The sequence below is a fragment of the Primulina tabacum genome, chromosome 16, assembly GCF_025594145.1.
Source record: "Primulina tabacum isolate GXHZ01 chromosome 16, ASM2559414v2, whole genome shotgun sequence".
Classification (NCBI taxonomy): Eukaryota; Viridiplantae; Streptophyta; class Magnoliopsida; order Lamiales; family Gesneriaceae; genus Primulina; species Primulina tabacum.
Window position 1 is genome coordinate 7,995,050 of NC_134565.1, and position 72,089 is coordinate 8,067,138.

At 35.5% G+C, this 72,089-nt stretch overlaps 4 protein-coding genes across 10 annotated transcripts in view; 2 read left to right on the top strand and 2 right to left on the bottom strand.

Moving 5' to 3' along the window:
* Nucleotides 1–10,488: 10,488 nt before the first annotated feature.
* Nucleotides 10,489–14,722, bottom strand: LOC142528795 (uncharacterized). Of its 6 annotated transcripts, none has more exons than XM_075633971.1 (3): nt 11,618–14,722; nt 11,022–11,107; nt 10,491–10,773 (listed from the first exon to the last, which is right to left on the bottom strand). In XM_075633971.1, the coding sequence occupies exon 1, from the start codon at nt 14,151–14,153 to the stop codon at nt 11,865–11,867; it is 2,289 nt and encodes a 762-aa protein (XP_075490086.1). In that variant the 5' UTR covers nt 14,154–14,722; the 3' UTR covers nt 10,491–10,773; nt 11,022–11,107; nt 11,618–11,864. The 6 variants fall into 6 exon arrangements, with proteins under 6 accessions (XP_075490083.1, XP_075490086.1, XP_075490084.1 ...); XM_075633969.1 differs by having other exon boundaries at nt 10,491–10,728; nt 11,015–11,107; XM_075633970.1 differs by having other exon boundaries at nt 11,015–11,107.
* An 18,008-nt stretch (nt 14,723–32,730) lies between these two features.
* LOC142528320 (uncharacterized) lies at nt 32,731–37,398 on the top strand. Its single transcript, XM_075633363.1, has 10 exons — nt 32,731–33,461; nt 33,578–33,722; nt 33,781–34,152; nt 34,261–34,443; nt 34,574–34,635; nt 34,954–35,048; nt 35,521–35,604; nt 35,698–35,846; nt 36,025–36,399; nt 36,622–37,398. The coding sequence occupies exons 1-10, from the start codon at nt 32,731–32,733 to the stop codon at nt 37,396–37,398; spliced, it is 2,973 nt and encodes a 990-aa protein (XP_075489478.1).
* Nucleotides 37,399–47,500: 10,102 nt separating this feature from the next.
* LOC142528321 (uncharacterized) lies at nt 47,501–47,869 on the bottom strand. Its single transcript, XM_075633364.1, has one exon. It carries the CDS (start codon nt 47,867–47,869, stop codon nt 47,501–47,503), a length of 369 nt encoding a protein of 122 aa, XP_075489479.1.
* A 20,912-nt stretch (nt 47,870–68,781) lies between these two features.
* Nucleotides 68,782–72,089, top strand: part of LOC142529770 (NAP1-related protein 2-like) — a 10,915-nt gene continuing 7,607 nt past the window's right edge. For both annotated transcript variants that reach the window (XM_075635402.1, XM_075635401.1), the window contains exons 1-6: nt 68,782–69,073; nt 70,733–70,855; nt 70,969–71,019; nt 71,223–71,294; nt 71,385–71,498; nt 71,585–71,646. In XM_075635402.1, coding sequence (XP_075491517.1) covers nt 68,942–69,073; nt 70,733–70,855; nt 70,969–71,019; nt 71,223–71,294; nt 71,385–71,498; nt 71,585–71,646 — 554 coding nt within the window. In that variant the 5' untranslated portion in view covers nt 68,782–68,941. The remainder of the gene's footprint in view (nt 69,074–70,732; nt 70,856–70,968; nt 71,020–71,222; nt 71,295–71,384; nt 71,499–71,584; nt 71,647–72,089) is intronic.

Sequence of the window (72,089 nt, forward strand, 5' to 3'; positions counted from 1 at the left end):
TGACATATGGGACGTCCATTATTATGCCACCCTCGTCGACCCCCTCTGGAACTTCTACCATGGCCACGTCCTTGAGAGTTCGAGTTTTGAGAGGATTGTTGGGTTTCTATCTTCTTTTGATGAAAGAGAGTTGCTACATTAATGAAATTTGATGTGTTATTAGCATTGAGATGGTAGGCATCAAGTCTTCCTTCATGACATAACAGGAGTACGCCAACTTGGGGCAGGGATAAAGTGTCTACTATTGATGTTACATGCACTACTACGACATCATACTTTATGCCTACACCACCAAGAACATATAATACCTGATCCTCGTCTAGTAACGGGATGGCCACATGCAGCTAAGAGATCCATGTACCCTTTCATCTTACTGAGATAATATTTCATGCTTAGTCTGCCTTTTTTCAGTGTTTGGAGTTGCAATTTGTACTGCATAAAACGAGCTTTTGATCTGGTTGCAAAAAGTCGCGAGACTCGAGTCCATAGTTGGGACGAGGTGATGCAACCAATCATTTGGGCTTGCACAGCTTCGGTCATGTAGGCTAGCAGAAATTAGAACAAGAGTTGGTCTTGGCGACACCAAGAAATGAAGAGAGGATTGATGGTATCGTCTGACTCATCTTCGGATATGACGTTAGTAGGAACATGAGGATTTTCAAGAATGAATACCTCTAGTCCCAATCCTTGAATATCGGCGAGAATCTGGAGCTGCCACAGGAGGAAATTATCATCACCGGGTTTCACCGAGATAAATTGATTAGCAGGATTGATGATAACGGGAGTCTGATTTGCGGAAACAATTGTGAGATTTATCATGGAGGTAATATTCGAGGTGGTTTCTGCCATTGAATGGCTCTTGATACCAAGTTAAAGAAAAGAATAAAGAGAAATATTGGGATTCTCAGTGAACAATTTCATTTATGATATTGCTTTCCAAATACAAGCTTGCAGTATATATGTTATCACTAAGATTTTGACATCTGTCATAAGATCTAGCAGTTTGTTATAACAAATTAACCAATCCATTTGTTCTGGTGGATTAGATGTACTGCAATATGTACTGCTATATATATTGCATGGGCTTACTATCTTGGATGGACTTGAATCAATGGGCTCATTTGTTGACCTTCTAAATGTTTTGGGCTTTGTTGTTGTAGGTCCTTTATCTATTTTAATAGCTAATTTCTTTTTTATTCTAAGCCTTGCACCCTCTGGCTTTATTCCTTATCAATTAGACTTCTAGAAATATCAACCATCACCCAAAAAATTTAATAATAAATCATTAAAATACATGAATTAATTAATTATTCACTGCTATAATTTTTTTAAAAAAGTGAAAAGGCCATCTTGAACTTATTTTCTGGTTGTTTTGTAAATATTTAATTATTAAGTATTTGTTTTCAGATTTCTGTCTTTGTGAAATCCAGATGAATGACATCAAATTTAAAAGTTCAAGGACCTGCAGGGTCGTAGATTTGTTTAAAAGGAGCTTCACTTTAGAAAAAGCATTCATGGATGGACAATCAAATGCGGCGGCGTGGGAACATATGTTTTAGTGGAAAAATATTCATGGATGGACAATCAGAGTGTGTCAACTAGATCAAAAATCCTGATTTGTTCAGCTTTACAACAATGATTGCAAGCTAAAGTATTGGAGGCCTTAAAAGTCCATGAACTAATGAAAAAATCAGGAATCGGGCCCGGTGATGTTATTGTTGTTGGCATTATGTCTGTCTGTAGTCAATCTGGTTTGGTTGAGGGAGCCTATCGTAAGAAAAATGACTCATATCAGAAAGAAAGAAAAAAACGAGTAGGAAATAGCGACGGTCATTGTCCTACAACTTTTGACAAAAGATGCGTACACCGCCTCAACTTTTTAGAAAATTGAGACGTGCACTCACATCTTCCTTTGACAATAAGTCTCCTACAATAAATCATCGATGGTATGAGATGGCCTATAAATAGCAACGATTGAGGTCCCTAAGCACAAACGTCATAAGAAAAAAATACATCATCTATCGAAAGAGTGGAGTGCTTAGAAGACTTCAACCGGAAGGAAATCAAAAAATTTACAAATTTCTCGATGGTCGGAGGTAACACTCGATTTGCTTCCGCATATTATCTATCATGTTTATATATACGTAAAAACATGATTTTTGAGAAAAAAAATTTCTGACATTTGGTATCAGAGCCTTGATACCTCTGCCTTGAAATTATTTATTTTCATATCATAAAATTTTGGGAAAAGAATTTTAAGGTTTACGTAAGAAACTTGAAATTTAAAGATCGAACATAATAATATTAAGAAACTTACCGTTCTCGGTTGCACCTTGAAGTTCTTATGTGAAATCTCAAAAAATTGTAGATTTGCTTCCTGAAATTTTTTTTTACGAAATTAGAGTAAAAGTTTGGAGCTAAATATTTAGAAATCTTGAAGAAGACGAAGTAATACATTCATTCCGAATTGAATTCCTTCTGATAAGTGAATTTAATATCAAATATAATTGGCATGGCCCATGTGAAAGAAATTGTCGTTGAAAGTTTTCAAAATTTAACATTACAATTAAAGAAATTGTCTAAATGCATGAAAAAAAATTCAGACAATCACGTGAAAGCAATCAGATGGCCTGCAGAGCATTAATGAAAAGGAAAATGCATTATTTGTTTATTATTATTATTTAAAATAATAATAATAATAAATAAATAAAATAAGTTTTATTATTATTATTATTATAATAAATGATTTGGAATTAGATATAAAATTTCCAAATTCAGTACAATTTTCAATACATATTTATAAATTAATTTTGCATGTTAGATATTATATTAGATATTTATTTGATATGAACATGTAAATTTAATATTATGCTTGCATTTATTTTTGAAGTTTTTAAAAATGCAAATTGTATTGAAAAATATTTTGGTAAATCAATATTCATATTATGTTCATATTTAATTATATTGAATTGTTTATAATTTGAAATGAACATATCAAGTAAGATGTGAATATAATATTATAAAATAAAATATTTCACATGTTCACAAATTAATAAATAATCCTCACTTTATCACTACTCTGATAAAAGAGAAAAACTGTTGAGGAGTCCACATTTTCACGTAAATGTGATCCTCACTTTATCACTACTTTGATTGAAAAGAAAAACTAATGGGAAACGTATTTGTTCATATTAAGTAAAAATGAAAATATAAAGTTATTTAACGAAAAATTTTGGCTTATAAAAATTCACATAAATGTGGATAATAAGTTGAATAATAATTATAAAGTGATGTAAGAAAACATGATTTGAGAGAGTTCTTCATATATCGGTTAAAATGCCTTGACTTGCCATTAATCTCCCTGAGAATGTTGCTCTGACTAGGAGTTAGGTATTTAAAAGACCTTAACACTACCTATCTTTCCTGGGAGCACTTTTGGAAAAAGTTGATTATGTTACTAAATAATTATTATATAAAGTATTAAAGTAAAGCCAAAATTTTGTCTGGTGAACCGTATAATTTTAAATAATTGAGGAATAGCCACAACATCCTTGCTTATGAAAATTATGCATTAAGTAGATTTGGATTACATAATAGACATCAATTGTAATTAATTAAATAAACATAATAAATTTTACCCCACATGGATTTTTATTATATTTATATAACTAATTAGGTTAAAATATCAAATTCTATTTTTCTTAATTTACTCACAGGAGTTAAGGAAAATACATTTTGATAGTTTTATCATAAAGTTACAGAAAAATCTTATTGAATTAAAAATTTTAGCTCACAAGAAAATTTTATGTCATTAGATTTTTAAAACATGAATTACATTGGTAAAACATTATATTGTCTCAAAATTTTAAGGATATGATATTTTGTGCAATTATGCAACCTGCGAGTTTTTCTGATATGAAAATGTGACATTCCCGAACTAAAGGGCGATAACTATAAAATATGGAAAGAAAGAATTCTTCTTCAACTAGGGTGGATGGATATTGATTATGCTATACGAAAATACGAACCATCTACTATTACTGAAAACAACATTTCAGATGATGTTGATCTTTACGAAAAATAGGAGCGATCTAATCGACTCTGCGTAATGTTCATATAGACCAAAATCTCTGCTGATATGCGTGGTTCTGTCGACCAGCATAATAGTGTCAAAGAATTACTGAAGGCTATTGATGAACAGTTTCAGTCTTTAGATAAGGCACTGGCAAGCACCCTAATTTTGGAATTCTCTTCATTAAGGCTCATCAGTGTGAGAGGTGTGCGAGAGCACATAATGAAAATGCGGGACACAGCGGCTCGGTTCAAGACACTTGAAGTGGAAATGTCTAAGATTTTTCTTGTGTACTATATTTTATGCACTCTTCCACATCATACTGAAACCCTTCAAAATTTCTTACAACACACATAAAGATAAATGGTCAATCAATGAATTAATGACCATGTGTGTTCAAAAGGAAGGAAGGTTGTTAATGGAAACGAGTTATAATGTTTTTATGACTACACAAAGAAAGTATAAGAAGCAAGCTAAAGTCAAGGGAAAAGGGAAATGAATAATTTCACCCCAACTTGACATCAAGAAAGAATCCAAGTGTTTCTTCTGTAAAAAGACAGGACACATGAAGAAGGATTGCATTAAATTTAAAAATTGGCTTGAAAAGAAAGGTATTCCTACTTCATTTGTCTGTTATGAATATAATATGGTTAATATGATTTATAACACATGGTGGATTAATTCTGGTTCTACAATCAATGTTACAAATACCTTGCAGGGTATTCAAAACCTAAGGAAGCCAATAAAAAATGAGCGGAGCATCTATTCAGGAAACAAGATGTCTTCGCATGTGGAGGCTATTGGGACTTGCTGTCTAGTGTTAAATAGTGGTTATATTTTAAAATTGAAAAAGACCTTTTATGTTCCTAATTTTTCTAGAATTTAATTTCAGTTTCAAAACTTGTACATCTTGTTTATTCCTTTCAGTTTTTGGATAAATCAATAAATTTTTTTTATAAATCAAATCTTATTGGAAATGGTACAATGGTTGATGGTATTTTCTCTATTTCTTTACAAAATAATAATACCAATATGCATGTTCAAGGAGGTATTACAAGATGTGTTATAAATGAAGATTCATCTATACTATGACATCGAAGATTGAGACATGATATAGGGGGATTTTACTTGTTTTTCATATCATGTTATGTCGCATTGTGTTGCATTTATCATTTAGATTGCATGCATTTTGTATTATTTTAGCATAATTTATGTTTTATTGTTGCTCATGCGTTTAGTTGGTGAAAATGCAGGTGAGTCGTGCATAAACTGAAAATTAAAGAAAAAAAGTCGAAAGCCATCCGCCCGGGCGCACATTCACATCCGCCTGGGCGCCTCCAAGGCGTGAGAGAAGGATTTTTTTCGAAGGTCATCCGCCCGACGGAAACTTAGGTCCGCCCGGGCGCGTCAAAGAAAAATGAAAATACAAGATTTGCGAAGGTCATCCGCCCGGGCGGAAACTTATGTACCGCCCGGGCACGCTTGTATTTTTGGAAAGATTTTGGACGATTTCTTCCCTTAATTCTGAATGGGGAGGATATGGAAGGGAGATTGCATGAAAATTGCATCATTATTCATCAGACAAAAAGTCTAAGGAGGGGAGAAAGCTTGGAGAAAGTGCTTGGAGTTGAAGATTCGAAGATTTCCGAGCACAGTTCTTCGCAGATCTCGTCTAGTCTAGTATTTCTAATTTAGTTTTTATCCCTTAAACATTGTTGTGTTTATTTTTACTATGAATTCTAGTAGCTAACTAAAATATTTGTTGGGATTTAAGGGGATCCTACCCCGAACTCTGATTTAGTTAATTCTTAGTTCAGTTGTTGGTTTATTCTTGATTGTGTTACTGTTTTTCATTGTGTTGTTAGAGCGTAGCTAAATTTAACAACGTTTTATATTGCGAGTGAGTTCGAGAGAATAGCTTGTGATAGGAACGAGTAACATAATCCGTGGATCTACAATTTACATAGATATATGAAATTGGATACGCGCCGATAGTTATAGTCTTAAGGGTCGAAAACTAGGGAATTTCATAGATCGACATGCAATTCACTCTTGATAAATAATTAAAGAAATTTAATTACTTCACTGAGTAGAATTAGTTTGGCATAACTCGAGAGAGTCTGTTCAATTGAATAGGAAATCCTGTCGGAAGCGTAAATCACTGTCGAAAGAATTAATAAATTAACGAGGGGTAGGTAAACTGAAATTCCCAACAAATTCATTTCTCATTGAATTTTAACCAACTATTTTAGATTTTATATTTCATTATTCAAGTCTAGAATCTTTTTTATTTGCATGTTTATTTGAGTATAGTAGTAAAAATCAATCAACCAAATTTCGTTGCTAAAGATTTAATAACTGAAAATAATAATTGTCAAATATAGTCTTCAGTGGAACGATACTCGTACTCACGTACATTATACTATTACTTGACATCGTGCACTTACGATTAATTTTGAGCATACAAAACCATATTTTTATTGAGGATTTCACAATGCAAGTTTTGCTCGATCAAGACACATTTCCATAGAGAGAATTTAAAGATTAGTAAATGATGGAGTACTCAGTACTTTATATTTTACTGATTTTGAGACTTGTGTGGACTGTATTAAAGGAAAGCAGTCCAATAAGTCTAAAAAAGATGCCAAGAGGAGTACAAAAATATTACAAATCATACATTCAGATATTTGTTATCCTGATATGGACATGCAAAGTCCGAAATACCTCCTTCATTGATGATTATTCACGATACATATATATCTACATGCTTCATAATAAAAACGAAGCACTAAAACCCTTTAAGCTTTTTAAGGCTGAAGTTGAGAAGCAATGTGGAAAAAAAATTAAGATCGTGAGAACTAATAGAGGTGGAGAATATTACGGTAGATACACTGAGAATGGACAGGCACCTGGTCCGTTTACGAAGTTTCTCCAGGAACATGGGATTGTTGCCCAATATACTATGCCTGGTTCTCCGGACCAAAATGGCGTGGCTGAGAGGAGAAACTGAACATTATTGGACATGGTGAGAAGCATGTTAAGTAGCCTTGTGGATTTAAGCTCATAAGACAGCTGTGTATATATTAAACCGAGTTCCAACTAAGGCTGTCCAAAAGACTCCATTTGAATTATTTAAAGGTTGGAAACCGAGTTTGCAACATATACGTGTTTGGAGTTGTCCTTCTGAAATAAGAGTTTACAACCCACATGAAAAGAAACTGGACCCAAGAACTATAAGTGGATATTTCATTGGGTATGCCGAAAAATCCAAATGGTACAGATTCTATTGTCCATCTCACAACATTAGAATTGTGGAATCAAGAAATGCAAAATTTCTTGAAAATGACTTGATTAGTGGGAGTGATCATGACATAGTCTTTGAGAATGATCACATTAATGCACAACCCTCTTATTCAAATGATAGATTGGTCGTTATTCACACCCCTCAAGATCAAACGGGTGTTAGACAACCAGTTACTGAAGTTCCACAAATCGCTGATGAAAATCCAGTAGATCAAGTTGTTAATGAAGAACAACAAGAAATTGTTGATCAACCAAACAACCTTAGGAGATCTACTAGAATAAGAAGATCAACAATATTTAGTGATTATGTTGTGTATTTACAAGAATCAAACTTTAACATTAGAACCGAAAATGATCCTGAAACGTTTTTACAAGTCATGAGTTGTAATGAGTCAAAATTATGATTTAATGCTATGAAAGAAGAGATGAATTCTATGACAGTTAATGGAGTCTGAGATCTTGTTCAGTTGTCTGATGGTGTAAAAGCCATTGGATGTTAATGGGTCTTCAAAACAAAGAAAGACTCATTAGACAACATTGAAAGGTATAAAGCAAGACTCGTTGCTAAAGGATTCACTCAGCAGGAAGGAATCGATTATAAGGAGACTTTTTCTCCTGTATCTAAAAAAGATTCTATTCGTATCATTCTAGCATTGGTTGCACATTTTGACTTAGATTTACAACAAATGGATGTGAAAACATCTTTTCTCAATGCAGAACTAGAGGAAGAGGTTTATATAAACAACCTGAAGGATTCTTCTATAGTAATGGTGAGCAATTGGTTTGTAAGCTTAAGAAATCTATATATGGATTGAAACAAGCTTTCCATCAATGGTATTTAAAATTTCATGATGTTTTCTCTTCATTAGAATTCGTTGAGAACCCCATGGATCAATGTATATACCAGAAGGTCACTGGGAGCAAGATTTGTTTCCTTATTCTATATGTGGATGATATATTACTTGCAACCAATGATAAGGGTCTGTTATATGAGGTGAAACAATTTCTCTCTAAAAACTTTGATATAAAGGATATGGGCGATGCATCTTATTTCCTTAACATTAAGATACATAGAGACCGAATTAAAGGTATTCTAGGTATGTCTCAAGAAACCTACATCAACAAAGTTTTAGAGAGATATTGGATGAAAGATTGTTCACCAAGCAAAGCTCCCGTTGTGAAAGGCGATAAATTCAATTGGAGTCAATGCCCAAAGAATGATCTAGAGCGGGAACAAATGAAAAACATTCTTTATGGTTCTGCTGTCGGAAGCTTAATGTATGTTCAGGTTTGCACTAGACCTGACATTGCATTTGTTGTTGGGATGTTGGGAATATATCAGAGTAATCCAGATTTAGATCACTGGAAAGCTGCAAAGAAAGTAATGAAGTACCTTCAAGGGACCAAAGATTATATACTTATGTTCAGACGAACTGATAATTTGGAAGTAATTGGCTACTCTGATTCAGACTACGCTGGCTGCATTGATTCACGAAAATCTACTTCAGGATATATTTTTATGCTAGCTGGTGGAGCTGTATCTTGGAGAAGTGCAAAGCAGACATTGACTGCTACTTCCACTAAGGAAGCTGAGTTTGTAGCTTGTTTTGAGGCAACCTCACATGGTGTATGGTTGAAGAGTTTTATTTCGAGGCTTAGAATCATGGATTCTATATCTAGGACATTAAGAATATGTTGTGACAATTCAGCTGCTATTTTTATGGCTAAAAATAACGAAAGTGATAGTCGAAACAAGCACATCGACATTAAGTATTTAGCCATACGAGAACGTGTTAAAGATAAGAAGTTACTTATCGAGCACATTAGCACTGAATTGATGATTGCAGATCCTTTGACTAAAGACATGCCACCATTGAAATTTAAGGATCATACAGAAAAAATGGGAGTTAGTTCTTTTATGTAATTTTGTTGTAAGAACAAATTAATGAAATTATAATGTGATATTTTCTCATATTTGTTGTGCACACATTCATTCACTTGAGATATATCAATAAAGTTGGACCTCGAATAAACATAAAGTTATACAATTTTGAAATACATAATGCATTGTAATACATGGAAGATACTACTCGCTTTTAGAGGACATATCGCCATGATTCATGTGTTTTGTTTTCTTCTATGGTAAATGAGATATATGAGCCAAGTGGGAGAATGTAAGAAAAATGGCTCATATCAGAAAGGAAGAGAAAAAAAACGTGTAGGCAATTTTTGACAAAAGATGCGTACACTGCCTCAACTTTAGAAAATTGAGACGTGCACGCACATCTTCCTTTGACAATAAGTCTTCCGCAATAACTCATCGATGGTATGAGATGCCTATAAATAGCAGCGACTGAGATCCCTAAGCATACACCTCATAAGAAAAAAATATATCGTCTATCGAGAAGGTGGAGTGCTTAGAAGGCTTCATTCGGAAGGAAATCAGAAAATTTACAAATTTCTCGATGGCCGGAGATAACACTCGATTCGCTTCCGCATATAATTTATCATGTTTATATATATGTAAAAACATGATTTTTGAGAGAAAAAAAATTCTGACACATATTTCATCTAAATTCGATTATCGAAGACTATGGATTGGAGCCTGGTAATAAACGATGTCGTGTAAGAAGATTAGTAGATGCAGAGAAGTTGATAGTACATATGCCTATAGAACCCGATTCTTTGGTATGAAATTTCTCAAGGGAGAATCTGCACGATTGATCCTTGATTCCTTCATCAACTCATGCATTTGTAGCAATTTCTCAACTATTACATTATGCAGAGCTTAGCCAGCAGTCCTTTTACAGAGCCATTTTTCAAAGAGTGGAGGGTTAATTTAATCATTGTTGTTATTTTGAAGAATTCATTCTCATTGTCTTCAAATAGGTTTAAGTTTATTTTTAGCTTGAGATGGTCAAATTGAATTTTGCATTTTCGTTTTTTGGATTATACTTGAATATAGATTTTGAAAGTTAATTGATAGCCATTTATGTAGTGAATGAATTTAGAAATCTAATGGTTCGGTTAGGTCGGCTATCAACTCAACTGAATCAAACTTTAGAAATGTAACCAACCATTCAAAAAGGAAAAAAAACACTAATAAAAGGGATTGAAATTTTAATCAAAAATAAAAATTGAACAACCCGAACTGAATTTTCAGCAAACACGAAGTAGCCAAATGTGAACTTCCATTAAAGGTATAATGAACTCTATTCCTTGGACCTTTCTTCATTGACCATTTACCGTGCAGTTAAAAAAAACGAGACTGGCAAAGTAATGCGTCAAGAAGTCATCTTCATCGACAATGTGAGCTGCTTGCTTTGACCCGAAAATCTCATTCCTTGACATTACTGCCAAAATGTGATTACATACCAATGAACTGCCGAATTTTAAAGCTAGAACACGAGGCAAAACAAGACATCATGGTGAAGAAAAGTAATCAAATATCAATTTAACACACCAAGCAAAACTAGTACTTTCCTTTAACTAGTTATGATAATTAGATAAGCATATGGCCTCAGTCATTATTAATCTGTACCACGCTACCGTCTTTCATTTTTAATTGTTTCTACTTTTCATCGCCTCCCTGAAGAAAACAAAATATTCCCATTGCATCCTATACGCTTATTTGATTACCTTTAACATTTGTTTGCATTATCGCCACCATTTTGCAGCTACTATGTGCGCCCATGGACCAATTCACAGCAATGGACGCATCCAGTCAGACATCTGCGACAAAAAGAGCATGCTTCTACTAAGTCCTGATGTCTTTTAGTGCCCTTGTGGGGGTTATGTTTTGATTTGGTAACACCATCTCTTGAAAGAGCCAATAATGGATTGTGTCGATATTGACATTTATGTTTGAGAATCCAGCATAATTTATGTTTGAGAATCCAGCATTTATTAAGGAGGCTTTTACATGCAAGCTACCAAGGCCATTTCCAGCAAAAGCCCGATATGAGCATTCCAATTGGAAAAGAATATATACAAAATGCGTTCTAGTTAAATTTCTTATTAGATCCAATATCGAGGGAAAAATTGAAATAGTTGCTCAAGCAGTTTCAATTCCTAATGTTCTCACAATGGAAACAGCATGTAAAACCGTTCCTCACACTGCAGGAATCCCAAGGTTTAGGTAGATTAGTGAAAATAAAATAATACTGCATACAAGACACTACAATGATCACCCGACTTAAGAGATTGGGTTCAAAGGCAAGGATTACGAGATTATAATGTTACCTATTGATCCTGCTAAACAACAATTGTTTATTTGTTCTTCACCCACTCACCATGCCTGAAATACCAATTTAAACGCGTCATTTTGTGTGCCAGACAAGGAGACAGTGAAGCAAACAAAATGACGAACATTCCTTGATGTTAGCAACTTAATTTCACCCTCAAGGCTCATTATCCAGTACAATTTTTACTGGAAGCTTTCCTCACAACTATTCTCATCGAACAAACAAGTTCAAAGCCCCCAAATTTATCATGTAACTATATTTCGTCGTTTTTTCCTCGACAATTTCTTATCTCTAACAGCATCATATAAAATCTCATATGCAAAATAAGTTATGTGAGACTTCTTCAGCAAGTCTTCCACGATTATTTTTGGTGCCGCAACTTCTTTCTTATTCCTGTCAAATATCGTGTTCACAACTTCAGGAACAATACCATTTTGCACCATAAGGTGTATAATTTCTACAGCCTCACGCAGTTTTTGCTTCACACAAAGGCCATTTAGAACTCGTCCAAAAGTCGCTAAGAAAGGGACAAACCCTTTTTCAATGTTGTCGAGGATATAGTGATACCCAAAATCAGCATTTCCTACCCTACAGAAACCATCTATCATACATCGGTAAGTGTAATTATCTGGCGGACAGCCATTATCCTCCATTTCAACGAATAATTTTTCCGCTACATCCATATTTAGTCTTTCAGAAAATGCATTGATCAGGATATTGTATGTGGCTGATGAAGGGGAGAGTTTATACTGTTTTCCCATTCTTCTGAACAACTCGTATGCCCCATCCAAATCCCCAACACAACAAAACCCATTGATCAAAGTGCTGAGAGTCACAGTATCAGGACATAAGCCATTTTTTTTAATATCATCAAGAAACTCCAAAGCTCTCTCAAGTTTTCTAGCTTTGCAAAAGCTCTCTATGAGTATATTATATGTAATGACATTTGGAACACAACCCTTCTCCAACATTGATTTAAAAGTTTCCATTACATCATCATAATTCGATGTTTTGCAGAGCCCGTCAAGTACAGTGTTAAATGTAATTATATCTGGAGTGCTGCCATGCTCCCACATGGTATTTACAATTTCGAGTGCATTACCCATCTTCAACTGTTTGTTGTAGCCATCGATCAGAGTATTAAAGGTGAATATATCAGGAAGAAACCCTTTGGATATAGCATCATTCATAAGATTAGTTGCATCAGTTACACATCCCATCTTGCACAAGCTGTTAATAACTAAATTATAGGTCCATATATCAGGGAGGAAGCCTTTTTGTTGCATCTCATTCATCAGCTGCAAGGCTTCCAAAACGAGTCCAAATCGACCCAATCCTTTAATTAATATATTGTACATTATTAAAGTAGGCTTTATACCTTTTCCGGAAGCTTCATCGAATATACTCATGGCCCTACTTATGTCACCATCTTCACACAGTCCATACAATAAAGAACAGTATGTAAACTCATCAGGGATAAACCCTCTGAAAACAGCATCACGAAGAATTTCCTCAGCTTTCTGTACCATATGAAGTTTGCAATATCCATTAATCACAGTGTTATAGGTGAATGCATCCGGCTTCAATCCACTATTAACCATTTTCTGCAAGTACGCCTCTGCTTCTATCACTTTTGAGTTCTTACACAATCCACATATGAGTGTATTATATGTCACCACATCAGGAGAAAGACCTTCTTCCATCACACATTCCACCATCCTGGCAGCCTGGTCAAGTAGGCATTTCTTGCAAAGGCCTTGAATGAAGATGTTAAACGTAAACAAATTTGGAAACACACCTCTTTTAAGGACCTTATCCAGAAGAATTTCACTCTCTTGGATATGTCCCTTCTTACAAAGCGTATGCATAAGCTTGTTGAATGTCGAAACATCAGGAACAATTCCAAGGCTCAGCATCTGATCAAACAAACTATAAGCCTCTATTCGATGATCTCCTTCGTAAAATCCACCAACTACTGTACAATATGCCACCGAGTTAAACTCACATCCTTGAGCTGGCATGTTATTCAGAAGCCTCAAGGCAGCATGAGGCCTATTTGTTCTACAAAAAGATTTTATCCTAATGGTAAACGTATATACATCAGGAGCAATTCCATTGTCTTTCATCCTCATATACACTTTGTGAGCTTGGTTGAAATACCCATTTTCAACCAGAATATTCATGATAGCGTTGTATGAAAAAATTGTCGGTTCACAGTTGTAAAAATCCATTCTCTCAAACACATCAACAGCTGATTGACATTTCCTCTTCTTTCCATAGTTTCTCATGACATTTACATATACACCTTCCAACAAACTATTATCCAGTTTCGCCCTCATTTCAGCCATAACAGTTTCCATTGTGTCAAACTCCCCATTATTCCCGAGTTTCTCGATCATGCATTTGTAAGTCAACAAATTGTGTTTATATCCATCTTCCTTCTGAACAGAATTAAATATTTCCATAGCCTTAAATGGGTTTTTTTGAGACTTTATGACAGCGGCAACATGTTTAGGCAGAACAGCAGAACTCATACCACGAAAACAGTTAACTCTAATCAATATTTCAAGCAAAAACTAACAGAGCCTTCCGAAATAAAGCTTAAAGTCACAGTCTTTTCAATAAAATGCTCATCAAAGCCCATAAATTCTCGAATAAAATCCTACATAACCTAACCACGATCAAGTGGTTAGATTAGCACTTGTTTCAGAAACCATAATTATCGAATAAAATCCGGCATACAGTCAAACAAAAGTAAATTAACGAGGTTAGTTCAACTTATCAGATTCTTTGTCAAGAAAATATCCTTAGAATTGAAATATTGTCAAAGTTCAGCACACGAATAGCAGCAGCCCGAAGCCAGAAGCCAGAAGCCAATATTGTTAGTGCCCAGCGCCGGTCCGTGGATGTCGGAAACGGCCTGCACTACTTCTCCCTTTTCGATGATAAGATCGTACCGGCGAAGACGAAGACACCCGAGCGGTGGAGGGTGGCGGGATGAGGAGGCAGCGGAGGGGAGGGAGAATTGGAGGTGAAGGGTGAGAGGGTAAAATGGAGATTTTGGGTCAAAACAGTTTGGCTTCGCGTGTGCAATCTGGTAAGAAACGAAATAATACGAAAATTTTCAATGAAGATTAATCTTTTTAAAAAAATTATAAGATCAAGAATAATTTACATATAGATATAAATATATATTTACATATAGATATAATATATACATATATATATATATATATATATATAACATTTGCACTCATTATACATTTTGTTTATTAGGACTGAGCTGAATTACTAAGATTCAACTTAACTTTATCGTCAAAATAGCTCTTTTCAATGGTTTTGATCTGCGTGGATGAATTTTCTACTAGTTTCTCCCTCAATGTCGCTCTTCACATAAGAAAAATTTACATAAATTATTTTATAAATACTACAACCTTTGCTCTCTCGAAATACATAAATTCGTCGTCCGAAATAAAATTATCTTCTCTGTTTTTTAGAAAGAAATTATTGATTTTAATTTCTAAATCAATGATAATAATTTTTCACATTAATATCTAGTTATTATTATTGAATCTTGTAACCATTTTCTATCAATATTCTCAATTATAATTATTAATTGTGATCATCAAAACTTTGCTAGTTTTTGTGTATATACGTTATACACATTCTTGAAGAGAAATAAAGGAATCATATTTTCATGCAACACAAATAAATACAATTTTCTCTTGAGATCTTTATTATGCAATCTAGCAATTGTGTATTCTAACCACTTATGCGCTCTAAATTGAGCTCAATCTCCTTTACTTCTTCTGTAATATCCCAACCTTAGAGTATTTTATTGTTTATAATATTATTTTTGGTTGGGTGTTTAGGAAATATGTTTATTGGAATGGTTATTATATGTTCTTTGTTTATGGTTATTGTTTTGGTATTATATTCATAGTTGGTGATGATTATGAAAATGAATGGGTAGAATAGAAAGTTGATCTTGAGCCAAATAGGAAATGGAAGTATAGAAACGTTATGAAAAATGTGGCAGTAGTTGTGGTTTTTAGCATAATAATTTGTATATTGATCCAATTGATGTGAGGCTACTTCCATTAGAAAGATAAGATATAAGGCTATAACTTTCATGTTTTGAGTTTTGTTCAAACAATTAGGGAATACGAGCCAAAAGTGGCCCGAAGTGTGTCGTGTGTATCGTTGTTCCTGCACTGACACATGTTGGGAGAATGAGCATAACTTTTTACTCAAATCTTAAAATGACATGAGGCTAATTGGAGATGCAAGAAAAGGCATAGGGCTACAACTTTCATGTTTACCACTTTAACTAATTCGGAAGAAAAAGCATAGTTTTGGCCCTTGGACAGTGGGTACACGGACCCATACACGGGGTCCGGGTCTTGCCAAGTAAAATGTGTGATTTCCAGTGTGTACACGAACCCATACACGGAGAGGGGCACTGGGTCCATGTCTATGGCATAGAAAACACATTTTTGATGCATTGGAAAGCTTATAAGCATGTTTCTAGACTCTTCTAACCATTTCTTCTTCTTTCCTTCTCCTTGGATTGTTACTAGCTTTCTCCATCAAAGATTTTCTCTCCTTCAATTCTCCACTTCAAGGTCAAGGATTTAGTGAAATTCCTTTGCTTTTCCTACTAAGTTTTCTAAGCTCCAAGGTAAGGCTTCTTTATTTTTAGGAGTTGGAAGGGTTTGAAATATTAAGGGTTAAGTTGGGTTCATTGATTCATTGGATTATTGGTGATGATTTATGGTTATTATTATGATTATTGTTGTAGGATTCATTCAAGATCATCATAGCCATCATAGTGCTTGTGGGTGGTAAGTATAAGCTTTCCCTTCAAATGCTCACATGATATATATGTATATAAGCCATGTTTATTGATGTCTAGCTCCTTCCATTGTTATATTGTTGATGTATGTATTGTTAATTGTTCATTGATCCAAGAATACCATTGAATCCATTGATAAGAAGCTAGTACTCTATTGTTGCTTACCAAGTATTTGTTAAATTGTCTCAATAAAATTTCCCATGATCAAAGCCAAGGAAGTGATAGTTAATTCATGCATGTCATTGGCCGATTTCACGATTATGAGTATCTCTCACAGTTTTGATATATATTTATATCAAAGAGATACTCTCTACAGGTCACAGGTCACAGAATTATCATTTTCTTTCTTTTAATTCATGCTATGAAATACCATCTATATTGCTTTGTTATCTATTGTTCATTGAAGATGATATTATTCATTGTTCATTATCATTGCTATAGCTGTGTTTCAAGTTAAGCCATATATATGTACTTGTTATGTATAGCTTCTTACTTACTGAGTTTTATCTCATTCCAGTTAACGTCATGTGATGTAGGTGATAAAAAGAAATGAAATGGATTGTTCGATGCTGAAGAAGTCATATGGCTAATGGAAGGGGAAAAACTTTTGACTTGTATCACTTTTGTTGGGGTGTTGAACATTAATAGTGTTGGATACTTGGTATTTTGTATTAAATGAATTGCATGTTGATGGTTTTTTTGATTATATCTGATAATATTTTGAAAGTTGTCATTGTTTTATTGATGAAGAAGTTTAAAAATCTTTTATGAAAATAGTATTTTATTTTTTCTCTTTTTCCATTGTAATGTTTTCCGCATATGTTATTTATTTAAATTAAATATTATGGGACTGGATTGTTTCAATTGGTAAATAGTATTTTATGTTTTCCCTTTTTTCATTGTAATGCTTCCGCATATGTTATTTATTTAAATTAAATATTATAGGACTTGGTTGTTTCAATTGGTATCAGAGCAAAAGTTCTTCGGACCATATAGGACTTCTTCTACCTAAGACAATCCGATATGTTTTCGATCCTGCATCTATTAATTTTAACATTGAGAGTTGATTCTATTTAATTGCCATTGATGTATCATTTTTCCTATCTGTGTTAAAGTGAGAATTTGTGTAGGATATGCCTCCCAAGAGAAAGAATATTGAAGGGGATGATAGGACCCCTCCTACTGATAAGATTGCCAAGGTTGTAAATGAATTCAGTAAGTTATTGCAAGAACAAACGAAGGTTCATAGCGAACAAATTCAACAGCTATTGAGCATGCACACCTCGACCCAAGGTCGTGGTCGTGGAAGAGGCCAAGGCACAACTGAAAGTTCTGATGATGGTGCATATGATCGTTTCAGACATATGAACCCTCCTGATTTTACTGGTGGCCCTGATCCATTTGTGGCTCTTGAATGGATCAAATCATTGGAGGCCATATTCGATTACTTGAAATTCACCGACCAAGATAAGATAAGTTGTGATGTGTTTATGTTGGTCAAAGCGGCTCATATCTGGTGGGAAGCCACCAATGTAACATTTAATGTTTGAGAATTAAAGTGGGATGATTCAAGGAATTATTCTTCGCCAAATATTTTTCAAGAGAGGTCAAGGCCAAGAAGGTGAAGGAATTTCTTGAATTGAAGCAAGATGCTATGTCTGTCGCTGAGTATACCTTGAAGTTCGAAGAAGGATGTGTTTTTGTTTCTTTTTATTGCTGAAAACGACAAAGATAAGGGAGAACACTTCCTTCGTGGTTTTAAGCCAGAGATTCGAAGAGATGTTCATATGTCAAAGGTGATCACCTACCAAGACATTGTTGAGAGAGTCTTACTTGCCGAGCATGATGAACAAGAGATTGAGAAAGAAAGACAGTTAAGGAGGCAAGCTTTTCAAGCTAGAGGGCAAGGAACAAGTAAAGGAAAAGGCAAGATGGAGCAACGCAATAAACCTTCTTTGCCTTCGTCAGATACGGAGCGACCTGTGTGTCCTAAGTGTGGCAAGCCACACAAAGCTGAATGTTTGGTTGATAGGGGTCGATGTTTCAGATGCAAGGAAATGGGGCACACAGCACAGAAGTGTCCTCTTTCTTCGAATCAAGGAAGAGTTCAAGGAAGAATTTTCGCAATGACCAAAGAAAGTGCTAATCCTGATTCTTCAGTGATATCAGGTAATATTTTAATCTTCGACAAGAAAGCACTTACATTAATTGATACTGGTGCGACACGCTCTTTTATGTCTGAACTGTTCATGCATTTTTTATCTGTTGAACCTACTGTTATGCCATTACACCTCAATATTGTGTTGCCCTCTGGGGATGAAATTTGTCCTACTAGTATCCTCAAGGCTTGTCCTGTTCAAATGAGTACGAGATTATTTTTTGCTGATCTTATTGTTATTCCGATGGTAGCATTTGATGTTATATTGGGTATGGATTGGTTATCTGCTTATCATGCGGTGATTGACTGTGTGGGCAAGACAATGAAGTTTTTAGCAGATGACCATGAGAATGATGTATTTGTTGGTCTAGGCTCTTCGATGAGTATTCCTATTATTTCTTGTCTAACAAGCTGCTAAATTGTTGCAAAAAGATTGTATTGGTTTTCTTGCTTCAGTGTTGGACGTGCGCAAGGAAAGTAATATGCAATTACAGGATATTGATGTGGTTCAAGATTATCCTGACGTATTTGCAGATGATGTGCCTGGATTACCACCTGACCGAGAGGTGGAGTTTGTGATTGATTTAATTCCAGGTACAGCTCCAATCTCTAAAGCTCCATACAGAATGGCTCCGACTGAGATGAAAGAATTGAAAAATCAATTATAGGAGCTATTAGATAAAGGTTTTATCCGCCGTAATTCATCGCCATGGGGAGCTCCGGTTTTATTCGTGAAAAAGAAAGATGGGTCGTTGAGGTTATGCATTGATTATCGGGAACTCAACAAGGTAACTGTTAAGAACAAATATCCTTTGCCACGTATTGATGACCTGTTTGATCAATTGCAAGGAGCCACCATATTTTCGAAAATCGATCTTCGATTCGGATATCATCAATTGAAGGTAAAAACGGAGGACATACCAAAGACTGCTTTCAGAACAAGGTATAGCCATTATGAATTTTTGGTGATATCGTTTGGACTAACAAATGCTCCTTCAGTTTTCATGGATTTAATGAATCATGTCTTTAAGCCGTATTTGGATAGTTTTTTCATTGTTTTTATTGATGACATCTTGATTTACTCAAAGACACGAGATCTTCATCGTGAGCATTTGAGGATTGTGTTGCAGCTGTTGAGGGATAAGCAATTGTATGCCTAGTTAAAGAAATGTGAGTTCTGGTTGGATCAGGTGGCATTTTTGGGCCATATTGTTTCGAAAGAAGGAATATCGGTGTATCCTTCTAAGATTGAATCCATTAAGCAATGGTCCATTCCAAAGACAGTGGCAGAGGTAAGAAGTTTTCTTGGTTTGACAGGATATTACAGAAGATTCATAGCGGATTTTTCGAAGATCGCATTGCCATTGACGAGTTTGACACGAAAGGCTACCAAGTTTGAATGGACCATAGAATGCCAACAAGCATTTCAAACATTGAAAGATAAGTTGACTTCTGCCCTGTTTTAGTACTTTCTTGTGGTACTGAAGATTTTGTTGTGTATACAGATGCTTCAAAGCAGGGGTTAGGTGCCGTATTGATGCTGCGTGGGAAAGTGATAGCATATGCTTCTCGTCAGTTGAAGGAATACGAGAAGAATTATCCCACTCATGATTTGGAGTTGGCGACTGTGGTTTTTGCTTTAAAGATTTGACGGACACTATCTATATGGATGAGAAATGTGAAATATTTACAGGATCATAAAAGTTTGAGTTATTTGTTTTCGTAGAAGGAATTGAATATGCGGCAGCGAAGATGGTTGGAACATGTGAAAGACTATGATTGCACCATTAGCTATCATCCTGGTAACGCTAATGTGGTTGCGGATGCTTTGAGTCGCAAGTCGAGTTCTTTATTGGGATCTATGATTTCTAAACCATTGTTGTTTAATCTGCAAAGGAACGAGATAACTTTGGTATCTCCAGGTACAGTGGCTCGATTATCTGCATTAGTTCTTCACTCAACTTTGTTTAATCAAATTTTGAAGGGACAACAGTCTGACGATCAATTATTGGAGTTGAAGAGAAAAAGTGATCTGACAGGAGTTTCGGAGTTTGGGTTGAATCGTGATGGTTTATTGATCTTTCGAGGTAAGATATGTGTTCCTATGAATGATGACATTCGAAAAGATGTACTTATTGAAGCTTGATGCGAAACCTCGTACGAATGAAAAGCAAGCACGAATATCGAAATTGCCACCCTCAGTTCAATAACAAACAAGGATCGATTATGTTGTCCCGATCTTTTGAAACAAGTAACGATTTGTGATATTCACCTCTAAGCGATTAAAACTTAGTAACAAATATCAACGATAAAACAATTGAATTTCAAACGAACCTTCAAAGATCTTGTTTTGACAATCCGAGCGAAAAACAATCGACAAACGCCACAAAGATGCAATCTTTGATAAGTTTGATTTTGTTATGAACCAAAGCTAAAATAGCCTTGAATATTGAGAGAAAATCTCCAATAATGTTTAAACTTCTTCAATCATTTCGTTCATCCCCCTTACAATACATTATATAAACAATAAAAATAAGAAAAGTTGTGTGAAAAAGCTTAAATAAGATAACTAGCAACTTTGACACGGAAGTGCGCCAAAAGACCTTGGGTGCGGTGCTTGTTTGACCGCGGGTGCGGTGTAGCTTCGGCAACAAACCGCGGGTGCGGTGTAGCTTCGGCAACAAACCGCGGGTGCGCTAATGATTTGACCGCGGGTGCGGTGCAGCTTCGGGAAATTTTCTTAAATTTGATTATCATGGACCGCGGGTGCGGTCCCTTTATTAGCGCGGGTGCACTGGTCCTTCGACCATTGCACTTGAATAACATTCCAAAAACCTCCAATATTATTCCCGTGATTCCCAACCTCCTCTAATTTAGTCACCCAATTTGTAGATCCTCCTTGGTAGTTCATCATGAGTCCTTGAAGTGCTTCTTTAAACTTCTTGCTACGTCCCCTCGTTATAGGTCCTTCGGGCAACTCCAACGACTCCCATGCTTTCTTTGGTGCTTGATCAACCACGTTTGAATCATTCTTCCCTTCTTGAAAAGGATTTGTCCTCAAATCTTGATCATCTCCTACATCAAACAACGAAAGATCACTAACATTAAAAGTAGAACTGACATTGTACTCACCTGGTAGGTCTAATTTGTAGGCATTGTCGTTGATCTTTTCAAGCACTTGAAATGGTCCATCACCCCTAGGTAAGAGTTTCGAACGTCGCTTTTCTGGAAATCTTTCCTTTCTTAAGTGCAACCACACTCAATCTCCCTTTTCAAAAATCATCTTTTTCCTCCCTTGTTGGCTTGCTTCGTATATTGTAAATTCTTCTTCTCGATGTTATTCTTGACCTTCTCATGCAAACTTCTAACGAATTCAGCTTTCTTCTTGCCATCCATGTTCAACCTTTCACTCACAGGCAAAGACATCAAATCCAAAGGAGTTAAAGGATTAAAACCATAAACAATTTCAAATGGTGAATAATTCGTAGTAGAATGCACGCTACGGTTATAAGCAAACTCAACAAATGACAAACATTCTTCCCAATTTTTCAAGTTCTTTTTTAGTATAGCACGCAAAAGTGTTCCTAGAGTTTTATTAACGACTTCAGTTTGTCCATCCGTTTGAGGATGACATGTAGTAGAAAACAACAGTTTAGTGCCAAGCTTAGCCCACAAAGTTTTCCAAAAGTAACTCAAAAATTTAACATCACGGTCAGATACAATAGTCCTAGGCATACTATGCAACCTAACGACTACCTTAAAGAACAAATCTGCAATGTTGGATGCATCATCGGTTTTATGACAAGCAATAAAATGTGCCATTTTAGAGAATCTATCAACAACAACAAATATTGAATCCCTCCCCTTCTTTGTCCTTGGCAAACCTAAAACAAAATCCATAGAAATATCAATCCAAGGTTCACTAGGAACAGGAAGTGGTGTATACAATTCATGTGGTTGTGTTCTAGACTTAGCTTGTCTACAAGTAATGCACTTTTCACAAACACGCTCAACATCATATTTCATATGTGGCCAATAAAAATGCTCATGCAAACAACTCAAAGTTTTAGCCACACCAAAGTGCCCCATCAAACCACCACCATGTGCCTCCCTCACAAGTAACTCACGAATTGATGACTTAGGAATGCACAATCTATCTTCTCTAAATAAAAACCCATTATGCAAATAAAATTTGTCATGTAGACCATGCATACATGTTTCAAATATCTCCTTAAAATCCTCATCCAACAAATACAACTCTTTCATATGTTCAAATCCCAAGATTTTCGTCTCCAAGGTAGAGATTAATACGTACCTCCGTGATAGTGCGTCAGCCACTACATTATCCTTACCTTGTTTGTATTTGATTATGTAGGGAAATGTACCTATGAATGCCACCCACTTAGCATGCCGCTTGTTCAGTTTTTGTTGTCCCTTAAGATACTTTAGAGACTCATGATCGGTATGAATCACAAACTTCTTAGGCCTCAAGTAGTGTAGCCACATCTCCAAGGTCCTAACAAGCGCGTACAACTCCTTGTCATACGTTGGATAGTTTAGTGCTGCTCCATTGAGTTTCTCACTAAAGTACGCTACTGGTCGTCCTCCTTGCATCAAAACCCCACCAATACCTACACCTGAAGCATCACATTCAATTTCAAAAGTATTAGAAAAATCAGGCAAAACAAGTAAAGGCGCATTAATTAATTTTTGTTTAATAATATTAAAAGACTTCTCTTGCTCCTCGCCCCAGTGGAATGGAACGTTCTTCTTAATCACTGCCGTCATCGGTGCCGCCAGTGTGCTAAAATCTTTTACAAACCTCCTATAGAAGCTTGCAAGACCATGAAAGCTTCGAACTTGACTAACATTAGCAGGCGTTGGCCAATCTCGAATAGCACTTACCTTGTCCTCATCCACTTGTATCCCCTGTGAACTTACCACAAAACCAAGAAAGACAAGTTTGCTTGTACAAAAATCACATTTCTTAAGATTAGCATATAAATGTTCAGCCCTAAGTGTTGTCAGTACAAGTCTCAAATGCTCAACATGCTTTTCTAAATCTTTACTATACACAAGAATATCATCAAAATAAACCACAACAAATTTCCCTATGTAAGCACGCAAGACATGATTCATCAACCTCATAAAGGTACTAGGAGCGTTTGTTAAACTAAAAGGCATTACCATCCACTCATATAACCCATATTTGGTTTTAAATGCTGTTTTCCACTCATCACCTTCCTTCATCCTAATCTGATGATAACCACTCTTCAAGTCAATTTTACTAAAAATACATGCACCATGCAACTCATCTAACATATCATCTAATCTAGGTATGGGATGCCTATACTTGATGGTTATGTTATTAATTGCCCTCCAATCCACACACATATGCCATGAGCCATCTTTCTTAGGAACTAGTAAAACAGGTACAGCACAAGGAGACATGGACTCACGCACAAAACCCCTATCTAACAATTCACTTACCTATCGCTGAAGCTCCTTAGTCTCATCCGGATTGCTTCTATAAGCTGGACGATTTGGCAATGCACTTCCGGGCACAAAATCAATTTGATGCTCAATCCCCCTCAATGGTGGTATTCGTTGAGGTAGCTCCTCCGGAAATATATCATCAAACTCCTGCAAAAGGGAAACAACAATGCTCGGAAGATTTCCGGCTATATCACTTGTGTTAAAGAGAATCTCTTTGTAAAGAATCAACACAAGTGGATCATGTGTGTGCAACAATTGTTTCAACTCACTCTTTTGGGCCATATATGTTTTCTTTTTGACCTATTTCCTCTCATTTTCTTTTCCCTCATTTTTCTTTTGTATGGCTATCTCACTTTTTCTTTTAGCCATGTCATTTTTGTTTTCAAAGGCCATCTCACTTTTTAATTCACTCTTTTTTTCGGCCTCATCTCTCTTTTTTTTTTTCAATTGGTCCTCCAACACTTGCTTTGGGGACAAAGGAAGTAAAACAATGGGTTCTTTCTTGAGTACAAAAGAATATTTATTTCTAAACCCATCATGTGTCACTTGCCTATCATATTGTCATGGTCTTCCTAACAAAATATGACAAGCATGCATTGGTACCACATCACACAATACCTCATCAATATACTTCCCAATCGAAAACGCAACCAAAACTTGTTTGTTCAGCTTCACTTCGGCACAGTCATTCAACCACTGTAGCCTATATGCTTGAGGATGTTTCAAAGTAGGCAAGCTCAATTTTTCCACCATCTCAAGACCAGCAACATTGGTACAACTCCCTCCATCTATAATAATGTTGCAAACTTTGCCACTGACAAAACATCTAGTATGGAACAAGTTTTCCCGCTGATTCGTCTCCTCTTCTTTGACTTGGTCACTCATGATACGTCTAGTCACTAATGCCTCACCCACAACTGCTTCATATCCCTCATCAGGATCCTCTAATGCAGGCATCTCATCTTCATCCTCTCCATCATCTCCCTCACTATGAGATTCATACTCCCCATAATTATTCAACACCATCACCCTTTTATTGGGACATTGGCTAGCAATATGTCCAACTCCTTGACACCTAAAACATTTAATATATATAGAACGATTAATAGGAGTTTCAGGTTTACCTTGCACTCCCTGCTTAGGCGCCTCCTGTTTAATGTCAACTTGGGCTTGACCACTACCTTGCTTTCTTCACGTTTAACAACGTTGGAACGCCAAGATGTTGATGTATTACCAAATTGTGTGGTACGACCAACTCCTCTCCTCTTGAGTTGTTGCTCCACTTTTATCGCCATCTGCACCATTTCATCTAGATCCAAGTAATGTCTAAGTTCCACTTGGTCTTGAATTTCCCTGTTCAAACCACACAGAAAACGAGCCATAGTAGCCTCACTATCCTCATCTATGTTTGCTCTAATCATGACTACTTCCAATTCTTTATAGTAGTCCTCAACACTCTTCACACCCTGTCTCAAAGTTTGTAACTTCTTAAACATTTCTCTATAATAGTGATTTGGTACAAACCTCTTCCTCATTACGCATTTCATCTCAGCCCAAGTTTCTATAGACCTCTCATTGCATCTTCTCTTAGTGGTCACTAATTGATCCCACCAAATAAGTGCATAATCAACAAATTCAACCACGGCCAACCTAACCTTCTTTTGTTCGGAATAATGGTGACAATCAAACACGAATTCAACTCGCTTTTCCCATTCTAAATAAGCCTCTGGATCCGACTTACCATGGAACGACGGAATTTTCATCTTAATGCTACCTATGTTATTATCTTCCTTATTCCCATCATCGTACCTACCACGTAAGGCTTCTCTTCTTCCCCTACCAAATCCTCTACCTCTTCTGCTCCTACCCCAGTTCTCGTTTTGACTCTCCTCTTCTACTCCCAATTCATAATCATCCTCTTCTTCTTCGACTGTACCCAAACCTTTAGGTTTAGATTTATTTTCACTAGTGCTAACTTCAAGCCTATCCAACCTCTCATATAAAGGATCCAACTCGGCCCTCATCATTCTACTAAAATGCCCAAATAACGCCTTCATTTGAACCTTAGACAACCCCTGGTTCGAACTTTCTCCTACTTCCCTCTCCATTTTACTTTCAGATTTTGTACCTGCAAGAAAATGTTAGTAGAAATAAAAGATGTTCATCACCCAAATTCTCACAATCACTCCAAAGAAATAACACTCGCACTTCAAATATTTTCACTCGAATGTGATAGTTCTCTCAAAGATGTGATCAATCTTTATATTTGTATACCAAACTATCAAGATTCAACTCGTAACACTTGCAACTGTCTCACTTGGATTGCACAAAGCCAAGAACACTAGAATAACACAGATTTGAAAACAGAACAAAGGATTACACAGATCTGAAAACAGAAACGAAGGAATAACACAGATCTGATAACAGAATGAAATTTATATTTTTCTTTTCTTATATATATTTTTTTATATATAGAAAGATTTGACAAAAGAAACGAAAGGATACCACAGATCTGATAATAGAACAAAATTTTAGACAGATTTGAAAATTAAGAATAAGATACTTACTTGAATTTCAATGAGCCAAAGCTCTGATACCAAATGATGCGTAACCTCGTACGAATGAAAAGCAAGCACGGATATCGAAATCGCACCCTCAGTTCAATAACAAACAAGGATCGATTATGTTGTCCCGATCTTTTGAAACAAGTAACGATTTGTGATATTCACCTCTAACCGATTAAAAATTAGCAACAAATATCAACTGATAAAACAATTGAATTTCAAACGAACCTTCAAAGATCTTGTTTTGACAATCCGAGCGAAAAACAATCGACAAACGCCACAAAGATGCAATCTTTGATAAGTTTTATTTTGTTATGAACCAAAGCTAAAATAGCCTTGAATATTGAGATAAAATCTCCAATAATGTTTAAACTTCTTCAATCATTTCGTTCATCCCCCTTACAATGCATTATATAAACAATAAAAATAAGAAAAGTTGTGTGAAAAGGCTTAATTAATATAACTAGCAACTTTGACACGGAAGTGCGCCAAAAGACCGCGGGTGCGGTGCTTGTTTGACCGCGGGTGCGGTGTAGCTTCGGCAACAAACCGCGGGTGCGCTAATGATTTGACCGCGGGTGCGGTGCAGCTTCGGGAAATTTTCTTAAATTTGATTATCATGGACCGCGGGTGTGGTCCCTTTATTAGCGCGGGTGCGCTGGTCCTTCGGCCATTGCACTTGAATAACATTCCAAAAACCTCCAATATTATTCCCATGATTCCCAACCTCCTCTAATTTAGTCACCCAATTTGTAGATCCTCCTTGGTAGTTCATCATGAGTCCTTGAAGTGCTTCTTTAAACTTCTTGCTACCTCCCCTCATTATAGGTCCTTCGGGCAACTCCAACGACTCCCATGCTTTCTTTGGTGCTTGATCAACCACGTTTGCATCAAAGCTCATACAGCGCCATATTCTGTACACCCTGGTAGTACCAAGATGTACCAAGATCTTAGACGTCTTTTCTGGTGGCCACGTACGAAGAAAGATATCATGTTATTTGTTTCTGAATGTCTAACATGTCAGCAGGTTAAGATTGAGCACCAGAGACCGGCGGGATTGTTGCAATCCTTGCCCATACCGCAATGAAAGTGGGAGCACATAACTATGGATTTTGTTGTTGGGTTGCCAATGATGCAGAAGGGCTTCAATTCTATTTGGGTGATCGTGGATCGATTGACCAAGTCATCTCATTTTCTTCCTGTCAAGAAGACGTATTCTATGAATCAATATGCAGAGGCTTATATTCAGGAAATTGTGAGACTTCATGGAATACCGGTATCGATAGTTTCAGATCATGATCCAAGGTTTACATCTGCGTTCTGGAAGAGTTTACATCGAGCCTTGGGAACGAAATTGGCTTTTAGTACCGCCTACCATCCTCAAAGAGACGGTCAATCAGAAAGGGTTATCCAAATTCTTGAAGATATGTTAAGGGCTTGTACGATTGATTTCGTGGGAAGTTGGGATTCCAAGTTGCCTTTGGTGGAGTTCACGTATAATAACAGCTACCAGTCTTCTATCGGCATGGCACCTTATGAAGCTTTATATGGAAGAAAGTGTCGATCTCTTTGTATTGGGAAAAGGTAGGTGAAAGGAAGATGTTGGGCCCAGAGTTGGTTCAAAAAACAGCAGATGTTGTACCGTTGATCCAAGAAAGAATGAGGACCGCTCAGTCTCGACAGAAGAGTTATGCCGATGTTTGATGACGACCTTTAGCATTCGAGGTTGGTGATGATGTATTTATTAAGATAGCTCCTCTCAAGGGAGTTATGCGATTTGGCAAGAAAGGTAAGTTAAGTCCTCGATACATTGGGCCATTTGAGATTCTAGATAAGATTGGAGACCGAGCCTATCGTCTTGCATTACCACCGAACTTGGATCGAGTTCACAATGTATTTCATGTTTCTATGCTACGTAAGTACCTTTCTAATCCATCTCATGTTCTTCAGTACGAGTCATTGGATCTTTTACCTAACCTAAGCTACGAGGAAATGACGGTTCAAATTCTTGATCGCAAAGTTAAAGTGTTGAGAAACAAAGAAATTGGCCTTGTCAAAGTGCTTTGGAGAAATCAAGTGATTGAAGAGGCTACGTGGGAATCGGAAGAGGAGATGAAACATCGTTATCCGATTTTATTCGACAGTAAGCAAATTTTGGGGACAAAATTTTTATACGGAGGGGAAATTGTAATATCACATCCTTTTAGCATTTTATTATTTATAATATTATTTTTGGTTGGGTGTTTAGGAAATATGTTTATTGGAATGGTTATTATATGGTCATTGTTTATAGTTATTGTTTTGGTATTATGTTCATAGTTAGTGATGATTATGGAAATGAATGGGTAGAATAGAAAGTTGATCTTGAGCCAAATAGAAAATGGAAGTACAAAAACGATATGAAAAATGTGGCAGTAGTTGTGGTTTTTAGTATAATATTTTGTATATTGATCCAATTTATGTGAGGCTACTTCCATTATAAAGATAAGATATAAGACTATAACTTTCATGTTTTGAGTTTTGTTCAAATCATTAGGGAATACGAGCCAAAAGTAGCCCGAAGTGTGTCGTGTGTATCATTGTTCCTGCACTGACACATGTTGGGAGAATGAGCATAACTTTTTACTCATACATTCAAATGACATGAATCCAATTAGAGATGCAAGAAAAGACATAGGGCTACAACTTTCATGTTTACCACTTTAGCTAATTCGGAAGAAAATCTATAGTTTTGGAAATGTGTGATTTCCAGTGTGTACACGGACCCATACACGGAGGGGGGCACTGGGTCCATGTCTATGGCTTAGAAAACACGTTTTTGGTGCATTGGAAGGCTTATAAGCATGTTTCTAGACTCTTCTAACCATTTCTCCTTCTTTCTTTCTCCTTGGATTGTTACTAGCTTTCTCCCTCAAAGATTTTTTCTCCTTCAATTCTCCACTTCAAGGTCAAGGATTTAGTGAAATTCCTTTGCTTTTCCTTCTAAGTTTTCTAAGCTCCAAGGTAAGGCTTCTTTATTTTTAGGAGTTGGAAGGGTTTGAAATATTAAGGGTTAAGTTGGGTTCATTGATTCATTGGATTATTGGTGATGATTTATGGTTATTATTGTGATTATTGTTGTCGGATTCATTCAAGATCATCATAGCCATCATAATGCTTGTGGGTGGTAGTAGAAGATTTCCCTTCAAATGCTCACATGATATATATGTATATAAGCCATGTTTATTGATGTCTAGCTCCTTCCATTGTTATATTGTTGATGTATGTATTGTTAATTGTTCATTGATCCAAGAATACCATTGAATCCATTGATAAGAAGCTAGTACTCTATTGTTGCCTACCAAGTATTTGTTAAATTGCCTCAATAAATTTTCCCATGATCAAAGCCAAGGAAGTGATAGTTAATTCATACATGTCATTGGCCAATTTCATGATTATGAGTATCTCTTACAGTTTTGATATATATTTATATCAAAGAGATACTCTCTACAGGTCACAGGTCACAGAATTATCATTTCTTTCTTTTAATTCATGCTATGAAATATCATCTATATTGCTTTGTTATGTATTGTTCATTGAAGATGATATTATTCATTGTTCATTACCATTGCTATAGCCATGTTTCAAGCCAAGCCATATATATGTACTTGTCATGTATAGCTTCTTACTTACTGAGTTTTATCTCATTCCAATTAACGTCATGTGATGCAGGTGATAAAAAGGAATGAAATGGATTGTCCAAGGCTGAAGAAGTCATATGTCTAATGGAAGGGGAAAAACTTTTGAATTGTATCACTTTTGTTGGGGTGTTGAACATTAATAGTGTTGGATACTTGGTATTTTATATTAAATGAATTGCATGTTGATGGTTCTTTTGATTATATCTGATAATATTTTGAAAGTTGTCATTGTTTTTATTGATGAAGAAGTTTAAAAATCTTTTATGAAAATAGTATTTTATGTTTTCTCTTTTTCCATTGTAGTGCTTCCGCGTATATTGTTTATTTAAATTAAATATTATGGGACTGAGTTGTTTCAATTGGTAAATAGTATTTTATGTTTTCTTTTTTCATTGTAATGCTTTCGCGTATGTTATTTATTTAAATTAAATATTTTGGGACTGGGTTGTTTGATCTTCGACTATTGTGACATAATGCGAGAGTTGTTCATAGAAGCCTTTTCTCCGAATAGTGCAACTAGCAAGCAAGACGATATCATTGTATTCTGGGGAATATTGGTCATAATCATGTTGTATTGGGATATTACTTATGAGAAAGCGAAAATACTCTTTATCATAGTGCTTCGGCACATCTTAATCTAAATATTTTCCTCTTAAAATTTTTTATTGCCCCAACCTATCGACCAAAATTTCCAACTATTATTTTCTTGAACCCATGGTATTTCTATGTGAAATTAAGGAGGACCGGACCTTATTTCAAGACCCGAGCTTTATGAACGTATTGCTTATATGCTAAACATTGATTGGGGTCTGAAAATTTTAAATGTTGAACTATATAAAATTAGAAACGGTACACTTATATTCAATGCATGCATATGGGATCATTTTGTTGATTACAATTACAAGTTTATCATATTTTAAGATCCTTTAAAATTCCTGAGAGAAGAATAATTTTATATAAGTTGTAGATTTTCATGTGGTCTTGATTCCTTATTTCATTATTTGATATCTTGATTACTTGCATATAATTAATTTAATTATAAGAGATCTTGCAAAATGTTATTGAATTGAGAAAATTATTTTAAAATATATTGATCTTGTAGTATATGTGAAAGGAATTTTATTCCTTGATATATTTTTCTTTTTAATATCTTTAATGTTTTGCCTTTCTAGACATGAGAATAATCTCGAATTGATGATATGATCTCGTGTAGACTTAATATTTGATATGAAACTATATATGATATGACTCATAATATCTTTAAGATATGATATCATAATATCTTTAAGATATGATATCCTTGTTTTAAAAGAGTTTGTTTCCTAATGAAATTGTTTTTTCGATGTTTAATAGGACTCAAAGGAGAAGAAAAAGGTGGAGACCGAGAGCATAAAAATCCTGTAGAGACGAATTCATACGGAGAGTTTTTGAGATCGAAGTAATCTCGTGCCATTGTTAAAGTGTGGCTGTGAAGTGCTGACAACATCTGAAGACAACGCCTAATCACTGGTTTGATTAGTGTATTGATTTTTGAAGACTTTTTCACTTCTCAGCTGATGCATCCTCTGTATATTGATTGTACGGTTTGTTAGAGGTTTAGGATGCAATTGGTTTTTACTCGCCTTAATTAGAGAGTTGGTTTATTCTTTCACTAGTATTGGTTTTTGTAAACTTACAAGTTTTTCTAGTGAATTATTTTGCCCTGAGGCACCGCGCAAGTATTTTATACTTGTGCATAATTTATATCTCGTCTCTCGTATTATTATCATTCCAGTTGCGTGTTAATGTGTTAAACTATAATTTCCGCTGCATGTTGTCGTGGGTGTTACAACACCTACGCACAACACCTACATTCTGATATTCACAACACTCACCCTCATCACATTTACCCTGTGGAAACGGAACTCTCAATTGGTATCAGAGCCTCCACTTGACGCTACTAAGTGAGATCCTATTTTGTTTTGTTTTCACAAGTGAAAAAGGATTATGGAAGTATCAACAAACACTGTTTTTAGACCTCCCGTGTTGGATGGATCAAACTATGCATTGTGGAAAGTAAAGATGAGGGTTTTTATTAAATCCATTGAAGAAAGAGCTTGGCAACGTGTACTTGATGGTTTGAGTCCACCAAAGATTGAGGATGCTGATGGAGACACTCAGCTCAAACTAGAAAGTACATGGACAATTGATGAAGTGCAAACATCAAATTTTAATTCCAAGGCTCTCAATGCTATATTTTCGTCTGTTGACACAAGGATGTTCAATCTAATCACCAATTGTGTCTGTGCCAAAGAAGCTTGAGATATACTTCAGAAACATTGTGAAGGATCCGAGAGTGTGCGCAAAACTAGACTAAGGATGGTGGCATCAAAATTTGAAAGCTTGAGAATGGAGGACAAGGAGTCTATTCTTGAGTATGATAGCCGTTTGAGACAACTTTCTAATGAAGCCCACAGTCTTGGAGATCCCATGTCCAATGAAAGATTGGTGAACAAAGTTTTAAGATCTCTTCCTGAGAGATTTAATGTCAAAGTTTGTGCAATTGAAGAATCTAAAGACACTTCAACAATCAACCTGGATGAATTAATAAGTTCTCTCAGAACTTTTGAGATGAATCTTAATTTACAAAAGAAGGATAAAGGGAAGACAATAGCCCTTGAAGTTTCAACCGACTCTTATGATGAAATCCTTCAAATATCTAAAGAGATGAATGAGTCTGATTTAGGTGAAGATTATATCTCTCTAATTACTAAGAAATTTGGTGATTACTTGAAGAAAATGAGAGAGAAGAAGAAAATTGGACAAAAATCTGTGTTGCCCAATATCACCACTTCTGCAAAAGCTCAAAAGTTTACTCCCATGAAAGGACAATTTCGACCAAGGAATGAATTGCAAATCCAATCAAATGTTAGAAATCTGGATTCAGTGCAATGTAGAGAGTGTTCTGGATTTGGAAACTATGCCAATGAGTGTGCCAATCGACTTCGGAGAAACAAAGGCATGGCTGTCACTTTGAGTGATGAAGAGTCTGATGATGATCAAGGATCAAATGAATCTGAAAATCACACATCGTTGTCTGCTGTGATCAAGTAGAAACGTTTAATGCAAATCAATCTTTGGGTGTTGCCACAGGTGTTGCAATACCTGGTCGCAACATCTCTTCAAATTCAGTGTATCTTAATTCTACAACCCTTGGTGAATCAAGTCAGTCTGAAACCCAAGAAGTAGATGATGATGAAGTCACTCTGGAAAGTGTGCAGACAATGTATGAAGAATTGTATGAAGACTGGATCAAAAGAAATAAAGTGAATGCAATTCTCTCCAAAGAGAACACTGAGATGAAGTCACAAGTATCACATACTTGAAGTAATCTTAAGCAAGAAAGATCTGGAATTATGCAAAGTCAAGGAGGAGCTTGGAGAAGCAACTCAAATTCTTGCTAAGCTTAATTCAAGTTCATCCAAACTTGATTCACTCTTGATGATTGGAAAGAATGACAAAGCTGGACTTGGTTATACGAATAACCTGTTTGAAACTGGAGAATCTTCCAATACTGAAAGAAAACCAACTGTCTTTGTCAAAGAAAGTGCTGAAATCTCTAATGTTACACACACTGAAAAAGGTGTCTCATCAAAAAGGCAAATATCTACCAAGAAGTCCAAGTCTAGGAAACGCCACTTTATCTGCCACTATTGTTTTAGACCTGGACATATCAAATCCTACTGTTTTAAACTGAGAGATGACTACAAGAAATGGGAATCTGAACAGGTGTTGCCTCAGGTATTGTACAACACCTGGCGCAACACTGCCAATAGGAAACCATCGGTAAAAAGGGTTTGGGTGCCAAAGGCTAATATTCAATGTTCTGTTATCTATACTTCGTTAAAGACTAACATTGCAGGAATATGGTACTTTGACAGTGGCTGTTCACGCCACATGACAGGTTCTAAAGACCATTTGATTGACTATGTTGAACTGAGGAATGGTCATGTGACGTATGGTGGTGGTGCTAAAGGAAGAATTGCTGGCAAAGGGACCTTGAATGTTGATGGATTTCCTAACCTACACAATGTGCTTCATGTCGAGGGACTTAACTCAAACTTAATAAGCATAAGTCAACTTTGTGATGATGGTTTATATGTTAAGTTTGATAAAGACAATTGTGAAGTTTTTGATAACACTAATACTTGTATTTTGACAGGTACAAGGTCTGCTGACAACTGTTATCAACTTGGAGAGGACCTTGTGTGCAATCATTCAAAGGTGAGTGAAATTAAACTTGTGGCATCAAAAATTGGGTCATGCAAACTTCAAGACATTAAAGAACCTTGGTAAGTACGATGCTGTGAGAGGTATGCCTAATTTATCCTCTGGAATTCCTTATGTTTGTGGTGCATGTCAAAAGGGTAAGCAAACACGTGTTCCCCATCAAGTGTTGCAACACTTTGGGACAACACGGTGTCTCGAACTTTTGCACATGGATCTTATGGGTCCAATGGAAGTGGAAAGCCTTGGAGGTAAGAAGTATTCATGTGTTTGTGTGGATGATTTCTCTCGTTTTACATGGGTAAATTTTCTTAGAGAAAAATCCGACACATTTGCTGCTTTCAAGAAATTACATGCTAAGATTACTAATCTACATGATTTGAGGATTGGTAAAATAAGGACCGACCATGGTAAGGAATTTGAAAATTCACACTTTACATCATTCTGTGAAAAAAAATGGGATAACTCATGAATTTTCTGCCCCTAAGACTCCTCAACAAAATGGAATAGCCGAAAGGAAGAATAGGACATTGCAAGAAATGGCTAGAGTCATGTTAAGTTCAAAGAATATTTCAAAACGATTTTGGGCCGAGGCCTTAAACACAGCATGTCATATTTCAAATCGTGTGTACCTAAGGAGTGGTTCTACTATGACATCCTATGAAATTATCATGGGAAAGAGGCCAAACCTAAAGTACTTTCATGTTTTTGGGTGTGTATGTTATGTTTTAAATGACCGAGACCATCTTGCAAAGTTTGATTCAAAAAGTGATAAGTGTTTATTCCTTGGTTATTCATCCAATAGTCGTGCATATCACATGTATAATCTTAGAACAAGAACGACTATGGAATATATTAACGTTGTTTTTGATGATCTTGCAGATCTAACAGGAAAAACAATCAAGGATGAAGTTGATGGGATACTGAACATAAGTGAGACACTGCCTAACACAGATGTTGTACCCGGTGTTGTAACACCTGAGACAACACCTGCACTGGCAGAATCAAATGATGAACCATGAGAGGATGCTGTAAATGATGATGATGTAACCAATGAAGGGATTGATATTCCCAGTAAGATTCAGAAAAATCATTCATCATCTCAGATCATTGGAGAAGCACTTGAAGGAATGCAAACTAGAAGAAAGGAGAAAGTAGATTATCGAAAAATGATTGGTCTAGTATGCATGACTTCCGTGTACTCTCAAGTAAGTCATTCTTGTTTTGTTTCACTCATTGAACCCAAAAATATAAATGAAGCCTTAAAAGATGAATTTTGGGTCAATGCAATACATGAGGAACTTGAACAATTTGTTAGGAATGATGTGTGAGATTTGTTCCTAGACCTAATAATGTGAATGTTATTGAACCAAATGAATTTTTAAGAACAAAACTGATGAATCTGGAATTGTTGTGAGAAATAAAGCAAGGCTAGTTGCTCAAGGGTATACGCAAATCCAAGGGATTGATTTTGATGAGACATTTGCCCCTGTTGCCCGAATTGAATCAGTCCGACTTTTACTTGCCATTGCTTGTCACATGGACATAAAACTATATCAAATGGATGTGAAAATTGCATTTTTGAACGGCATTTTGAATGAGGAAGCTTATGTAAGCCAACCTAAAGGATTTGAAGATCCACACCACCCGGACCATGTCTACAAGTTGAAAAAGGCACTTTATGGACTGAAACAAGCTCCACGAGCATGGTATTGTAGGCTTACTGAATATCTGCTTGACTTAGGCTTCAAACGAGGTGAGGTTGATAAAACCCTTTTTATTCAAAAGTCGAAGCATGATATTCTTGTGTGTCAAATTTATGTGGATGACATCATTTTTGGTGCTTCTTCTCAAAAGCATGTTGATGATTTTGTTAAATGCATGTCTACAACATTTGAAATGAACATGGTAGGAGAATTAAGTTTCTTTCTTGGATTGCAAATTAAACAAATGCATGATGATATTTTTCTGTGTCAATCCAAGTATGCTAAGAATTTGGTAAAGAAATTTTCTGCCGAGAACACTAAACACATGAAAACTCCAATGGGGTCGACTGAAAAATTGTCTAAAGACGATGTTGCCGCAGGTGTTGACAACACCCAGTATCGCAGCATCATAGGCAGTCTTCTTTACTTGAGTGCAAGTCGTCCCGACATCATGTTTAGTGTATGTTTGTGTGCCAGGTATCAGGCTGATCCTAAAGTCACTCATTTAAAAGCTGTCAAAAGAATTTTGAGATATATAGCTGGGATAGTTGACTTAGGTTTGTGGTACATCAAAGAAACAAACTCCAATTTAGTGGGTTTTAGTGATGCTGACTGGGCTGGAAACCTAGATGATAGGAAGAGTACCACTGGTGGATGTTTTTATCTTGGTAACAATTTTGTGTCATGGTATAGTAGAAAGCAAAATTGTGTGTCTCTGTCCACTGCTGAATCTGAATATGTTGCAGCTGCTAGTTGCTGCTCACAACTTTTGTGGATGAATCAAATGATTAAAGATTATGGTTTCAACAGTGACACCTTATTTGTATACTGTGACAATTCAAGTGCAATTGATATTTCAAAAAATCCAGTACAACACTCTCAAACAAAACACATAAACATTAGACATCACTTTATTCGAGATTTGGTTGAGAAGGGTACAATTCGAATGGAATTTGTTGAAACTGAGAACCAACTGGCTGATATTTTTACAAAACCATTGGATTTTGAGAGATTTTCCAATTTTAGGAAGTCTCTCAGCTTGTGTGCACAATGATCACTCACGGATGTTGTCCTGGGTGTTACAACACCTGTGGACAACACTCAGCATGCATGTGCACTGTATTTTTAGGATGCTAGACATATTGCATTCATCATGTTTTGTGTGAAGCCTGTACAAGTGAAGGATACTGAATGGTGTGCTCTCAGTTGAGAATCAAACTTTCTCACAAAATTTTCTAAAGTGTGGATTATGCTCAATCTAAGTCATTAAGTAGTTGAGGATGTTCGTGTATCACATGATCTTGTTCAATGTGAAAAATGACTTGGAAAAGTCTTGAGCAACAAGGTGAAAAATAGAAAAGAGGAGAAAAATAGAACAAAAAATGTTTAGAAGAAAATGGAAAAAGCTACCTAAAGGAGTCCAATGAAGACCGTTCTTCTAGAGTGGGAGCTACCACTTCTAAGTCAAAATACAGATGGAAAAAGCTATCTAGAGGAGTCCAATGAAGACCGTTCTTCTAGAGTGAGAGCTACCATGTCTGAATTAAAATTGTTCAAGAAAGTTTGAGTCCAAATTGTGATTGTTGCCAGGAGGTGTTACCAACACCCAAGTACAGACAGATCACAGTTTGATCACATGCTTGTGTATTTCACTTTTGATCATATTTTAGGCATAAATTTAAGTCATTCATTCTGATGTTATGTGAATTCATCAAGTTCAGTGGGCTATCAGATTTTAATTCATGAAATACGAAGAAAACCCTAATCAACTTGATTTTGAAAAATCTTGATCTCTAACTGTTTGTGGGGTTAATTCGACGTGGTGTTTTATCCTGAATGATTTCTTGAAATAATGATTGCACTGTTTCAGAAAGTTACCGTTGGGTGAGAGTAAAAATTGGTTTGGAAAGGTGCTGAAGTTGCGGCTCAACAGAATGTTACCGTTAGAGGGTTTTGCTTAAATAATTAGGAATGGATGAGGAATAACTTTACCGTTTATTATTTTCCCTCACATTCTAAAATTTCTCCTGCCCTCACTATTCATTTTTTTTCTGCGCAAATTATCTCTGTTCTTCAGCGATTTTCTGTGTTCTTCGAACTACTCTACTTCTTTTGTTCTTGAATTTCGCAGATGGCTGGCTTCGATCCTCACAACATTAGGAGTGAAATGGCTGAGTGCATGCGTGGAGAGTCACCTGACACAACACCCACCACCGAAGCCAATGTTGAGGGCCTGGAAATTGTGGGTGTGCCAGAAGAGCCAACTCCGCTGGAAATAATCGCCCCTGGTGAACCTGGGAACGAGATCAACGTTGAGAATCCACCGGACTTTGAAGCCCTGAATAAAGCTTTTCCCCCTGCTCCTATGCGCCGAAGGTCAAAGAGACAAGCAGAGTTCGATCCTGACTTTGTTCCAACCAAGAAGCCTCGGGCATCTACCTCCTCAAATCTTCTGGACCTTGATTTCTCATCTGGAGATGACCCCGATGAAGATGATTTTGAGTTGGTGGCTCGCCCCAAACCAACTGTTGCTGCAAAGGAACCCAGTTCTACTTCTGATGTTCAAGAGCAAAACCCCGTCACAGATCTACAAAATGTTGCAGAAGAAAGATTTCCTGCTGAGCCTGAAGAAGATGAACAATCTCTGGCCGAGTTTCTTGCTCAACTTAAAGAAGAAAAGGACTGCCAAGAAACAAATTTCTAAGGATGATGAACCTGATTCAGAAATGATGAGGGAATTTGAGGAAAACCGGCCTGGAGCTTCTGATGATTCCTCTTCATCTTCTGTGTCTGATTTTGAATCTGAGGAACAAGATGATGCTGAATCTGAAGATATTGGCTCTGAAGAAAGTGAGTCTTCTGTTGCTGCTACTGCTGCCGGTGTTGAGGTGGATGTTGACAACACCGAGCACAACATTGACTCTGCTGACTATGATTTAAGTAAGTCTTTTTCCCCCAAGTTTTATTCTGAGGAGGCCTTGGCATTGTGGCCCCTGTTTATTGAGAGAGAGCTGATTGAGGAGAAAAATATTGATGTTGATGCATATGGGAAACACAACTTGATTGAGTTTTTAAAGAACCGAAGGTTGCTCTCCACTGTCACTACTGTTATGCCCTACTGCCGCCGTGTTGTGTTGGAGTTCTACTGCAATCTCCTGGGCAGTGTTGGAGATGAGGAATCAGTGAAGTATGGGAGAGTGTTTGTTCGTGATCGTATCTACAAGTTCTCACCTTCTGTGATCAATGCATTCTACAACACTCCTGATGTTGAAGAAGTTGAAGAGAATCTGGACATAAATGCTGTAACCTCTGTGCTCACTGGAGGCCTGATCAAAGTGTTCCCTGACCATCCCAAGAAGTTGAGTGCTGCCAATCTCACTTCTTTTTTCTCTGTGATGCACAAGACCTCAATTTGGAATTGGACACCGTCAACCAATTCTACTACTGTGACTAGATCTCAGGCCCTGATGTTGTTTTCTATTGGTACTGGACGTGCCTTTAACTTTGGGAAGCTGGTGTTTCAGACAGCATTGCAATATGCTGAAGGAGACTTCAAGAAAACCAAGCTGCCTTACCCTTCACTGATTTATGGAATCTTGGAATCTCAAGGTTTCATTAGGGATATTAATGAAGATCACTGTCCTGTCGGAGATTGTCTGAAGATTTCTCCTGCTTATTTCAAAGGCAATAGGAAGATCGATCTGCCTTGGCTGAATTCTAGTGTTGCTCCGGATGTTGGCAACACTGATGATACAACATCTGAGCCTGTGCCTGAGACTGCTAAATTGCCTCCTACAGATGTCCCTCCTACTGGTTATATAACATTGTCTATCTCCTACATTCAAGCTCAGATTGCCTATGGTCGACAACAGATTGAAAATGCCAAGAAGACCATTGAACATTATGAAAATCAAGTGGCTGATTATGAGCTTCTGCTGGATGTTGGTGTCCATTCTGGACAAAAAGAGGGAGTAGATACAGCTGGAACCAGTGTAGATACAGCTGGAACCAGTGGAGCAAAAATGGCTGATGATGATGATGCTGGCAGTAATGAAGGATAATGAGATTTTGAGTTTTTTTATTGATGGTTTTTGTACTTTAGTTGTTTTTGTATTTTCTCTGATCTGAGTTTCTCCTGATTAATGAACTGTTTCGATGTTATGATCTGAATTGCAACATCTAACATAAAACATTTGTTTTAACTGTGTTTGTTTTCAGAAGAGGCTTAACGGTAGAATTCAGGGGGAGTCAACTAAAGTTGGCTGAGTCACTGATTTGCTAACTCAGGGGGAGCTGAGTCGTATAACAATTTTTGGGTTGTTTTGTCCAGAAAGGCAAAAAGAGGAAGATTGAAAGGAATTTTATTCCTTGATATATTTTCCTTTTTAATATCTTTAATGTTTTGCCTTTCTAGACATGAGAATAATCTCGAATTGATGATATGATCTCGTGTAGACTTAATATTTGATATGAAACTATATATGATATGACTCATAATATCTTTAAGATATGATATCATAATATCTTTAAGATATGATATCCTTGTTTTAAAAGAGTTTGTTTCGTAATGAAATTATTTTTTCGATGTTTAATAGGACTCAAAGGAGAAGAAAAAGGTGGAGACCGAGAGCATAAAAATCCTGTAGAGACGAATTCATACGGAGAGTTTTTGAGATCGAAGTAATCTCGTGCCATTGTTAAAGTGTGGCTGTGAAGTGCTGACAACATCTGAAGACAACGCCTAATCACTGGTTTGATTAGTGTGTTGATTTTTGAAGACTTTTTCACTTCTCAGCTGATGCATCCTCTGTTTATTGATTGTACGGTTTGTTAGAGATTTAGGATGCAATTGGTTTTTACTCGTCTTAATTAGGGAGTTGGTTTATTCTTTCACTAGTATTGGTTTTTGTAAACTTACAAGTTTTTCTAGTGAATTATTTTGCCCTGAGCCACCGCGCAAGTATTTTATACTTGTGCATAATTTATATCTCGTCTCTCGTATTATTATCATTCCAGTTGCGTGTTAATGTGTTAAACTATAATTTCTACTGCATGTTGTCGTGGGTGTTACAACACCTACATTCTGATATACACAACACTCATCCTCATCACATTTACCATGTGGAAACGGAACTCTCAATATGTAGCAACAAATTTTGAGATATGTGGCTAACAAAGTGTGATAGTGTGAATCAATTGGTTTTTAGTAGTTCATACAATACGTACCGACAAAGATGAGCATGAAAAAATATGGCTCTTAGTAGGTGCAAAGGTTATTGATCATAATGAGTTAGAAGTTGCAACGACAATCTAAAACAAAATGTATTTCATGTAGCTAAAAATATTACTAGTCATGGTGTATTGAATGATGTAATAAAATAAGAAAAATAGTTTCTAACAATATATTAATCATGAGTAGTAAGATTGTTGACCATTATAATTACAAATATGGATATATTGGAGGAAGAGAAATTTTGTGTTGAAATTATGTACGTTATACATAGTAATGATGTTGATTGAAGTGAGTTCATCACTGATAAGTGCAAATCCTATAGAATTTTAGGGATTTTATTTTTGTGTTTATCTTGAATTTTCATTCCTTATTTTGTGATTATTTGATTTAATTCGATATTATTTGTAGATTTGAACAAAAAGGAAAAAAGCCTAGTTTTGGAGATAAAAGATTACTGCATAAGATTTCAAAGTCAACAAAATATCAAAAGAAAGGAAATAAAATATTCTTATGATTTATTAACGTGAGAATCTTGGAGTTTTGGAAAAAAATCTCGATTTGGATGATTATGCCAATTAAGTGGAGATAAAAGAGAGAACAGCAGAGAACTGAAAAACAGAACACTACATGTGAACAATAGTGAAAGATAGGAGAGAAAACGGAAGCGAGGAGACAGAAAAAGAGAATAGAGAGAGGAGGCAGAAGACTATGTGGAAGATAGTAGACAACTTCCTCTTAAAAACTCGGAGGAAGAAGGATTTTAGAATTTGAGTGATTGTAGAAAGACAACTTCAAAAGAGGAATCGTGTCAACCACCATGAAATTTTCTTATCCATTCATAGATTTTATTCTTATGAATTCAAACATTGTGTATTTGCTTTATTTTAATTTTATGAAATAAATTTTTTTAGACTAAGATCACAATAGGGTCAAATAATATTTTATTTGTTATTTGATTTTATTTTCAATACATTATTTTTCTTGATTTTAATTATTGATTGATGTTGGTTTAATATTTTTTGTTAATAGTCTAATCATCTATTTAATGTTTGTTGATTAATCATGAATCAAAAGATGATTGATAGCAACAAAGACACCATCAACACATGGTAAAACTGAATAGAAATAATATTCGATTTCAGTGTGTAGTTTTAGGTGAAAACTGAAATTTCACAAATATTTAATGCGTTTAGATATAATTAAATTCAATTAGAAATAATTGGACTGTTAGATTTAAATAGGTTTATTAACAAGAGAAATCGTTTAATAAATAAATTGGGGATTTCACCGTGATTGTCAAGAGTTAAAATAATTAATTAAATTTTAACACGTGTGAATATAGTATAGTTTGGTACCTTTGTATGTTTTAGTTCTTTTTTTGAAGTTGAATTCCTCCTTGATATTTGAATCTGTCGTTTTTATTGCAATTATTTTATTTAATAGTTTATATTAATAATCCATTTATCATATTTTTATTTTTTTGTCTAGTTGTTGTATCCAAAGTAATTGAGAGCAACAATTTCCAGCAGCAACGTATTCTGCTTCTGAAGTAGACGTGGCTATGGAAGTCTGCTTTTTACTAAACCAGGAGATCAACCTATCACCAAGAAATTGACAAAAACCACTGGTGCTTTTTCTATCCATTTTGCAACCTGCATAGTCAGTATCTGAATATCAAATAAAATTGAAAGAAGAATCATTGGGATACCATAGGCCGACATTTTGAGTACCCTTCAAATATTTCAGAATTTGGTTAGCAGCAATATAATGTGATTGTTTAGGGTTAGACTGAAATCTTGCACAAATACAAACATCAAACATAATATCATGTTTACTGGCAGTAATATATAACAATGAGCCAATAAGACCACGATAACGAGTTACCTCTACTAAAATTCCATTTTCATCTTTGTCAAGCTTAGTAGATGAACTCATTAGAGTGGAAGCAGCAGAGCATATTTCCATGCCAAAACGTTTTCAGTAGTTCCTTTGTGTACTTAGCCTGAGTTATGAAATTCCTGTATTGAGTTGCTTAATCTGCAGTCCTAGGAAGAATGTCAATTCTCCCATCATATTCATTTCGAATTGTTCTTGCGTTATCTTAGCAAACTTTTCACACAATTTGGGGTTAGTTGACCCAAAGATAATGTCATCAACATAAATCTGTACTAATAGAATGTGCTTATTTTTAACTAATGTGAATAAAGTCTTGTCTATTGTGCCGGTGGTAAAATCATGATTTACAAGAAATTGTGAGAGAGTGTCATACCAAGCCCTAGGTGTCTTTTTCAGACCATACAAGGATTTGTGTAATTTAAAAACATGATGCGGCAAGAAATGATCAATAAAACCTTGGGGTTGTTCAACGTAGACTTCTTCTTGCAGTAGACCATTAAGAAAGGCACTTTTCACATCCATCTGATAGACTTTGAAGTTCTTGAAAGCAGCAAAGGCTAAGAATATTCTTATTACTTCAAGCCTTGCTACTGGTGCATAGATCTCATCATAGTCTATTCCTTTTTCTTGTCTGAAACCTTGAGCCACTAGTCTAGCTTTATTTCTAACCACATTACCTTCTTCATTTAGCTTGTTTCTAAATACCCACTGAGTTCCAATAACTGCTTGATGAGATGGTATAGGTACAAGAAACCACACTTCATTTCTTTTAAATTGATTCAGCTCTTCTTGCATAGCTTCAATCCAACTGGGATCCAGAAGAGCTTCTTCAATCTTCTTTGGTTCATCCTGAGAAATAAAAGCAGCATGCATATATTCATTTATCATTTGCCTTCTGGTTCTTAATGGAGCTGCTGGATTTCCAATAACCAAAGATGGAGGGTGAGATTTTCTCCAAACAAAAGGGATTAGAGGGATTTCTTTTTGATTTAATGGATTCGGATCATGCTCAGCTAAAACAGTAGCAGGTTCTGGAATGTCTGCTACTGGTTCTGGTACAGCATGTGTCTGAACAACTGGTTCTACCAGAGGAATGTCTGGTTCTGGATTTTGAGCATCTTTGACCCTTGGTTCTGCATCATCTTCACTATCCAGTTCCATATGAATTATGTCTAATCTGTTACTTAGATTTAATATGTTAGAAATTCCAGGTGCATTGCTATCTTCATCAAAGACAACATGAATAGATTCTTCAACATTAAGAGTTCTATTATTGAAAACTCTATATGCTTTTCTTACTGCTGAATATCCATGAAATAGTCCAGCATCTGATTTTGAATCAAATGCAGACAAATAATTTTTACCATTATTATGAACAAAACATCTGCAACCAAACACATGAAAATATGATACATTAGGCTTAATCCCTTTCCATATCTCATATGGAGTCTGATTATGCCTCTTGTTGATCATGGTTCTGTTTTGTGTATGACACGCTGTGTTGATTGCTTCTGCCCAGAAGCGCTGAGAGATGTCTGCATCTGCTAGAATTGTTCTAGCAGCTTACCTTAAGAATTCTGTTTTACCTCTCAGCTATTCCATTTTGTTGAAGCGTTCTGGCAGCTGAATATTCATGATGAATACCATGTTCATCCAAATATAACTCAAGAATTTTGTTAGTAAATTCAGTGCCCCGATCACTTCTGATTTTAATGACAGAAACTGATTTTTCATTTTGAATTTTTTTCAGAAGCTTGATCAGAAAGCTACTGGTTTGATCTTTTCCAGCCAGAAATATTACCCAAGTAAATCTAGAAAAGTCATCAACAACAACAAGAGTATATTTCATTCCCCCTAAGCTCATGATAGGAATTGGACCAAACAAGTCCATATGCAATAATTCCAAATATCTTGATGTTGATTTACTACCTTTATTCTTGAAGCTAGATCTCACTTGTTTGCCAAGTTGACATGCAGAACATACATGATTCTTAACGAAATTAATATCGGGTAAACAATCAACTATGTTCTGCTTCTTGAGATTATTGATAGACTTGAAGTTAAGGTGATTCAATCTCTTTTGCCATAGCCAATGTTTATCACTAAGGGAGGCAACTAAAAATGCAGGAACATTAACATGATCTTTGTTCCATGATACTTTGTAGGTGTTACCTTCTATTTATCCGGTTAAGACTATAGACTCATTGGCATCTTTAACTGTGCAGATGTGCTTCTGAAAAGCTACTGAGTAACCATTATCACACGGTTGACTAATACTGATTAAATTGTAACAGAGATTTTCAACCAAGAGTACATCATTTATAGTGATATTACCATGGATAATCTTACCCTTACCCACAATTTTATCTTTTGAGTTGTCCCCAAAAGTTATCTTTGGTCCAGTACAACTCATTATTTCCGAAAGTAGACTCTTTTGTCCAGTCATATGTCTAGAAGTAGACTCTTTTGTCCAGTCATATGTCTGGAACATCCACTGTCCAGATACAATGTAGAGCTGCTTATCTTGACTTTCTTCTCTTGTTCCTGCAAGCACAAGTTTTAGTAACTGGTACCCAATCTATTTGGGTTCAAGCCTTATTAATCCTTTAGGAACCCACATTTGTACGATTCTAGGTGACCTTGTACTTCGGGTATACCCAGAGGTGTGTGAAACAGAGGGTCTGTTATTTCTAACAGTATGCATTTTAGGATGTTGTTCTTTCCTTCTATTTTTATCATCTGGTGTGTATCTTTTCTGAATTGATCTGCAGTTATAGTACTGGTAGTTTCTAACCTTCATAGAGGGTTGTCCTCCTGAGTTGAATCTTCTACTGGATCTAGCACTCTGATGGACTCTTCTCTTAGGTTCAACATAACCCAGAGCACGATGATTACTTCTGTTCATCTGATCTACAAACCTTTCAACTTGAACAGTTGGTACTACTGGTTCATGTACCACACTGGATTTAACAAATTTAATGTATTTTCATTTGCCCATATCCATTTTTGGCTTTGTACTTGTTTCAGAAGTGCTTTCATCATTACTGAATCCGAGACCACTCCTGTCTCCAGATTGCTTCTGTAATTCTTGCATCTTCTCTAATGAAACAGAAGACTTGTTCCATGCATTTACCAGAATCGATAGCTTCTGATTCTCAGACTTCATCGTCTGGTAATCTGCATTTACTCTGTCATTCTCAGTTCTTAAATTACTTATCTCAACTTCTAGATTTCTGTAGCTGTTTTCTTGCAAGCAAGAAAACTTACTGATTTGATTTTTCAAGTTTTGATTTTCAATATTAACTTCCTCGAATGACTGAGAAAGTCTTGAGTACTCTTCTACCATGTCGTGCAGTTCTTTAACCAAATCATTTCATGTAAATTCATCATAATCGAAATCAAATACCTCTTCAGATGTCGAGGCTGATTCAGTGTTTGCCATGAGACATTTGACTTCTTCTTCATCACTATCACTGGAGTGGCTATCTGAGTCAGAAGACTCAGAGCTAGAATCCGCCCACTTTGATTTACTTTCCTCAGCAATCATTGTTCTGCGGTCTCTTCTGGACTTCTTATCATTCCGCTTGTACTCCTTCTTCTTCTGGCTATCTTTTTTAGGTTTCGGGCAGTCAGCAATAAAATGTTCGATTTTTCCACAGTTGAAGAAAGCCATATCATCAGGTGGTTATTCCTTCTCGAAGTTCCGGTTAGTGCTTTGGTATGCTCGGTGATTCTTCTTCATGAATCTGGAAAATTTCTTTACGAAGAGGGACATTGCATCATTGCTGATTTGTTCAGCAATCTTGTCAGATGTGATTTCAATAGTAGCAGCAGGTGAAACATTTGAAACAACTGCATCAGTAGCAGTAGCATTAGCTGCAAGAGCCTTGGTAGGAGGATTCAACAAGGGCTCTTCTCCGTTTCTTACTTTCAGTTCAAACTCATAAGCTTTCAAGTCTGAAAACAAGTCATGTAGTTCCAACTTGTTAAGATCTTTTGAGACTCTCATCGTCATTGTCTTGACATCTCATTCTCTGGGTAAAGCTCTCATCACTTTGAGTGCTACTTCTCTATTGCCATATTCCTTTCCCAGAGCTGCTAGCTCATTTACCAAGCTGCTGAAACGTTCATAAAACTCGCTCAGAGTTTCTCCAGCTTTCATCTTCAAATTTTCAAACTTTTGCATTACCACAGACAACTTGTTTTCTTTTGTCTGTTCATTTTCTTCACAAATCTGGATAAGTTTCTCCCAGATCTCTTTGATTGTAGGACACATATTGATTTTGCTAAAGGTGTTTTTATCAAGTGTTTTGTAGAGAATATCCTTCGCAACATTTTCTAAGTTTGCTTTCTTTTTGTCCTCGCCTGTCCATTCACTTCTTGGCTTTTCAAGCATTTGTGGTGCACCATCAATAACAGCAATAGCTGTATTAGGCTTTAGAATTTTTAATGGACCATCTGTGATGACAAACCACATGTCATCATCTTGGGCTGCAAGATGGGCTTTCATACTGATTTTCCAATCATCGAAATCTTCTTTTGAGAACATAGGAACTTTGCTGAAGTGTGCCATTCCTGTTGTAAATTTTCAGAAAAAGAAAAAACTGCTCTGATACCACTTGTTGGGGATCGATATAGAGTTTAGAGGGGGGAGGCGAATAAACTCGTTCCTTTATTGGATGTTTTTGCAAAGGGTGCTAGAATCATGTTAGAGATTATAGCTTATCTTGTTCGAATAAATATCCATCAGATCACAATAATAAGTGCGGAAATGATCTGATGGTATGAGGGTGAAAACAATAAAACAGTAGGCAGTAGATAGTAGTTGTTTCTGGAAGTTCGAAGATGAAAACTTATACATCTACCCTTCTTCTGTTTCCAGAAGGTATCACTAAAAGACTTTGGCTATTACATTACAACTTTTGTACACATCCACTTCAGTAGGACTTACCCTTAGGCTACTGAAACTCTTAACTTCACAACTCAGTAATACGAATACAACAAAGTTCTGAAAAAGACTCTTTCCCAGATTACAGACTCTTCTCAACAAGATGTAGTAAAGTTTATAGCTTGTGAAGAGATAACGAAACAGCAGCACAATATGATCTCAGAAGATCAGATAATTGCTATAATGAGTGTGCTGCTTTTTCGTATGTTGAGCTTTTGAAGATAACGAGTAGTTCTTTGATTTGCTCAAAATAACGTTGGATAGATAATGTGTTGCTTGATAAAATGATCGTTGTTTCCTATATAGGATTGATCCCTATATATAGAAAGTTTTGAATCCAACGTCTATAAACAAAATGGCTTCTATGACTTCTGAGTAGAATCAGCATTAATACCTAAAAAAGGTCCTGCAGAAAGCTTCAGAATAATCATTCTTTGTTTCATACCAACACTCGTAAGGAGCGTTAAATGTCTTCATACAGCATTAATGGTGCAATTAATACTAGTACTAGGTAAAGTAGCTGTAACATTTAAGACTTGAAACTATCAAACAAAAGACGTTAAGTTCTTCTTGTTTAAGCTAAGTTCTACTTCTACTTTTCTAAGTTCTGATTCTGCTTTTCTAAGCCGTTAAGTAATCGAAAAGTACTGCTTCTACTTATTATATTGTCTTCTGATTTAGCTAACACATCCTACTGGCTTCGATTCTCATCACCACAATTAAATTAAGTCTAACAGGCTAGATGGTTGGTTGAGAGCAAGCAAGGTCTAAGTAAAAACATAATTTATTGACATTAAAGATTTTTGTGCACTAGGGCCATGAATTTACTACAAGAGACATAATAATTAATTTACTATATATTATATTATATATATATTTTTTATTATCAACATAAAAAAATTCAGGAATCCACTTTCTTGCTTATAAATTCCCCCAGAACATGCCTAAATAAAACCAAGGCAAGGCAAAACAAACACTATCCAAGATCAAGAATTTGCCTTTGAGTTCTTGATTTCCCACTTGATAATATTTGTACCATTGAACAAAACTTCCCAACATCCTCCCCCCTTCCAAACAAACACCGAAGCTCTACAAAAAAATTGGAGAATGCCGACGATAACTCTAGCCTTCACGTCGCCTCTTTTGCCTATTGCCTAGATGCTGCTAAAGATAACTACAAAACCAAGTCGAATTCTAACCCGCCCTTGAGTGTTACCAGCTTGTCAAGCTCAAGGGACATCTAAGATGTACTCACTAATCTACGGGTCGAGAATGTTACCAGCTTGTCAAGCTCATGGGACAGCCAAGATATCCTCACTAATCTATGGGTCGATTCGTTTTCTTATCGTAACACTAGCGAGAACTTCGTGTTTAAAGTTGTCGATTCAAGATCCCACAGCTTCATTTAGCTTCTGCCAAGAAATCCCTAAAGAAAGCAAGAGCAGAGTGTTTGGTGCTGACAGCTACTTTAACATGAAGCTGGAGCGTCAAACCGGAGTTCCGAAACATGATTTTAAGAACCAATTGATGACATATATCCCCTTCATAGGACCACGTGCCAAGCTGAGAACCCCAAGTTTGTGCTCTAAGGAAAGCAGCTGGAATAGCCAAGCTCCATTACTTACAAGCCTCGCAAGATTCAGAACCCAAAGGAAATAGAAAAAGACCTTCGGAGGACGACGAATTTTCGCTCGATTTGGCTGTCCAGAGCCTTGTTTCCACTGAAAAGATGTTTGCGTTAACGAAATGGTTGCATATGGAACAACATACTACCCGAACTTAATCAGAACGTGTCGATACTGTCGCGTTTATCCCACCACCAAATCTTGTGACAAAAGAAACTTTTATATTGAGAATCAGTTTTCTCGTGTCCAAAACACAACAGAAGTTTTAATATTTTTAATTTGACTTTCAATAACGTTTTTGGACACTCGTATGTTTGAACAAAACTAAGCATTCATAGGGTGTTTATTAATATACCTTCAGTGAACTGATTACTTGGCACCAATTATTCCGAGATTGACTAAAATAGCTCTTGTAATATTCCCTACAAACAATCTTCTAAAGTCTTCTTTCTTCAATTCTCCAATCTAGTCCACGAATAGAGTGTTTACTCCTCTTCTAAATTACACTATAAAATTTAGAAGATATTTAATGTTGATATAAAAATTTATTTAAAGGTTAGCTCAAATCCTAAAAGTTGTTGGAGGTGGCCGAAATTTTGGAGTATTTTGAAGGAGAGAATTTCGAAATTTGCATGAATGGAGGCTATGATTTGTTGCCTCCTTTCTTAATATTGAATCCTTAACCTAAATTTCTTAATTATAGGTTTAGGGTTCTTTAATTAACATTAATGAGTTTAGTTAATTAAATTTGACTAGTTCAATTAGTTTAATTAATTCATACTTCAATGTCCATTAAGAACTTCAATTAATTAGCATGTTGGACTTGTACTCCTACAAGCCCATTGTACATATATCTCATTACATTTAATTAAATTTTTATAAACTCAACATTTGAGTTTAATATTTTAAACTTTTAATTTTTATGAATTCAACTCCTTGAATTTATTATCTCACAAATTTATATAAATTCAACTCCTTGAATTTATTGTCTCAACAGGAACATATGATTCAGTGCTTGTGTGACTTCTCAATGGTTCAAGGATACAACTAGATGTGGGTTCATAACTCTTTGTGATTCAGGACATTGTCCTTTATTCAGGCTTACCCTTATTTGCCTCATTCTATGTACGAACATTTGATCATGAGAATATCAGAAACAATTTTCTTATTAAATACATTGAATCATGGTAAGAGCGTCTAGTAGCATCGTCGCATGATTTTCAAAGTATTAATGATAATGCCTGCAAGAACCAATCAGGTATGATTAACGTGTTCATCGAGAGTTGCATATTGGATTCGATAGCTATGTGATACATTCATGAAATATTCATAGTGTCATCGCATGTACAACCAGAGAATCTTTGTCCCTAATGTACATCTTATACTCTGGCCAAAGATCTAATGCACAACGGTTTCGTTATATCACATAGGATATCAACACCCGTAGGTGAGTGGTGAATTCTCGACTACAATGCACTGGCTCCTACATATGTCGCAATTGCACCCAACCTCGTCACCTTATGACCCTCATGAAGTCGGTAAACAAGTCAAAGCACAATCCTAGTATGTAGATGAAACGTCCACTACTCGTTTTCTTAAAAAGTACTAGAATTTTTTTTATATCCTATTAATTTCGGCCGAATACATCCCAGATACATATACTTTAAAATATTTTGCATCATTTTAAAAATAAAACATCCAACTATATTTAAAATCCAAAAGAAATAGTCAAAGCATAAAATCGTCAAACATTTGCAAATCCTAACTTAGCAATATTTCAAAATAAAGCCAACTCTATCAACATCTCAAAAACCACTCAAAAGCATAATAAAATTCGTAAAAATATCTTTAGCATTAACTTAAAACCCTAAATGATAAACATAAGTCATAAGTGCGGAAGAACAAGCGCTGGTCCTCGAGTTATGCGCACTTTCAGTCCAGCAAAGTTATCCATCAAGACCTCCTTCAACATTAATATCACAATCACTTGCATCAATCACACCTAGTAAGTCTAAAGACTCAACACACTATATTCTTGATAACAAATAATACGTATACAGATCACATGCAACAGTGAAAATACTTTTATGTAAAATAACATTTTCATAATCATGCATAAACTTAAAACATTTTCCATATCAACATAAACATATTCATATTCATATCATCATCAACATATTCATATTCATCATATACGTATATGTATTTATTCATCGTTGAATTCAGATCGTTAATTGTGACTTTCGCATTCGTATTGGGGCGATGGATCCATCTGCATGTAACCACAGTACTAGGCGGCGAGGACATCAGCTACACTCTCACCCGTCAACTGAGTCTTGGCCTTACGTATTAACATATCATCGTATTCGTATTAGTCACAATTACTTCACATCCTTCAACATTTCATATTTCCAACACTTTATAAAATTCATGCATATAAATATCATTTTTCTTTTAAACCAAGCATGCAACTTATCTTTTAGCATCAATATTTTATCATAAAAATCCTATAAACATTTAAAATAACAATGTTAACATATAAAACAGCATTCATAACACTGTCATGACGTTTACTATTTTCTAGGTCTAAAATTACTGTTTTACCCCTAGACGTAAAATTTCACGATTTTGACTTTTTCTTATTTCCGTTGACTCTAGACCATCCCAAATAACTATTTAAGCTTAAATTAAATTTCTCATATTTTATTTAGCTTAAATTGATGGCTTTTCATTTATTCTTTAATTATGAATTATTAATGTGTTTTAATCCCGAATTAAATTCAAACTTTAATATAAATTTTCCAAATTTAAAACATAGACTTATAATATTTGTTTTGCCCTCATGAACCATAATTAACCCCCGCTGAACCATGTTTCAAACTCTAGCCCTAAAAACCCTAGTTTCGAACCATGCACTAAACCCTCGAGCCATCTCACTTTTTCATCGAGCCATGCTCGAACCACCGTGAACCATCTTCGGATCAGACCCCCATCGACTCTCATGAACCCTCTGGACCCCTAGGATTTGACCCTATCTCCAGCTGAAGCCACAGAAATCGGAAGGAAGCTGCGGCCGAGACTCCTACAAGTGCTAGGACTCTTGCAACTCACCTAGGACGTTAACCACCGAGCCAGCCCCTGACCCAGTCCCTTGTGCACCCTCTTAGGATCCTAGAGACCTAGCCTAGCCCTAGCCCAGCACTAAGCCCCCTGTCCGAGCCACATCACTTGTGCACAGCTGCTGCACCGCGTGATTGCCCTCGGGTGGAGTGCATCCTAGGACTCTTTAAATCGTGTAAAAACGTTCCAAAACCAATCCCTAATCATGGCAGCACTTTCACGTACATATAAATCATGTTTTGGATCAAATAACATGCTTTAAAATTCATGTTTTGCACAAAAACGAAAATAAATAAAAAGGGGACATGTTTTTTTCATGCAAATCATATTTATGTGAATATTGTGGTGTGATGATGAGTAAAAGAGAGAATATGACGTGTCTTTGCATGTTTAACGCACGAATATCCGTTGACAAAGCGAAGAACGACAACGAGAGACCTTGTGTGAATTTACGTTAGAATTTTCGAAGCTTTCCTTGCTTGATTTTGGTGTGTTCCGTGTGATTGTGTTGAGAGAAAAGAGTCCTTGTAATTGTTTAGGGGTGAGGGAGGGGTGGTTTAGTAATTTATATTTAATTAAAATACTAGTAATAGCTTAGGCCCATTAACAAAGTTAGTTAGAACCAATAAGCCCATTAGTGCTTTAATAAAATATTTCATCTAGTAAAGTTTGTTAAATTATTAGTCGGATTGTCAAAACGTACATATTTTTGTAGAAAATCATATACCGATAAAATTTATGTCTCGGCATATAAAATCACTTCAAAACTCCTTATTTTTAAAAATAATAAAAAGCATCAACATTATTTCAAATAATTAAAAACAATTATTTAATAAAAACATTTTTCATTTTTCAGCCATCGGTTTCTGTTCCTCGATTGCATCTCAGACAACCTTTAAAAATATAATTTTATGCAATCATGTAGAAAAGTACATTTTAAATGTGTAAACATTCAAACTATATTTAATTCATGAAATTAAAACAATTTAATTAAAATACATAAGATTTAATAACTTGCATGCATGTGGTTCACGTGGACCTTAAAATTTTCGGGACGTTATAGTAGAGCCTCAGTGTTGTTCCGAGTCGTAAGTACTAATGATGTACAATCATAACCACATACTTTTCCTCTCGGTGAATGATCATCACTTGAAAACTTCGAGGAAGGGTTGTTCGGCACAATCATCATATATTTACCCATTTGCATGATAGGACACCTGATTAACAAAAAAAATGTATATTTATTAAATGTTTTGTATAATATTTTATAGTTTAAAGTGTAATAAATATTTAAGTTTTATAAATTTTATAACAACTTGTATAAAAAATATAAGTGTTGTATAATTGTATTATTTTTGTTATTTTTACAGGTTTAGAAAAACAAGCAAAACTTTGGATTGAAAAATGAGATAATACTTAAACATGTATAAAGTTGATTTCAACGTCCACAATATTGATGAAAATCTTGGGATAAAATTCTTCTCATAATCGAGATCAAATTGAGCAATAAGTGAAAGCAGTGCCAATGAAATTATTACTTTACCAAGTTTGAGTATTTTGACCATATATGTCAAAATACTTGGTAACAAAATATAAAATTTTACTACAATTCAGAAAACTTAATTATGAACAACATTTGTTTTATGCAGAAGAATCAAATCTGTTGGCAAGATTGTCAAAGATGGAGTTCAAGATGCAAGACTTGGGTCATTCATGAAGAAACAATTGAACCAATTATATGTAAAAAAATAATATCTTATTTTCTTTGTCTCCTCAAATTGGCCTGTAAATAGAGTGTATTGTTATTAAGGAAATCATCTCTCATTTTATAAACAAAATTTTCGAGGCTTTGCTCTCTTATTTCTGCCGAGTATCGAAGCGCTGTTGCAGTACATATCCGGAGCAGGAATTCGAAAAATCCTGTGCAAAAACCCCTTTCTTTTCACGTTTTTTCTTTGAGCAAGATCCAAGGTAAGTGGGCTTATTTTAAATGTTTAATTTTTGGTTATGTCAATTTTCGTTTTTGAAAATTCGATCGAGTGCAAATTCTTCTTCTATCCCCTTCTGGTTACGATTGTTGCATGAGGTATGTGTTGGCGTTGTGAGGATTCAACTTGATATGGGAGGGAATCCCAACTATGATATGACCCTTACGCGGTGGGGATGTAACCGCTATATGGTCTGCCCCTTAGAGGAGTAAAAATTAGGGACTGATAACAGTCAATCATAGAAAGTAGAGGAATCTCAGTGTCTGGTCAAGGGTATGCATATGATATGAGTCATGTTGTGCATGGTATGTGTTTAAAATTTTTTTTGCATTTTTATTATGTTGTGCTCGAACAGCCCCCACTTTCTGAGTGACAACCATATCAGCCACCCCTACTCTCCCCTCCTAGATAAATCTGAAGAACAGGTTGACGAAGAGGAGTCAGAACAATTTTGGGGCTGGTAAATTCACGAGATCAGTAGTAGCTGTGTTTTCAAATTTTTCATGTTTTTAATCCCTTGTAAAACGCCTTCGCATTATTTTTTTCAGTTGTAAAGACAATATTATTTTGGAATTTATGAAATAAACTGTTTCGGTTTATCCTGTGCTACAAGGCTGGTTGTTTTTCGATTGTGTGATTGATGAACAACGTCGGTGTCGACTAACCCCGGTCTCGGAGCGTGACATTTAGCAGTCAAGAAACATCTCCAAATCCTGAAACCAAGGAACTCAATCGAAGTGTTTGGATCGGGATCAGTAACATCTTTAAAGGGAGATGTAACCATAAATATGAAGAGGACGCTTTCCATGTTAACCTGGGATGCAATCTCAAAAGGGGCACCGAACGGCTACCATTGGACACAACACATTTTTTGATTATATGGCTAGCGGTGCAAGCTTGGACTTATTCGTAATCAAAAATATATCAGGATCCATGTATATTCCTCTAACAACTGATAAAGAAACTGATGATCAAATGTCTAGTTGCATGAGTGCATGAGTTCGATATCGCATTACGTGCCAAGTAAAGCCAGCCAGCATTTAGTGGAGTGTGGTCACGGCAAGTGCATCAGATTTCTCATCGGTTCTTTCATTTAGAGACGAACGAAGTGTCGATGTTGTGGAAGATATGCTTGTTGGGCATCATTTTCTTGCACCCAAGATACAGTGAAAATTTAAAATATTTTAGTTTTGACACTCGAAACTTTTCTTGAGCTTCGTATGTATTTAAAAATAATCCATAAGGTGTTTTAGAACTTTTACCTTCGCGTATATTGTATATTACGTTGGACTCCAAACCAGTTCGAGATTACCGGAGATGACCCTTCTTTTATCTCTTTCGAAGGATCTCCGTCTTTGATCGTTAAATTAAGTCTACAATTGGAGACTATATTAATAATTAAGAACTCATTATAACTTCGATCGACGATCCGACGTCTATGTACCAAGATACAAATCTTGTTCATATAATGAAAATTGAAAATCTTGTTTATATTTTATGAAAATTTTGATATTGTAAATTTTCAATTTTCATTGTCCATATTTGGCACCGACCAGTTTTGTGAACCCCTTCAGCAAAATATGCATTCCACTCTCATTAATGAATTAACAGCTAAGCTAAGTTCCATTTCTTCCATCTTATAAAATCAACTTATAAAATCTTTTATAAGCTTTCTGTTTGATTTCCATCAAACTATAGTCACCAAATTCAATTGATTGACTTTGACGTTTTCAACTGGAACACATAAGCCAATAATTGTGTGACCCTCAATAGTTCAAGGATACAGCTAGCTGTGGATTTACATCTCTATGTGATTCAGAATAACATTTATTCTTATTCGAGCTTACCCTAATTAGCCATATTCTTTTCATCAAAACCTTGTTAAAGAATGTCTGAATTCATTTCTGATTGCACCCATCGGACCATGGACAGTCTAGTAGCATCGCCCCATGATCCCCTATATATCACTGATAGTGCCTGCAAGAACCTTAATCTGCAACCATGGATATATCGAGAGTTGCATATGAATTTAAAACGTTGTGATATATCTTTGAGTAATAACAGTGACATCTTATTTGCAACTTAAAAAACACATTTCTCTAAAACATATTTCTTGTTCTGACCAGATACTATTCACACTATTAACTCAGCAGATGACATATAATATCTCACAAGTATGCAAACGGTGAATCCCCGACTACAATGCATTTTCTCCTACGTATTCCAAAACTACACCCAACGTTGCCACCTGATAACCCTCAATATAATATTCTAGTGAAATCATTTTGGAAACAGAAGAAAGAGAAACATATAATTTTAGTGCTTGAACTTCCATAATTAAATCTTCGCCTCTATTTATTTTCAGTTATATTACATGCTTAATTAATATGCTCTTATATGAACTGATATGTTGCACTTTATTATATCACGTTGACTTGGTACTGTTTGTTTTCTCACTTAGTTTTAGTAGCTCATTTTACTTAGTTTGATTGGAATATTAACTTAAGTTGGTAACACAGTTTAACTTTTGCATTATTTGTCATATTTTAGTAACAATTTGTTTATTCACATTTCTCTAAACTGTTAAATTTTGAACTTTAACACCGATATTGATGCTATTGTGTTTGAATCTCAATTTCCGAATCATGTTGAAATTACTACCACAAATGAGAATATATAATATTTACAATGTGAAAATCGCTTTGTGGATTCCCAAGCTTCCACTTATATATATCCACTTTAATTGAGACAATGTGTAATTTAGGCGTAGTGATACCAGAAATGTTCGAACTTACACTTGAATTTTAGAAAGTTGTAACTCGGTTTAGGGGGAATGAATCTAGGTAGGTTCGCACAAATAAATACACATCTCACTCATTCATAGAGCTCAATTTGTGAGGTAAGTTGAAATTGGGGGATTACATACACATATGTATCATGTGTTGATCTTCAAATAATGAAAAATTTCATATATGTTTAGATCATCAACATTGATGTTATTGTATATAAATCTTTTCCAAATAATATTGAAATTAACATCCTAAATGACAATCTAGACTATTTACAACATGAATAGGTCTCTTGTGAGACGGTCTCACGAATCTTTATCTGTGAGACGTGTCAACCATACCGATATTCACAATAAAAAGTAACACTCTTAGCATAAAAAGTAATAATTTTTTATGGATGATCTAAATAAGATATCTGTCTCACAAAACACGGCTCGAAAGACCGTCTCACATAAGTTTTTGTCTTACAACATTGACGCGATCAATTCGCCCTAACTTTGTCATATACATACATAGTTTTAGTTGAGATCATTCATAATTTATGTGTGTCATATATACTAAAAATAAATTTTATTCTTCTTCACCAATGTTCAACCGTCTACTATTTAAAATGGAAAAAAATTGGATGACGATGGATTTTATTAATGAGAAGAAGTTTTTTTTCTTCCAAATTTTTATGGTTGGGTTTGATTGCTGCAGCTAGAAGGCGTGAGTAAAGAAAGAAGGAAAATGAATATAATAATGAGACAAGACACTAAAAATAATTAAAATGAATAAAATAATATAATAGAGAGCTCAAACCAATTTTTTTTGGGTAAATTAAGATTCAGTACATAATATAAAAGGACTTTGGTTCCAATACTGAAGAGAGAAATTTTCTTTTAAAAGGTCAAAAATATCCTTATTCCCTATTGATTTTAATTGATCCTTGCGCTTTCGAAAATGGTATCAGAGCCTAAGATTAATTTATTTCAAACACAAAATTTATTATTATAAAGTAACTAAATGTCTGAGGAGGAGAATTTCGAAAAAATTATGAATCCGAACTTAAGTTCGAGAAAAATAATTTACAAGAACTATTCCAAGATTTTGGAATATACACAAGTGCATCTAACCTTGGTTAGATATCAAGAACAGAAAGGGAAGCTACAGCACCCTATGGGAAAACTGTTTTAGAACATATACATCCTTATGGGGTTATGCTTAACCTTGATGTATTAGACTTCAAAAACAGAGAATATCTCATAGATGACTAGACATCTGCTATGAGAATCGCCGTATGTATACTTGATCTCAACAGAGAATGATTCATTAAACTTTTAGAAATGAGTCTTATGGGATTAGTTAAGATTGCTTGGGACATGACTTCATTAGAAACTAAAGAGTCAGTCCTAGCTGGTGAATCTCTTAGTGAGATCGCTGGAAAAATGACTATCCTATTTAAAGCACAATTTATAGAGGTAGATTATTTTAATAGTCAAGATACAGAGAATATGAATAAATATAATCAAGCTCTGTATAGTCTTGAATTACATGACATATGTTTAGTGGATAAATACATTATATTATTCACTAAATATAGATGGAATTCGGGAGTCGAATAAGATATAGCTATGGAGCTTTTCTTCGCTAAAATGCCAAGTCCTGGAGAGAAACGCTAATAAGGGAATACGTACCTGGTAATCCAGATACGTTGGCACGAAGAGCCTCTTTTCTAAAAGAAAAATTGGCAGAATGGTGTCATATGGCACCATTGCAAAAGAATTACAAACGCTTAAGGGGTATCAATAAAAGAACTCCTTTGTGTTGTAAGGAAAATGATCTTCCAACAATTATTGGGAGTAAACCACAGAAGCGTTAAAGGAAAGGTTTTAGGACTCATCCTTATGCTCGAAGTGGAAGAAGTTCTTGGAAACCAAGAACAGTATGGTCTAGACAGAAAGCCAGATCTTACAAATCTGGACAAAGAAGTAGACCATCAAGAAGTAGGATATCATCCCAAGCATCGAGTACATCTCGAAGCACAGGAAAAACACCTACGAAGAAAACTTTCAGAAGAGCTCATACTCGAGCAAATGAAAGTTTCAAGGATTGTAATTGCTGGACATGTGGAGCAAAAGGTCATATTTCGACGAACTGTCCAGAAAATGAAAAAAAAGGTATTAAACGCTTCGATCCAACCCCGGATATTGAAGAAGCAGTTTATTACCAAGATCTTATTAAGGTATACCGATTCAAGGATTTTGCCTAAGATGAAAGTATATATGAAGAAGAAGAAGAAGTCTTAAGTCAGGAAAAATCTGATGGAACTGAATCGGAATCTGACTGAAGACAAGGTGTTTCGACACGAAACACATGAAGATTTGTCTGGTTTGTTTAGCCAGACAACAATATCTCATAACATGGTCCAAAGGATCATGAGTGAAAATTCTAGTCTTCAGAGATATCAAGGATTCTCTGTAGGACAGGTAGAAAAGTTCTTAGAAAGTCTTGGCCTAAGAAAGCATCATCTAATCTATAAAGTTTTCAGAAGAGAAATGGCAATTCCTATGGAACTTATAGGAAATAGAATGGAGATGCAATCAATTCCTTCTGAAGAAATTAAGGAGGAATTACAAAAACTCAAGATAGAAGTAGCAAGGACTATGTCCTGGATTTATATCGGAGCAATCCAGATTTTAGTCGAGCCTTGACATTGCATCAAAATTTCAAGGAAAAAAGTCTGATGAAAGAAGGTAATAGACCATATTCTATTACTTATCAGATTTTATATGATCAATCTAATACACATCATTCAGAGTTGTTTATTAGAAATGAGTTCATTGAAATACCCGAGATATTTGGAAAAGTTGCCCAGGAAATTTATCCAGAAAGAGTTTAGTTTCCTTTAATACAGGAAACAGATATCCAAATACAAGACAAGCCAATTCTACAAAGGAATCAAAGTCTTAGATTGGAATCAAGAAGGCTATCTTTTCAAGGAGATAGAATTACAAGTTACAGATGGGGAAAAACGCCTGTCCCAGAAACCCAATAGGACCTAAAAAGTTTTTCTACAATGTGAAAACTTAGATGCCCAGAAGGGTGGAAGGAAGTAGAAATAGTATTTGATATAACAAAACAAAGGAATCAATTTCCTTGTAATACCATCTACTATTTGGAACAACCTATGATAGTAACTTACCAAGGAATGATTAATATCGGAGAATTGGAAGTTCATATCAAAGGAATTCCAGGGAAAGAATCAGATCGACTGATTCTTGGACTAGAGTTTGTTAGAGTAGGTGCCCGTCGAGCCAAGTGTTGGCCGAGTGTTCACAATGAAACTCTATGTATAAACGATCTTTATTTTAATAATATTTGAAATTATTATTTTGGCACTTCTTTATCTGTATACCCATGCTAGTTGCATAGATAAAGTCCTTGAATATATAAATAGTAGAAAGAATATGAGATGCTCATATGATGAGTATCATGAAACTCATATTTGGAATACTGTATATTCTAAACAGTTCCTAGTCGATTCAGCCGTCGCTAAGAAGGATATAGGCCACTCGAGTTAGAGACTAGTATCTGCGATGTGAGTACCATGTTTCACTGGTAGGGGACATTGTGATGTCCGAGCATGCAGATAGGTGCTCCTGGTAGAATGCACTGAACAACCCTCCATAAAGGACTTTCCAAGTGGTTCTCACTTATCGAGTGGAAAAGTCCTAGTTTATGGTTGTACACCATTAGTCCTTATGACCCGGGACAACATTGAGACTCTATGTGCTAGAATTACACTTTGACTTGTTTACCGACTCTCATGGGGTCATCAGGTGGCAAGGTTGGGTGTTCTGTCGAAACATATAGGAGTCGATGCATTGTAGTCGGGGATTCACCGCTTACCTTCGGGTATGGATATCCTATGTGTTCTCATGTGTATGTAGGTTGAAATCTCTGATCAGAGTATTGTGGTAATTATGAAAATGGTTTCATAGATTACACCATCGATGCAACTACGACATGACACATAGTATCGATTCATTGACAACTCTCGATAAACCAATGGTTGTCGAATCGGTTGGGATATATGAGTTGAAGGGACCGTACTGTACGCTAACCATAATTGAATGGTTCTTGCAGGCACTATCATTTGATACTTAGGGAATCATGTAAGCGATGCTGCTAGGCGTTTAACATGATTCGTTGGGTACTATCAGACTTGAGTTCTGACGTTCTTATTATCAAAGAGTTGATAATTAAGAATGGAGCAATTGGGGTATGCTCATATAAGGACATGTTTAGTCCGAATCACATGGAGATGTGAACCCACGGCTAGTTGTATCAATGAACCATTGAGGGCCACACAAGTACTAGCTTTCTAGATCCTGTTGAGAAGTAAAATTGTTCAATGTGTTAGAACGGCTTGTAAATGAGTTTATAAGCATAAATAAAATAGAAGTATGACTTCTATAAGAGAAATGTGACTTTTAATTTGTGGAAGTGTTCCTAGATTAAAAGTTGGCCAAATAAATAATGTATTTGAAAATTGTGATTTTCATAAACATTATTATGGACTAAATTAAATTAATTCAAGTGTTGAATTAATTAAACACTAGTGGACCTAGTAGAGTCTAAATAATTAAATTAATTCAAGTGTTGGATTAGTTAAACAATATTGGGCCTTGTAGAGCCCAATTAGAACTAATTATTCAACTAGTGACTTGAGTGAATTCAAGTAATGTTTAATTAGTCTCAAATATGTTGAGATAATTAAAATAAGTCCATGGATTTTTAATTGTTAAAAATCAAATAAGACTTGCATGCATGGGAGGTGAAAAGTTGGGAGACAACTTTTGCAACATCCAAGGCATGGCATGCCTTTGGAATTCACACATTTTCCCACAACCAAGACTAGTCTTCTCTCCTCCTATTTTTGAAGGGCATGGCCGAAACTTTCAAAGGGATTCTCCAAGTTTTTCTCTCATTTTTTCTTCTTCAATAGTTGAGGAAAGAAAACACTTCTCAAAGAAAAATGCTCTAATTTTTCTAGTGCAAAATTAGAGTGGTTCTAGCTTGTTGGTGGTAGGTTTAATATTTGAGCAAGGTGGGCTCAAAGGGAAGCTTGAAGATTGTCTTGCCATTCAAGAGCTAAGGTGTTTACACCTTAGTTGGAGCCACCATCAATCTTTTAAGATTGATAGGTAACTATTTCTAAACACCCTATGTATGACATTTTGGTGTTTTATTGTATTTGCTACACACAATGCATGGTGGCCGAAATTTTTTTGTAAAATTTAAAATTTTTAACTTCCGTTGCGCATACGGTCACCGTAACCGATCCCCTTTCAGAGTTTCTCGAGGAACACAAGCCTTGGAAATGTCTAGAGTATGGAATGAAGTTTATGGCCGAGGATAGAATGTGAAAAATCCAATGACCACAAGCCCATTCTCCATATACATTCCAGTATGAATGTTATATGAGAAATATAAGGCAGAATATTTTGCTACTTATATTGATTCAGGTCCTTGAATTTGTACAGCAAAACAAGGGGTTTTTCCAAATAATTTGAAAGAAGAATTACCAAAGATTGCTGGAAAAGATTTTTCCAGAAGAATCTTAATCTTATGCAAAGGGATTAAGATGGTTGAAATCATGATTGACGGTGCTGAACAAACACCTTGGTACAAGGTAAAAACACCACCAATTTATTTTCGTGATACAGGTGCTGACATATTGCTAGTAAATAATTTCCTACAAATGTTCAAGTCCTATACTCAAGAAAATGAGACTAGACGATTAGCGTTCACAACACCCTATGATCACAAAATCATAGTCCAGAGACTACGAGAGGCATTTTATAGAAAATTGCCGATCCAGTTTCGCAGCAAGCGTGGTGATGAAGGAAAACTTCTTAACCCAAAAATGATATTCCAGACGGTTTGGAGAAAAAATGCTCCATATAAGAGCAGATAAAGAACTCCAACCAGAAGATATAGAATGCCTTAAGATAACTCTATACAAAAATGAATTAGTGTTTGAATCTAAGGTATCATTGGAAGATGTCAAAAAAAAGATTAAAGAAAATTACAATGAAGATCCCTTTGCATGGTGGGATAGAAATCAACTCAGAGCTTGCCTTAAAATTAAGGAAGGCAAAGAGTATGAATTTGTCCGTTGCAAGACTATCCCAATGAATATAATTGATCAAAGGGATATGCAGATTATAATTAAGGAACATTTGGACCTTGGTTTAATCAAAGCAGGAATGTCACCATATAGCAGTCCAGGTTTTCTGGTTCGAAATCATGGTGAGATAAAACGAGGAAAACCCAGATTGATTATTAATTATGAAGAAATTAATAAGATTCTGGAATTTGATGGGTATTTTATACCTAGCAGAGAACATCTAATTAGTTGCATACGCAATGCCAAAATCTTCTCTAAATTCGATTGTAAATATGATTTTTATCATATTCGAATGGAGGAAGAAAACAAGAAATTCATAGCTTTCTCCACACCACTAGGACATTATATTGGGAGGTATTACCAATGAGATTGGCTAATTCACCTCAGATATTTCAAAGAAAAATGAATAATCTTTTTAAAGATTATTTTAAATTTATGTTTGTTTATATTGACGATGTTCTGATAGCATCTAAAAGATATTAATGAACATATCAAACACTTAGAGATATTCTCCAATGTTTGCAAAAAGAAGGACTGGTTTTATCTGAAAAGAAAGCAGTCATTGCAACAAGAAAGATTGAATTCCTCGGAATTGAAATCGATGATTCGGGAATAATTCTACAAGAACACATAGTCGAAAAAGTGCAGAATTTTCCAGATAGTCTCAAAGACAAGAAGCAACTTCAAAGTTTCTTAGAAGTTGTTAATTTTGTTGGGATGTTTATTAAAAACTTAGCAAAACATAGAAAGATGTTTAGTCCATTATTGAAAAAAGATTCTAGATTTATATGGACAGAAGAACACACAAAGAGACTAAGTCAATTAAAGAAGATTTGTAAAAATATTCCGAAAATGGCTATTCCTCGAGATGAAGATGATCTGGTATTATATACTGATGCCAGTGATAATTGGTGAGTAGCAGTACTTACTAAGCTCACAACTGATGGAGAACAACCATGCAGGTATTGTAGTGGTTTATTCTCCAATGTCGAAGCCATAAGATGGCATTTCAACGAAAAAGAATTTTATGCAGTAAAAAGGGCTTTTGAAAAACGGTCATTATTTTTACTTGCAAAAAAATTTACTTTGAAAGTTGATAACACACAAGTGCAAGCTTTCTTGAGAATAGAATAGAATCTAAACCTGAAAAGGCTAGATTATTAAGATGATAAGAACTATGTCAAAATTATATTTTTGATATTGTAATAATTAAATCTCATGAAAATATTCTTGTAGATTTTTTAACAAGAGATGGAAAGTATTGAAATTGATGCTATTATCAAGATGCAAAGGCATTTGAGGGAACACCTTGAAATGCTTCAAACTGAGTTCAACAAGTTAGCATTGAACGCAGAAATTGCGGGAAGGCTTCAACAAACGGATAAGAGAATTGTCTCTGACCGAATTACAGGATGTTTACAGGCATATATTCAGTTATGGTCTGTGACACAAAGCCCTATCCTCCAAGACATCGAGAAGCCATTGGTTTCCCGAATGGAGAGTTTTCGAGTACGTGACTCTATATCTGGAGCAGGTAATTTAAGTACCCCTAGCACAAGTGTTAAGCCGGGATCATCTTCTGATGAGTCGGTCAAAACAAAAATTGAAACTCCAGATTTCAATCTTGAGTCTTCAAGTCAACCCTCCATCTCGGGGATGGAAGAGGGAGAGATCAACCTTAGATCCAATACTGACAGGGGCAAAGCTAAGGTTGGTACTAATGAAGCTGTAATTTCTCCATTTTAGGTTTACCAACAGACTTGGGAGAAATTAAACACAAGAATTGGCATCAACCCAGCTATGGTTCGAGTTGATGTTGCAGGAAAATATCCTAGGGTATGGATGAAACAAAATTCATATCCAAAGGAGGTCAAAGTCTGGTATGAATTTGGGGCTCTTGCCTCAGTTTATACTACTTCACCCAGCTTCCCGGAGATATCAGCATTACCAAAGTTGATACAAGAAGCAGTACATGAAATTTGGACAAACAATGATCATTTGTCCAGAGGAGATATTCTTGAACTATATTTTTTCAGTACAGAACCAGAACCAGCAGGGAAAGGCTCACACGAAACTTTCATTTTATCAAGCTAAGGAGGCCAGACATGAATGTCCAGAAATTTATCAAGGATCCTCCTACAAATGAAACACCCCTAGTCTCTTCATTTAATGAAGATGATATATCTACCAGGAGAGTATGGGGAGTTTGGGTCTGTCTAACAGAGATGGACAAAGTCAAGAATCCATTTAAGTTTTACCAAAATTCTGTAAATGGATCTTTCCTGTTGAATACAATGACAGGAAAAACAACGAGTTTCGCAGAAGATTTGTTCGAAAAGAAAAGAAATCTTCTATGGAACAGCAAGCTGCCGACAAGTAAAGAGACTCGCCGAAAATTCTGTAATATGACACATGTAGGAAGATGGTCGGAAAACATCTGTCCAGAATGTCCAAAACCAGAAAGAACCGGAGTTTGGTAAAGGATTCAAGCCGAGATCTGATCGGAAACACTTTACTGAAACAAGTACAAGTGGGGAAGGACCACAAGCACGTTTTCCTCGGGGACACAGAAACCTAAAGATTCCCCAACAAAGCTAAAATGGACATGTGACTATCCCACTACCAAAAAGAAGAATCACCATGTGAGTGGAAGACAAGAACCACCAATAATCGGTGATAAAGGACAAAGAACATTGGATTCCCTAGCTTTAAAGATAAAGAAAATCCAATAAAAAGACAAAAGTTAGTGGACAAATGACTAACCCACTAAAAAACAAGAGAATCTGGACCTTATTACATCTATAAATAAAGAGTAAATGAGAACCAGAAAAATAAACAAAACTAGAAACAAGGAATATGTATAAAAACATTTTCAAAGTTTCCAAATGAAGAATCAAAGCTACAAGAAAATCACTGAAGGTTTTCAAAGAGCTATATCAAGTGCTGAAAGAAGCAGGGAACGAGATATCAGCTGTTATGATCCAGACGCATATATACTATTTATGCCAGGAGATCAAATCAGAAAAACAAGTTATTTCCAGATTTATGATCTAGAAAAAATACAAGAAAAGTGGAGGGACCACTTAACCACTACAGAAAGTGGTCCAGATGCAAGCTGTAAAGGTTTATCAAGATTTGAAATATGAGTTTCAAATCCGAAGAAGCCTTCTATAAATAAAGAAGGAAGAAGGAAGTTGAGATCATCGAACATTTCCTCAATTTCTTTCAAAAATAAGTTGTAATATTTTCTTTCAAGTTTATGTTTTTTTCAAGTTCGGTTATTATAAGTAGCTAAACAAGTTTTTCTTCCTCTACAGGAGGTTTCAATGTAATAATAAATGTTTGTGTTTGAATAAATTAATCCTTTGCTCTAGCCCCTCTCATGTATTATTTTCAAAATTTTATCTTTTATTGTACATCCTAAGGTAGGAAACGAATTAGGGTTGTGCCAAGTGCTGCTGAAAGAATCTGCGTCAGTAACCATCGGTTGCGATTGCGTGGTTGGACTGTGAGGAGTAGTCTGTAAAATACGGTTGATATAACCCGGTGGTACTCCGGTCAAAGAGGTAAAATATTTAATTTATTTTACGGAAGCATGATGGACCTTTATTTATATATAAAAAAAATCAATTATTAAAATATAAGGTTGAGGGGTATTTTGGAAAATTGGGTAGTAGAAACAAAGTTGGAACAAAATGGGTACTGAATGCCAAGTTGCTCTTTTTTTTTGTGTCAGACAATTGTAATAATTTTTTTCTTACATGAAGACCGGAGAAATATTGAAGTTTGGTATCGAAGATTTTATGGTAATTTACCTTTGTTCTTTAATTATTTTGCATATAATCTTTTTTACGCTTTTATGACTTCTACTCCCACAAAATTTATGATTTTTGTTATTATTATTCGGAGAAAGATTGAAGTTTGGTATCAGGAGATTTTAAGGTAATTTACCTTTGTTCTTTAATCATTTTGCATATAATCTTTTTTACTTTTTATTTATAACTTCTACTCCCATAAAATTTATGATTTTTGTTATTATTATAATAATAACCTCTTCCTAACGTGTTTCATTAAAAATGATTTAGAGGAAAATTAATGTGTGATACACGTGTTAATAAGTCGATTACTGGTATTTCATACTTAATTATTTATTGAAAAATTAGTAATTATTTTGATAAATCACCTTCTTAAATCTTAAGATACTTGCATTACCTTATTTATTTTATGTTGTTTCGTTTTTTTTTTAAATTATTACAACATGGGCGGGGTTTTGTTGTATGATAAAAATAAAGAAATAATACATTAATTTTAGAAGATGGGAAAATAAGATTATAAGAAACGAGTTGGTCTCTTGTGAGACGGTCTCACGAATCTTTATCTGTGAGACGAGTCAATACTATCGATATTCACAATAAAAGTAATACTCTTAGCATAAAAAGTAATACTTTTTCAAGGATGAACTAAATAAGAGACCCGTCTCACAAAATACGACTCGCGAGACCGTCTCATACAAATTTTTTTCATAAAAAACGATGGTCATAATTAGAATACAAATTTATTACATATATTTTTATGTAATTATTTTTATTAAATGTTTATTTGAAAGGACTAATTATTTGAAGCCGTATATGCTTTTCTTTTTCGGGCGAATTACCTAAAATTGCATTAGCTTCTTTAAACAAACCTAAAATTGCTGTGCAGTCACTCAAAGGGTTTATTTAGGGTTTAAGCTCAGCCCTTAGAGTAAGCTCAGCCCCTGGAGAACAACGGAATTCGAAAAATATTGCAATTCCGCCGCTAAATTTCTAAGATTTCTCATAAAAATGGGAGTGGACAAAGGGAAGAAGCAGAAATTGGAGGAAGTAGAGGAAGGTAACGACAGCCAGCTGCACATTGACGGGGAGCTGGTTCTATCCATTGAGAAGCTCCAGGAAATTCAAGTGGAGCTCGAAAAAGTAAATCTAATTTCTCTCTGTTGTTAACAGAATGGCTATTTTATGCTTTTATTCATGGTGGGCTGCCTCTGAACTAGAATTTGTTATTTTTCTGGGTCAAAGATTCATTTTTTATAGGGAGGAGCGCTATATCTTTCGGGAATTTTAAGGAAAAAGGGTGTTTGATTTAATGGGTGTGATTGTTTTTCAAAAGCATTGAACTTTATAGGATTTTTCAGTCATGTTTGTTCAGGAGGTGTGTGCTCGCTCTTTGTGTTGAATTTTGGGAATCATGGATCATGTGAAAATGATTATGTGGTGTCTTTATCTTATGTGTGGGAACCAAGAGCAGGTTGCTGATCCGAATAATACATCACTTTGCCCCCACTGAGCCTACCACACCAATTCTTGGGTTTGCTCCTTTTTTTTTTTTTAACAAGGACTGAATTTGCAAAATTTCAATGTTTGACTTATGTTTGGAATGTAAGTATGCATGGTTTTGCTTATGGAATAAACCCTTGATCTTGATTTATCTATCGAGTCATTAGCATTGCTATTTGCTGCAAAGTTAGTGGAGATATGCAGCGCTAGGATTTTCTGGCAAAAAAATTTTCTTTTTTGTTATTTTTGGTTTTGAAGAATTAGGTTATGACATTGACTTGATGAATTATTGATGTTATTAATTTCATATCCAATTTGTCCATTACATCCTTTCATCATGGTCAAGATCCAAAGACAAGGGATAGTTTAAGGCATTAAGTAGGTAAAATATTTTATCATCATATTTGACTTCAGGCGTTTGTCATATTGGACATGAAATAGAACCCTTCTGACTATTCATTAAGATTTGCGGAATGAGATAATCAACCATGGAGGGAAGAGATGGAAGATTAACTGACATGTGGCGAGAGCAGAGCCCCCTCTCCTCGGTGAGAGGAGGCAAAATTTCTAATCCTCCATTTTTATAATATTTGAGGGGGTAATAAAAATACAATGCGGAGCTAAAATTGAAAGATTTTTTAAAAATCACTAACAAAGGTTTTCTTTTTAACCAGGAGGTGTAGTACCCACCGTGGGTTGAATGTGGATCTACCACTGACATGAGGGTTATGCCACTTGAACTTGACATTCTGTAACTATAGCCTTTACTGGTATGCCATAGATGCAAGCTACGAATAGGACCTGGGCATAATTGAGAGAGTGATTAATGATAAAGATAGAGGAAACTCGGGACTAGATCTTCAGTTTTCTTCTTGATGCCATGTCTCAAATTATCTTCATTCCAATTTTTGTAGAATCTAGAAAATCATCACCACATGCATGATAAGGTGTATACTGGGGAAAAAAGTAAGTGGTGAAAACACGTGTCGATGAGAAAGTGAAATTGGAGTTATGATGATGATGGTGGGTCAACTGCTCCAATGAAAAAAACAACCGGGGTTTTCTTTTTCTCCTTTTTTCGGGGGTCTTAACTCTGACATTTCACTGGATACTATTGGTCATTATAATAAATTGATAGCTCACTATCGATAGCTATGTTAGGGTCCCATTATGGCGACTCAAAGCTAGCAGCACATAGGTGGCTAGACTTTTTTACCTCTTTTTCATTCAGAACCTTGAAAGTGCATAACACAACAACTAATGCTAGAACAACTTGATTCTGTTCCTTATGTTCTTCAGATCAATGAAGAAGCAAGTGACAAAGTCCTGGAGGTGGAACAGAAGTACACTGCTATGCGCAAGCCCGTTTATGATAAGCGAAATGAGCACATTAAGTCCATTCCTGATTTTTGGCTGACTGCAGTTAGTGACTATCAAAACTAGTTCTCTCAAAGAAAAAGTGCAATCTATATTGGAAAGTCCTTTTCACTGCTTGAATATTTGTCTCTCTGATTGACATGATCCCATTCCTGCAGTTTATGAGTCATCCCGCTCTTGGTGAACTTTTGACTGAAAATGACCAGAAGGTTTCATCTTTCTCTCTGCACTTTTTCTATAGGAAAATTTAGGAATAATCATGATTTGTTTTCTCTTTACAATCTTCACTGTTTTTTGCCCTCTATTGTAAATGCTGTTCCACTAGTGCATAAGGATCGTCAAAGCCTTGATTACTACTTTAATTTATACCTTTTATATGCTTTGATTGGGTGGCGTCCTTTCCTTGCACTAGATTTTCAAGTACTTGTGCAACCTTGAAGTAGAAGAATCCAAAGATGTGAAATCCGGTTACTCAATAACATTTGTGAGTCTCCTTCAAAATTCTGATTGTAACTTGAAAGTTTAACTTTAAAGTTTTTGCAAGTTTTGATATGATATTTTGATGTCCTTTCAGAATTTCGATCCCAATCCTTACTTTGAAAATTCTGTGCTTACGAAAACTTTGACCTTTCTTGAGGAGGGAACGACGACAATCACCGCTACATCAATTAAGTGGAAAGAAGACTTGGTAAGCTTTTTTGCATCTTGGTAGTTTGAAGAAAGTCCAACTGCTGCCTGCATTTTGATTTCATTGTGCGTCCCTGGCTCTTGAAGGGCATTCATAATGGTGTTGTTGAGGAAAAGAAGGGGACCAAGCGATCTTATGCTGAGGAAAGGTTGTTCCTTCCCTTCTCTTTTTTCTTTCCCCCCAACTTTTTGTAGCATTGTAAGATAGAGCTTGGAGGTAGGTTTCCAAAAGTTCCATAACCATTTAACAGTCCTAAATTATCTGCTGACTGTGTCTGTCAACTATATCTTTCTTACATGTCTGTATTGGATGATTATTATTGTTAGAAATAATCGGCTCCACAGTTATAACTGTGCTTAGGCATAGGGTTAATTGGGAAGCACAATGTGGGCTGTCATTTTGTGTTTTTTTACAGATGAAAGCTTCGACCAACTGGCTTTCCAAAATTGTATCTTAATGAATTGAGGCCATTTTATGTCCTTTTCATCAGAAATATAATTTAATTATTAGCTAATACTCTCACCGAATAGAGGCATCAGTTTATGAAATGCGTAAATGCTTGGAATAATTAGTAATTTGATGCTAATTTGC

Coding starts and splice junctions, on each gene's coding strand:
- LOC142528795 (XM_075633968.1), bottom strand. CDS start 14,153: ATGAGTTCTGCTGTTCTGCCTAAACATGTTGCCGCTGTCATAAAGTCT.
- LOC142528320 (XM_075633363.1), top strand. CDS start 32,731: ATGGTGGCATCAAAATTTGAAAGCTTGAGAATGGAGGACAAGGAGTCT. Junction 35,605..35,697: donor TAACACAGATGTTGTACCCG/GTGTTGTAACAC, acceptor TAACCAATGAAG/GGATTGATATTCCCAGTAAG. Junction 35,847..36,024: donor TGACTTCCGTGTACTCTCAA/GTAAGTCATTCT, acceptor TGAATTTTTAAG/AACAAAACTGATGAATCTGG.
- LOC142528321 (XM_075633364.1), bottom strand. CDS start 47,869: ATGCTTGAAAAGCCAAGAAGTGAATGGACAGGCGAGGACAAAAAGAAA.